Here is a 72,089-nt window from a genome sequence, read left to right on the forward strand (position 1 = left end):
AGCTTGACAGTAAGCTCTTACAGAGCTTCACAGATGCTTAGAGCATGATGGTGGCCTCCCAACACCAAACTTAGAGTTTGAGTGTGGGGGCTCTATTTGACTCTGTATGGGGAGAATTGGATGAAGCTTTTCATGCTTCTTTTCCATGTTTACAGAAGAAGATTCTTGAGCCTTAAACACAAGGTAGTCCTCATTCAATTGAAGGACTAACTCTCCTCTGTCCATATCAATCACAGCCCGTGCTGTGGCTAGGAAGGGTCTTCCAAGGATGATGGATTCATCCTCATCCTTCCCAGTGTCTAGGATTATGAAGTCAGCAGGGATGTAAAGGCCTTCAACCTTCACTAAGACATCCTCTACAAGTCTATAAGCCTGTTTAATTGATTTGTCTGCCATCTCTAGTGAGATTCTTGTTTCTTGTACCTCAAAGATTCCTAGTTTCTCCATTACAGAGAGTGGCATGAGGTTTATACCTGACCCCAGGTCACACAAAGCCTTCTCAAAGGTCATGGTGCCTATGGTACAAGGTATTAAGAACCTTTCGGAATCTGGTTTCTTCTAAGGTAATTTATGCTGCACCAAGGCATTCAGTTCATTGATGAACAATGGAGGTTCATCCTCCCAAGGCTCATTACCAAATAAGTTGACATTCAGCTTCATGATTGCTTCTAGATACCGAGCAACTTGCTCTTTAACAATATCTTCATCTTTTCCAGAGGAAGAATACTCATCAGAGCTCATAAATGGTAATAGAAAGTCAAGTGGAATCTCTATGGTCTCTATATGAGCCTCAGATTCCTTTGGTTCCTCATTAGGGAACCCCTTAGTGGTCAGTGGACGTCCAGCAATGTCTTCCTCACTAGAAATCACTTCCTCTTCCTCCTCTTGAGGTTCGGCCATTTTGGATGTATTGATGGCCTTGCACTCTCTCTTTGGATTCTCTTCTGTATTGCTTGGGAGAGTACTAGGAGGAGTTTCAGTAACTCTTTACTCAACTGACCCACTTGTGCCTCCAAATTTTTTATGGAGGACCTTGTTTCAGTTATGAAACTGAAAGTGGCTTTAGATAGATCAGAGACTATGGTTGCTAAGCCAGAAAGGCTCTACTTAGAATTCTCTGTCTGTTGCTGGGAAGATAATGGAAAAGGCTTGCTGTTGGCAAACCTATTTCTCCCACCATTATTATTATTGAAGCCTTGTTGAGGCTTCTATTGATCCCTCCATGAGAAATTTGGATGATTTCTCCATGAAGGATTATAGGTGTTTCCTTAGGATTCTCCCATGTAATTCACCTCTTTCATTGCAGGATCCTCAGGGTCATAAGCTTCTCCTTCCGAGGAAGCTTCTTTAGTACTGCCAGATGCAGCTTGCAATCCAGTCAGATTTTGAGAAATCATATTGACTTGCTGAGTCAATATTTTGTTCTGAGCCAATATGGCATTAAGAGTATCAACCTCAAGAACTCCTTTTTTCTGAGTCATCCCATTACTCACAGAACTTCTTTCAGAAGTGTATATGAACTGGTTATTTGCAACCACCTTAATGAGTTCCTGAGCTTCTGCAGGCGTTCTCTTCAGATGCAGAGACCCACCAGAAGAGTAGTCCAATAACATCTTGGACAATTCGGATAGACCATTATAGAATATATCTAAGATGCTCCATTCTAAAAGTATGTCAGAAGGACACCTTCTGATCAATTACTTGTATCTTTCCCAAGCTTCATAGAGGGATTCACATTCATTCTGTCTGAAAGTTTGGACGTCCACTCTAAGCTTGCTCAACTTTTGAGGTGGAAAGAATTTTGCCAAGAAAGCAGTGACCAACTTGTCCCAAGAGTTCAGGCTTTCTCTATGTTGTGAGTCCAACCATATCCTAGCTTTGTCTCTTACAGCAAAAGGGAAAAGCATAAGTCTGTAGGCCTCGGGATCAACCCCATTGGTCTTAACAGTATCACAGATATGCAAGAATTCAGCTAAGAACTGATGAGGATCTTCCGATGGAAGTCCATGAAACTTGTAATTCTGCTGCATCAGAGAAACTAATTGAGGCTTAAGCTCAAAGTTGTTTGCTCCAATGGCAGGAATTGAGATGCTTCTTCCATAGAAGTTGGAAGTTGGTACAGTATAGTCACCAAGCATCTTCCTTGCATCTCTAGCATTGTTGTTGGGTTCGGCTGCCATGTCTGCTTCTTTTTCGAGATTTTCTGTAAGGTCCTCTCCGGAGTGTTGTGCTTTATCTTCTCTTAGCTTCCTCTTCAGAGTCCTTTCAGGTTCAGGATCAGCTTCAACAAGAATGTTCTTATCCTTGTTCCTGCTCATATGAAAAAAAAAAAAGAATAAAGAGAGTAGTGGAATCATCTATGTCACAGTATAGAGATTCCTTTATGTGTCAGAGAAAAAAAAGAATATAAGAATGAGGTAGAGAGAGAATAAGAGAAATTCGAACACGGAGAGATGGAGAGGGTTCAAATTATTAGATGAGTAGAAGAGAAACGTTAGTAAATAAATAAAATAAATAGAAAGAGATGAGAGAGAGATAGAGAGTATTCGAATTTTAAGAAGAGGGAAAAGAAAAATATTTTTATTTTTATTTAATTAATTAAGTTAGTTTCGAAAATATTAAAAGAAATAAAATAAAATTAGAATTTAAAACAATTAGTTACTTAAAAAGAATTTTGAAAGTGGTTAGTTGTTTTCAAAAATGAGAAGTGAAAAAGTAGTTAGGTGGTTTTGAAAAAGATAAGAAATAGTAAATTTTTAAAATTAAAAAAAAAACAAATCAAGTAATTAGTTGAAAAGGTTTGAAAATCAAATTTTTTAAAAGATAAGAAGTTAGAAAAAGATTTTGAAATTAAATTTTGAAAAAGATATGATTGAAATTTATTTTGAAAAAGATTTGAACAAGAAATTAAAAAGATTTGATTTTTGAAATTAAAGTTGATAACTTGACTAACAAGAAACTAAAATATATGATTCTAGAACTTAAAGATTGAACCTTTCTTAACAAGAAAGTAATAACCTTGAAATTTTTGAATCAAAACATTAAATGTTAGAAATAATTTCGAAAATTATGAAATAAAATTAAGAAAAATATTTTGAAAATTAATTAAAAAAAATTTTGAAAAAAAAAACATAAAAGAAAAATGAAAAAGATTTGATTTTGAAAAAGATTTGAAAAGATAGAATTTTTAAATTGAAATTTTGACTTGACTAACAAGAAACAACTAAATTTTAAAAATCTTTGACTGAATTAACCCAAAATTTTAAAATTTATGAGTAAAATAAGAAAAAGATATTTTTTGTTTTTTTTTTTGGATTAATGAAGAAAGAGAAAAACAACAAAATGACACAAGACATAAAAATTTAAGATCAAAACAAGAAAAATATGCAAAAATACTTTGAATGTCAAGATGAACACCAAGAACACTTTGAAGATCATGATGAACATCAAGAACATATTTTTGAAAATTGTTAAGAAAAGAAAAACTTGCAAGACACCAAACTTAAGAACTTTTGTACTAGGGACACTAACAATTTGAAAATGCATAAGAAAAACAAGGAAAAACACAACAAGAAACATTAAAGATCAAACAAGGAAAATCATCAAGAACAACTTGAAGATCATGAAGAACATAATGCATGAATTTTCGAAAATTTTAAGAAAATTAAATTAAAAAAGTGCAATTGACACCAAACTTAAAATTTGACACAAGACTCAAACAAGAAACACAATTTTTTTTTGGTTTTATGATTTTATTGAATTTTTTTTTTTTGAAAAGAAAATAAAGGTTGAAACAAGAAAGAAGGTTACCTAATCTAAGCAACAAGTTGAACTGCCAATTGTCCAAACTCGAACAATCCCCAGCAACGGCACCAAAAACTTGGTGCACGAAATTATGATTCACACTTTTCACAACTCCGATACAACTAACCAGCAAGTGTAATGGGTTGTCCAAGTAATAAAACCTTATGCGAGAAAGGGTCGATCCCTCGGAGATTGCCGGTTTGAAGCAAGCTATGGTCATCTTGTAAATCTTAGTCAGGCTGATTCAATTGGTTATGAGTTTTGATAATTGAAAGATAAATAAAACGCAAACTAAAATAAAGATACTTATGTAATTCAGTGGTGGGAATTTCAGATAAGCGTTTGGAGATACTTTGTTGCTTCTGAACCTCTACTTTCCTATTGTCTTCATCCAATCATGCGTGCTCCCTTCCATGGCAAGCTATATGTTGGTGGATCACCGTTGTCAATAGCTACCATCTGTCCTCTCAGTGAAAATGGTCCAGCTACGGTTCCTGTACGGCTAATCAACTGTCGGATTTCTCATCTCGGATGAAAAATACTAGGCACAGCTACCGCAAAGCTAATCATCTGTCGGTTTTCACTTGTGTCGGAATAGGATCTCTCTATCCTTTTGCACACTATCACTGTGCCCAACATTCGTGAGTTTAAAGCTCGTCACAATCATCCCGTCCCAGATTCTACTGGGAATACCACAAACAAGGTTTAGAATTTTCGGATCTCAGGAATGATGCCAATTGGTTCTAGCCTATACCACGAAGGTTCTAACCTCACGGATTCGATCCGTGGATTAGAGACCTAAGAGACTATACTCTGGTTGTCATACAATGACTACGTTGAACATCATGTAGACCGCTTGTGGTTGTCAGGCACGCGGATCTTGGCTAAGCGACTAACGAAGATAGTGGATGATTTTCACGGGTCACCCCTTCATTCTGACTTAACTAAATTAAGTACGAGAGCATATCTTGAAGAAGAAGTAAGCATGAATTGAAAGAGAAACAATAGTACCTGCATTAATTCTTGAAGAGCAGCAGTGCTCCGCACCTTAATCTATGAGGTGTAGAAACTCCACCGTTGGAAAATACATAAGAGAAAATAGCCTAGGCATGGCTGTGAGGCCAGCCAAGCATGAAGTTCATCAAAAGGTTGAAAAAAGGGTTTGAATACAATAGGAAAAAGTGCTATTTATACTAAACTAGTTACTAAGGATTACAGAAAATAGGTAACTAAATGCAGATAGTGCAGAAATCCACTTTCGGGGCCCACTTGGTGTGTGCTTGGGCTGAGCATTGAGTTTTACACATGCATAGGCCTTTTCTGGAGTTAAACGCCCGCTTGGATGCCAGTTTGGGCGTTTAACTCTAGTTTTGGTGCCAGTTCCGGCATTTTACGCCAGAAAAGGGTCTCTGGTGGGCGTTTGAACGTCAGTTTGGGCCATCAAATCTCGGAAAAAGTATGGACTATTAAATATTGCTGGAAAGCCCAAGATGTCTACTTTTCAACGCAATTGAGAACGCTCCAATTGGGCTTCTTTAGCTCCAAAAATTCCACTTGGAGTACAGGAGGGTCAGAATCCAACAGCATCTGCAGTCCTTTCTCAACCTCTGAATCAGACTTTTGCTCAGGTCCCTCAATTTCATCCAGAAAATACCTGAAATTATAGAAAAACACACAAACTGATAGTAAAGTCCAGAAATGTGATTTTCACATACTAAATACTATGTAAAAACAATGCCAAAAGTGTATAAATTATCCCCTCATCAGGTGCTGAGATCATTCGGGGTGCAACACGTTCCTAGGTGTGGTGCAATATTTCACTCTTCTCCTCATCAATTTCCTCCACCGTCTTCACCAAATACCTCAATCGGTGTCTCCGTCGTCACTCCTCCACCGTGCGGGCCACATTTCCTGCACTAAGAAGCTGCCGTTGGTGCAACACGTCGCTTGGTGTATGAAATTGTGATCTCTAATAATGGCATTCAACTTGGTATGCACATCTAATAACTTAGCACTTTCTTCACAACTTTGCACAACTAACCAGCAAGTGCACTGGGTCGTCCAAGTAATAAACCTTACGTGAGTAAGGGTCGATCCCACGGAGATTGTTGGTATGAAGCAAGCTATGGTCATCTTGTAAATCTCAGTTAGGCGGATAATAAATGGTTATGGAATTTTTGAATAATAAAAATAAATAAACAGAAAATAAAGTTTGAAATACTTATGTAAATTATTGGTGAGAATTTCAGACAAGTGTATAGAGATGCTTTGTCCCTGTTGGATCTCTGCTTTCCTACTGCCTTCCTTCAATCCTTCTTACTCCTTTCCATGGCAAGCTGTATGTAGGACATCACCGTTGTCAATGGCTACATCCTATCCTCTCAGTGAAAAAGGTCCAAATTCTCTTGTCATAGCACGGCTAATCATATGTCGGTTCTCGGTTATGTCAGAATAGAATCCATTGATTCTTTTGCGTTTGTCATCACGCCCAACAATCGCGAGTTTGAAGCTCGTCACAGCCATTCAATCCCTGAATCCTACTCGGAATACCACAGACAAGGTTTAGACTTTTCGGATTCTCATGAATGCCGCCAACAATTCTAGCTTATACCACGAAGATTCTGATTAAGGAATCCAAGAGATGTGCGTTTGGTCTAAGGTAGAACGGAAGTGGTTGTCAGTCACGCGTTCATAGGTGAGAATGATGATGAGTGTCACAGATCATCACATTCGTCATGGTAAAGTGCAACGAATATCTTAGAACAGGAATAAACTGAATTGAATAGAAAATAGTAGTAATTGCATTGAAACTCGAGGTACAACAAAGCTCCACACCCTTAATCTATGGTGTGTAGAAACTCCACCGTTGAGAATACATAAGTGATGGTCCAGGCATGGCCGAATGGCCAGCCCCCAAAGTCTAAGAACTAAATGTCCAAAGATGTGGTCAAAAGACTAGACACTAGTACAATAGTAAAAAGTTCTATTTATACTAAACTAGCTTCTAGGGTTTACAGAAATAAGTAATTAATACATAAATCCACTTCTGGGGCCCACTTGGTGTAATCTTGGGCTGAGCTTGAGCTTTACACGTGCAGAGGCTTCTTTTGGAGTTAAACGCCAAGTTGTAACCTTTTTTTGGCGTTTAACTCTGGTTTGTGACGTGTTTCTGGCGTTTGACTCCAGAATGCAGCATGGAAATGGTGTTGAGCGCCAGTTTGCGTCATCTAATCTCGAATAAAGTATGGATTATTATATATTTCTGGAAAGCTGTGGATGTCTAATTTCCAACGCTATTAAGTGCGTGCCATTTGGAGTTTCGTAGCTCCAGAAAATCTATTTCGAGTGCAGGGAGGTCAGAATCCAACAGTATCAGCAGTCCTTTGTCAGCCTTCTATCAGAGTTTTACTCAGATCCCTCAATTTCAGCCAAAAAATACCTGAAATCACAGAAAAATACACAAACTCATAGTAAAGTCTAGAAATGTGAATTTTGAATAAAAACTAATGAAAACATCCCTAAAAGTAGCTAGATCCTACTAAAAACTACCTAAAAACAATGCCAAAAAAGCGTATAAATTATCCGCTCATCACAACACCAAACTTAAATTGTTGCTTGTCCCCAAGCAACTGAAAGTCAAATAGGATAAAAAGAAGAGAACATACTATAAATCTCAGAATATCAATGAATATTAGTTCTAATTAGATGAGCGGGACTTGTAGCTTTTTGCTTCTGAACAGTTTTAGCATCTCACTTTATCCTTTGAAGTTTAGAATGATTGGCATCTATAGGAACTTAGAATTTCATATAGTGTTATTGATTCTCCTAGTTAAGTTTGTTGATTCTTGAACACAGCTACTTTTATGAGTCTTGGCCGTGGCCCTAAGCACTTTGTTTTTCAGTATTACCACCGGATACTTAGATGCCACAGACACATGACTGGGTGAACCTTTTCAGATTGTGACCCAGCTTTGCTAAAGTCCCCAGTTAGAGGTGTCCAGAGTTCTTAAGCACACTCTTTTTGCTTTGGATCACGACTTTAACCACTTAGTCTCAAGTTTTTTACTTGGACCTGCATGTCACAAGCACATGGTTAGGGACAGCTTGATTTAGCCGCTTAGGCTTGGATTTTATTTCCTTGGGCCCTCCTATCCATTGATGCTCAAAGCCTTGGATCCTTTTTACCCTTGCCTTTTGGTTTTAAGGGCTATTGGCTTTTTCTGCTTGCTTTTCTTTTTCTTTATATATATATATATATATATATATATATATATATATATATATATTGCAAGCTTTCTTATTCACTGCTTTTTCTTGCTTCAAGAATCAATTTTATGATTTTTCAGATTATCAGTAACATTTTTCTTTGTTCATCATTCTTTCAAGAGCCAACAATTTTAACATTCATAAACAACAAGATCAAAAATATGCACTGTTCAAGCATTCATTCAGAAAACAAAAAGTATTGTCACCACATCAATATAATTAAACTAATTTTAAGGATAAATTTGAAACTCATGTACTTCTTATTCTTTTTGTATTAAAAACATTTTTTACTTAAGAGAGGTGAAGGATTTATGGAATTATTCATAGCCTTAAGACATAGTTACTAAATACTAATGATCATGTAATGAAGATACAAACATAGACAAACATATAGCATAAAACTGAAAAACAGAGAAATAAGAACAAGGAATGAGTCCACTTTAGTGATGGTGGCACTTTCTTCTTGAAAAACCAATGATGTCCTTGAGCTCTTCTATGTCTCTTCCTTGCCTTTGTTGCTCCTCCCTCATTGCTCTTTGATCTTCTCTAATTTTATGGAGAATGATGGAGTGCTTTTGATGTTCCACCCTTAATTGTTCCATATTATAACTCAAGTCTTCTAGAGAAGTGTTGAGTTGTTCCCAATAGTTGTTGGGAGGAAAGTGCATCCCTTGAGGCATCTCCGGGATTTCTTGGTGATGAGCTTCCTCATGCGTCTATTGGGATCCATGAGTAGGCTCTCTTGTTTGCTCCATCCTCTTCTTAGTGATGGACATGTCCTCTTCAATGAGGATGTCTCCTTCTATGATAACCCCAGCTAAGTAGCATAGATGGCAAATGAGATGAGGAAAAGCTAGCCTTTTCAAGGTAGAGGACTTTTCGGCTATTTTGTAGAATTAAAGAGAGATGACTTCATGAACTTCTACTTCCTCTCCAATCATGATGCTATGGATCAAGATGGCTCGATCCACAGTAACTTCAGATCAGTTGCTAGTGGGGATGATGGAGTGTTTGATGAACTCCAACCATCCTCTAGCCACAGGCTTGAGGTCTAGTCTTCTTAATTGAATTGGCTTGCCTTTAGAGTCTCTTTTCCATTAAGCTCCTTCAACACATATGTCCATAAGGACTTAGTCCAACCTTTGATCAAAGTTGACCCTTCTAGTGTAGGGGCTTGCATCTCCTTGCATCATGGGCAAGTTGAATGCCAACCTCATATTTTTCGGACTGAAATCTAAGCATTTCCCTCGAACCATTGTAAGATAATTCTTTGCGTTCGGGTTCATACTTTGATCATGGTTCCTAGTGATCCATGCATTGGCATAGAACTCTTGAACCGTTAAGATTCTGACTTGTTGAATGGGGTTGGTCAAAACTTCCCAGCCTCTTCTTTGGATCTCATGTCGGATCTCCGGATACTCAGTTTTTTTGAGTTTGAAAGGGACCTCCAGGATCACCTTCTTCTTGGCAACAACTTCATAGAAGTGGTCTTGATGGGCTTTTGTGATAAATCTTTCCATCTCCCATGACTCGGAGGTGGAAGCTTTTGTCTTTCCTTTCCTTTTTCTAGAGGTTTCTCTGGCCTTAGGCGCCATCAATGGTTATGAAAAAACAAAAAGCTATGCTTTTATCACACCAAACTTAGAATATTGCTCGCCCTCGAGAAAGAGAAGAATGAAGAGAAGAAGAAGAAGAAGAAGAGGAAGAAGAAAATAGAGGAGAGGGAGAGAGTTTGGTATTCGGCCAAGGGGAGAAGAGAAGGTTGTGTTGTGTGAAAATGAAGAAGAATGGAGGGGTTTATATAGTGAAGGGAGAGGGGTTAAGGTTCGGCTATATTGGGTAGGTTTGGGTGGGAAAGGGATTTTGAATTTGAAGGTAGGTGGGGTTTATGGGGAAGAGTGGATGGATGTGAGTGGTGAAGAGGTGATGGGGAAGAGAGATTGAATTGATTGGTGAAGGGTTTTGGAGAAGAGTGTTTATTGGATTGTGTGAAAAAGAGAGAGGGTGAGTAGAGGTAGGTAGGGGTCCTGTGGGGTCTACAGATCCTGAGATGATCATGTGGGGTCCACAAATCCTGAGGTGTCAAGGATTTACATCCCTGTACCAATGAGGCGTGTAAAACGCCCTCTACATGCAATCCTGGCGTTTAACGCCAGATTAATGCTTGTTTCTGGCGTTAAACGCCAGCTCTAAGCTTGTTCTATGCGTTCAACACCCATCTGCAACATGTTTCTGGCGTTGAACGCCAGTTTTCCTAAGTGTGCAATCCTGGCGTTTAAACGCCAGATTGCTGCATATTTCCAGCGTTCAACGCCAGATCCATGCTCTGTTCTAGCATTGAACGCCAGCCAGATGCTCCTTACTGGCGTTTAAACGCCAGTAAGCCCTTCCTCCAGGGTGTGCTGTTTCTTCTACTATTTTTGATTCTGTTTTTAATTTTAGTATTTATTTTGTGACTCCACATGATCATGAACCTAATAAAACATAAAAGAACAATAAAAATAAAAAATAAAATTAGATAAATAAAAATTGGGTTGCCTCCCAATAAGCGCTTCTTTAATGTCAATAGCTTGACAGTGGGCTCTCATGGAGCCTCACAGGTGATCAGGTCAATGTTGTAGACTCCCAACACCAAACTTAGAGTTTGGATGTGGGGATTCAACACCAAACTTAGAGTTTGGCTGTGGCCTCCCAACATCAAACTTAGAGTTTGATTGTGGGGGCATTGTTTGACTCTGTACTGAGAGAAGCTTTTCATGCTTCCTCTCCATGTATGCAGAAGAACACCCTTGGGTATTAAACACAAGGTAGTCCCCATTCAATTGAAGGACTAATTCTCCTCTGTTAACATCTATCACAGCTCCTGCTGTGGCTAGGAAAAGTCTTCCAAGGATGATGTATTCATCCTCTTCCTTCCTAGTGTCTAAGATTATAAAATCAGCAGGGATGAAAAGGCCTTCAACCTTCACTAACACGTCCTCTACCAATCCATAAGCTTGTTTTACTGACTTGTCTGCTATTTGTAATGAGAATATGACAGGTTGTACCTCAATGATCCCCAGCTTCTCTATTACAGAGAGTGGCATAAGATTTATGCCTGACCCTAGGTCACACAGAGCCTTCTCAAAGGTCATGGTGCCTATGGTACAGGGTATTAAGAATTTGCCAGGATCTTGTCTCCTTTGAGGTAAAGTTTGCTGAACCCATGTATCTAGTTCACTAATGAGCAAGGGAGGTTCACCTTCCCAAGTCTCATTACCAAACAGCTTGGCATTCAGCTTCATGATAGCTCCTAGATATTGAGCAACTTGCTCTCCAGTTACATCTTCATCCTCTTCAGAGGAAGAATAGTCTTCAGAGCTCATGAATGGTAGAAGGAGGTTTAATGGGATCTCTATAGTCTCTATATGACCTTCAGATTCCTTTGGGTCCTCAATAGAGAACTCCTTCTTGCTTGAGATACGTCCCATGAGGTCTTCCTCATTAGGATTCACGTCCTTTCCTTCCTCTCTAGGTTCGGCCATGTTGATTATGTCAATGGCCTTGCACTCTCTTTTTGGATTCTCTTCAGTATTGCTTGGGAGAGTACTAGGAGGAGTTTCTGTGACTTTCTTACTCAGCTAGCCCACTTATGCCTCCAGATTTCTGATGGAGAACCTTGTTTCACTCATGAAACTTAAAGTGGCCTTGGACAGATCAGAGACTATGTTGCTAAGCTTGAGGTATTCTGCTCAGAATTCTCTGTCTGTTGCTGAGATGATGATGGAAAAGGCTTGCTATTGCTGAGCCTGTTTCTTCCACCATTATTAAAGCCTTGTTGAGGCTTTTGTTGATCCTTCTATGAGAAATTTGGATGATTTCTCCATGATGAATTATAGGTGTTTCCATAAGGTTCACCTATGTAATTTACCTCTGCCATTGCAGGGTTCTCGGGATCATAAGCTTCTTCTTTAGAAGATGCCTCTTTAGTACTGTTGGATGCATTTTACCATCCATTCAGACTTTGAGAAATCATGTTGACTTTCTGAGTCAACATTTTATTCTGAACTAATATGGCATTCAAAGCATCAATTTCAAGAACTCTCTTCTTCTGATGCGTCCCATTATTCACGAAATTCCTCTCAGAAGTGTACATGCATTGGTTATTTGCAACCATGTCAATAAGTTCTTGAGCTTCTGCAAGCGTTTTCTTTAGGTGAATGGATCTACCTGCAGAATGGTCTAGTGACATCTTAGACAACTCAGATAGATCATAATAGAATATATCCAGAATGGTCCACTCTGAAAGCATGTCAGAAGGACACCTTTTGGTCATCTGCTTGTATCTTTTCCAAGCTTCATAGAGGGATTCACCATCTTTTTGTTTGAAGGTCTGAACATCCACTCTAAGCTTGCTCAGCTTTTGAGGAGGAAAGAACTTAGCCAAGAAGGCCGCGACCAGCTTATCCCATGAGTCCAGGCTATCTTTAGGTTGTGAATCCAACCATGTTCTAGCTCTGTCTCTCACAGCAAAAGGGAAAAGCATGAGCCGTAGACTTCAGGATCTACTCCATTAGTCTTAACCGTCTCACAGATCTGCAAAAACTCAGTTAAAAACTGATAGGGATCTTCTAATGAAAGTCCATGAAACTTGCAGTTCTGTTGCATTAGAGCAACTAGTTGAGGTTTCAGCTCAAAATTATTTGCTCCAATGATATGGATTGAGATGCTTCTTCCATCAAACTTGGAAGTAGGTGTATTATAATCACCAAGCATCCTCCTTGCATTATTGTTGTTAGATTCGGCTGCCATATCCTTTTCTTGTTCAAAAATTTCAGTAAGGTTGTCTCTGGATTGTTGTATTTTAGCTTCTCTTAGTTTCCTCTTCAGAGTCCTTTCATGTTCCGGATCAGCTTCAACAAGAATTCATTTTTCCTTGTTCCTGCTCATATGAGAAAGAAGAGAACAGAAAAGGAAGAGGAATCCTCTATGTCACAGTATAGAGATTCATTTATGTTAGTAGAAGAAGAAAGGAATAGAAGAAGGAGAAGAGTTAAGAATCCAAACACAAGGGGGAGGATAGGTTCGAATTCTTGAGATGAAGAGAAGTGTTAGTAAATGAATAAATAAATAGAAAGATATGAGAGAGGGAGAAATTCGAAAATTAATTTTGAAAAAGAGTTAGTGATTTTCGAATATTAAGAGAAGAAATAAAATTAAAATTAAAATTTGAAACAATTAATTAATTAAAAAGAATTTTGAAAAGGGGTGAGGAATTTTCGAAAATTAGAAAGAGAAAAGTAGTTAGGTGGTTTTGAAAAAGATAAAAAACAAACAAAAAGTCAATTAGTTAGTTGAAAAAGATTTGAAAATCAATTTTGAAAAGATAAGAAGTTAGAAAGGATATTTTGAAATCAAATTTTTTAAAAAGATATGATTTAAAAATATATGATAAAAAGATATGATTGAAAAAGATTTAATTAAAAAGATATGATGGAAAGGATATTTTGAAAAAGATTTGATTTTTAAAATTAAAATTGATTACTTGACTAACAAAAAACTAAGATATGATTCTAGAATTTAAAGATTGAACCTTTCTTAACAAGAAAGTAACAAACTTTAAATTTTTGAATCAATCACATTAATTGTTAGTAAAGCTTTTGAAAATCATGAAATAAAGATAAGGAAAAGATTTTGAAAATAAATTCGAAAAATTTTCGAAAATAAATAAAAAGTTGAAAAAGATTTGATTTTTGAAAAAGTTTTGGAAAGATAAGATTTTTAAACTTGAAAGTTTGACTTGACTTATAGGAAACAACTTATTTAAAAATTTTTTGACTAAGTCAACTCAAATTTTCGAAATTTATGAGAGAATTAAGGAAAAGATATTTTTTTTATTTTTGAATTTTTAATGATGAGAGAGAAAAACACAAAATTGACTCACAACATGAAAATTATGACAAAACACATGATGCATGCAAGAACACTATGAATGTCAAGATGAACACCAAGAACACTTTGAGTGTCAAGATGAACATCAAGACTTATTTTTGAAAAATTTTCAAGAAAAGAAAACTTGCAAGACACCAAACTTAGAAATTTTTCATGTTTAGACTCTATGAATGCAAAAATGCATATGAAAAACAACAAAAGACACAAAACAAGAAAATTTATAGATCAAACAAGAAGACTTACCAAGAACAACTTGAAGATCATGAAGAACACATGCATGAATTTTCGAAAAATGCAAAATTTTTTAAAACATGCAATTGACACCAAACTTAAAAAATGACACTAGATTCAAACAAGAAACACAAAATATTTTTTATTTTTATGATTTTATTAATTTTTTTGGATTTTTGTAATTTTTTTCGAAATTAATTTTTTTAAAAAATGAAAATAGATAAAAACATTTTTTTGAAAGATTTTTGAAAAATTTTGAAAAGAAAATTACCTAATCTGAGCAACAAGATGAACCGTCAGTTGTCCAAACTTGAACAATCCCCGGCAACGGCGCCAAAAACTTGGTGCACGAAATTGTGATCTCTAATAATGGCATTCAACTTGGTATGCGCATCTACTAACTCAGCATTTTCTTCACAACTTCGCACAACTAACCAGCAAGTGCACTGGGTCGTCCAAGTAATAAACCTTACGTGAATAAGGGTCGATCCCACGGAGATTGTTGATATGAAGCAAGCTATGGTCATCTTGTAAATCTCAGTTAGGCGGATAATAAATGGTTATGAGCAACAAGATGAACCGTCAGTTGTCCAAACTTGAACAATCCCCGGCAACGGTGCCAAAAACTTGGTGCACGAAATTATGATTTCTAATAATGGCATTAAACTTGGTATGCGCATATACTAACTCAGCATTTTCTTCACAACTTCGCACAACTAACCAGCAAGTGCACTGGGTCGTCCAAGTAATAAACCTTACGTGAATAAGGGTCGATCCCACGGAGATTGTTGATATGAAGCAAGCTATCGTCATCTTGTAAATCTCAGTTAGGCGGATAATAAATGGTTATGAGCAACAAGATGAACCGTCAGTTGTCCAAACTTGAACAATCCCCGGCAACGGCGCCAAAAACTTGGTGCACGAAATTATGATTTCTAATAATGGCATTCAACTTGGTATGCGCATATACTAACTCAGCACTTTCTTCACAACTAAGCACAACTAACCAGCAAGTGCACTGGGTTGTCCAAGTAATAAACCTTACGTGAGTAAGGGTCGATCCCACGGAGGTTGTTGGTATGAAGCAAGCTATGGTCATCTTGAAATTCTCCGTTAGGCGGATAATATATGGTTATGGAGTTTTCGAATAATAATAATAAATAAACAGAAAATAAAGATAGAAATACTTATGTAAATCATTGGTGAGAATTTCAGATAGGCGTATGAAGATGCTGTGCTCCTTTTGAATCTCTGCTTTCCTACTACCTTCATCCAATCCTTCTTACTCATTTCCATGGCAAGCTGTATGTAGGGCATCACTGTTGTCAATGGCTACATCCCATCCTCTCAGTGAAAAGGGTCCAAATGCTCTGTCACAGCACGTCTAATCATCTGTCGGTTCTCGATCATGCCGGAATAAAATCCATTAATTCTTTTGCGTTTGTCATCACGCCCAACAATCGCGAGTTTGAATCTCGTCACAGTCATTCAATCCCTGAATCCTACTCGGAATACCACAGACAAGGTTAGACTTTCCGGATTCTCATGAATGCCGCCAATAATTCTAGCTTATACCACGAAGATTTTGATTAAGGAATCCAAGAGATATGCGTTCGGTCTAAGGTAGAACGGAAATGGTTGTCAGTCACGCGTTCATAGGTGAGAATGATGATGAGTGTCACAGATCATCACTTTCATCATGGTAAAGTGCAACAAATATCTTAGAATAGGAATAAACTGAATTGAATAGAAAATAGTAGTAATTGCATTGAAACTCGAGGTACAGTAGAGCTCCACACCCTTAATCTATGGTGTGTAGAAACTCCACCATTGAAAATACATAAGTGATGGTCCAGGCATGGCCGAATGACCAGCCCCCAAAGTCTAAGAACTAAACGTCCACAGATGTGGTCAAAAGACTAGACACTAGTACAATAGTAAAAATTTCTATTTATACTAAACTAGCTTCTAGGGTTTACTGAGATAAGTAATTAATGCAGAAATCTACTTCTGGGGCCCACTTGGTGTGTGCTTAGGCTGAGCTTGAGCTTTACACGTGAAGAGGCTTCTTTTGGAGTTAAACTCCAAGTTGTAACATGTTTTTGGCATTTAACTCTGGTTTGTGACGTGTTTCTGGCGTTTGACTCTAGAATGCAGCATGGAACTGACGTTGAGTGCCAGTTTTGGTCGAATAATCTCGAATAAAGTATAGACTATTATATATTTCTGGAAAGCTCTGGATATCTACTTTCCAACGCCGTTGAGAGTGCACCATTTGAAGTTCCGTAGCTCTAGAAAATCTATTTCGAGTGTAGAGAGGTCAGAATCCAACAGCATCAGCAGTCCTTTGTCAGCTTTCTATCAGAGTTTTGCTCAGGTCCCTCAATTTCAGCCAGAAAATACCTGAAATCACAGAAAAACACACAAACTCATAGTAAAGTCCAAAAATGTGAATTTTGCATAAAAACTAATGAAAACATCCCTAAAAGTAGCTATATCCTACTAAAAACTACCTAAAAATAATGCCAAAAAGCGTATAAATTATCCACTCATCATAGCTCCGTCGTCGCTTCTCCACGGTGCGTGCCGCATTTCCTCTACAAAGAAGTGGACATCGCGGTGCAAAGATTCCGGAAAAGAACACTCTTTATGGACCTTTCAATCTTGGAAGGTTGAATCGAATAGCACATTGATCAATACTAACGAAGGCAATGAGGAATTGAGTGTCGACGAAGTTGTTAATCAAGAGGGTTCTACGGTATGTTGTATGTTGTATAGGTTAGTCTTCAATTGCTTAAGGTTTTATGAGAACGTGACATGTTAATGTTTCCTGTTCTTGATATTTAGATGTTTTTTAATTTTATTTATTTGGAAAAATGTGGTATATTGATGTGGTTAGTAGACATATTAATAAGGTATGCTTGTAATTGAATATAGCATTCCTTTGTATACTTGTAAGTTATAATGTGTGGCGTTAATCAAATAAGATCCCTAAAGGCTATGCTTAGTTAATGTCATTGAAAAAAAAAATCTAAAAGAGAGAGACATAGATAGTAGATATAGAAATACATTGGGTTGTGGAGAAGACATGTAAAATCTTTTTGCTCAAAGACAAAATTTTTGTATTTTATATTATTCCTAAATTTATGAATAGAAAATATCCATTTCTATCCCTCTACTGTTGTATTTCTATGTCACAATTCATGCAATCAATTAAAAGTTGTTTATGATTCATTAATGCCTAAGAGAAATTTTATGAAAATGTATGTTGTGAATGTATCTTATTCATGGTAATTAGATGTTTTTTACATTTTTTTTTTGGGAAAATATGAAGCAATGAAGTGGTTAGTTGAGATATTAATAAAGTATGCTTGACTCCTATATGTGTTTCCTTCTATTTGTAGATATGTTTTATTGGATTGCTTCATTATATAGTAATGATCATAAGTTGATTAAAGTTTTTTTCCCGATGGTCTTTAATTAAAGGTCCTTATCGACGTCGTGGTAACGAGAAAGGATGAGTTGGAATTAAGACACGAGGTTTAAGTTATTCCTTATTGTTTGTTAGCACGTTATAGCTACCACATTAATACTATATTTAATTCATATTTGGTTCTGTGTATTGACTTTACAGTTGCCAGATCATAGTGGGATTAGTGAAGAGGAAATCCCAGTCATAGGAATAAGTTTTGATTCGTTGCATTTGGCACAGGAGTTTTATGCAAATTATGCAAAGAAATTGGGTTTTGTAACTAAAGTCAGGAACACGAACTTCGACAAGACGCAGAAGGACGTGAAGATACCCGTTAATCAATCTCTTCACTGCACTCAAGAGGGTTATCAGGAATCTTGGGTTAAAGCAGTAACTCGGTCAAACAGAAAAACAGCCACGAGATACAGAGTAAGAATGTAAGTCATGCTGAACAGGGAGAAGGAATGTTGGGTTGTGTCCAGGTTAGAATAAAGGCGATCTCACCCTTGTTCGGCTAAGAAAGTTGTCCACTATCATGAATATAGGGAGTTGACCATGCATGCTAAGTGCGTCATTGCGGATAACGACGAGGCTGGCATAAGACCCAACAAGACATATCTAGCACTGGCAAACGAGGTTGGTGGGTCTTCAAACCTAAGTTTCTTAGAAAAGGATGTCAGAAATTACATCACAAGCAATTTCTGATGCTCCGATGACAATGTGGACTTCAAGGGGATGATGAATTATTTCGTTTGAATGAAGGAGATCAATCCCAACTTCTTTTATGTCATAGATATTGACGGTGCTAATAAATTTAGGAGCGCACTCTGGGTAGATGCAAGGTACAGGACTTCGTATGAATATTACGGAGATGTGGTGTCGTTCGACACCACTTACAAAAAAACCAGGTCTCTATACTTATTGGTAAACTGCAGGAGCAGTTATCTATTAAATTTATCATGTTGCATCACATTTGCTTTTGTTGTATTTTCAGGCATGATTTGTCATTTGCATCCTTTGCTGGTGTAAACCACCATGGGAAGTCTACTCTTCTTAGCTGTGCTTTACTTAGGAGTGAAGAGATCCCTAGTTTCGAGTGAGTTTTCACGCAATGGGTGAGATACGTTGGGACTGCGCCAATGGGGATCATCACTGACCAGTGCATGGCGATGGCTGGTGCTATTAGGAAGGTCTTACCTGATACTGTCCACAAATGGTGCATCTGGCACATAATGAAGAAATCACAATTCAAACTCGGTGGCTACGTTAGGTACAGAGAATTGAGTGCAATGATGAATTATATTGTGTGGAATTCTCCTTTGAGTGAATCATTTGAAATTGATGGGCTGGTTTCATCAAAAACTTTGACTTAGGCCAGAACAGATGGTTAGCCGGTTTGTGATCGTTAAATTAAACCCCGTCTGTTGGTTTCATGTTGCCTACTTATTCACTTCATGTTATTTTTGCTGGCTTGATTCCATTCTTGGGTTTTTTCTAAGAAATGTAACTGAGTTTTCTACCTTACTAGTCAGTGGATGTTCTTTTCATTACACAAATAGATGTTTTTTCTCATAGTATGTTTGGATGTTTTTTATTTATTTTATCAGTGCTTTGGAAGCTGCCATCATGTTGTGTATAAGCGACACTCTTATGTTTTTTTCCTTGGGCAGACCTTTATGCAAATCGACAGAAGTGGGTTCCAATATTCTTCAAGAGTGAATTTTGGGCCGGCATGAGGAGTACACAGTGTAGTGAAAGTATGCACGCATTTTATGGTGGATTCCTGCATTGCAAGAGTGAGTTGGTTCAGTTCATTCATGAATACGACAATGTGCTTAGAAACAAGGAGCAAAAGGAGCTTGAAGATGATGCTACCGACTCGAAAGGAGTCATCCCATGTATATGGAGCACAGGCATTCAGAGACAGTTTCAGCAGGAATATACCAGTAATATGTTCAGGACCCTTCAGCTGGAGGTAAGAAAAAAAAACCGATTGCATGGTTCGATCAACTGAACAAAAGGGAGATACAATTTGTATTAAAGTGGACGAGCAAAAGGTATTTTGGGGGAAGCCTGTCTACCATACTTTCATAGTAGAGTTTGACCCTTTGAGTCGAAAGAGTCGGTGTAATTGCAACAAGATTGAATCCGCTGGTATATTGTGCTGCCACACCCTTGCGATGTGGTCATACTACAGAGTTGACACAGTACCGAGTTGCTATGTTCTTCCTCGATGGAGTAAGAATGTCATCCGCAAGCACACTTACATTAAGAGTAGGCATGGCGTGGCTCGGAGTGATGAAAGCCACAACTTGTTCAGGCATCTGTGTTCAAAGTTCTATAACGTTGCTCAGGAGTTTGTTGCTTGTGATGAGGAAGCAGCCATCTTGCGAGCTGTCCTTTGGGATGCAAAGTCCAAGCTGACTGATTACCGTGCCAACATGCGTTCCACTACTCTTGATGCGACTCAAAATACCATGCCCACACAAAGCACAGGTGGTGTTATTGTACATGACATACAGGGACCCTCAAGAGTTAAAACCAAAGGACGGCCAAAGAGTAAGAGACTTAGACCAGAGTTGCCAAGTCAATTAAGGAGTCAATGCAAAAAAGGAAGAGGAAATCACATCCGGTATGCGTTAGAAGTGACGTATATTTTAAATTTTTCTTATGGAATTGTGTTCTTGATTCATATATACTGTTCTCTTTTTGTTGTGCATTTTATAGGATGATGTTGACCTTCAGACAGATAATGATCATGATGGTTCTGTAAATAAAATATTTGAGGATTCTACTATATGGAATTCATCGGATGGTGGTGGATTCATGCACCTGTTGAACTCTTTTAAGCATATATAGTTAGGTTTCTTGGCGTGAGTGTTTTGTCATTCTTAGCTAGATTTCTTGGTTCTTTAGACACAACTGAATACACTCTTCCCTTTTCTATTTTTTCACGTGCATTTATCCTGTTATGAAGTATTCATTCAAAGAAACAAAAGCACAACTATTGTTATCTTTTTCCCATTTATTGTTTATTATGGTTTTAAAGAAACGAATTGTCACATATTTGTTCGCAAAAAAAATGGATTAAATTCGCCCTGAAAACGGTTGAAGAGTATTAAAAAAATAACAAAAGGCATTCACATCTCAATGAAGTGCACACAGTCGTTAATGCCTAACACATGAAACAAAGAAACCATATCCCAAACCATCCATTTTACAATGAGAAGAAACATCCGAGTGCCTATCAGAAGCACCATCCACTTAAAATCTTGGTTAAAGTCACCGGTGCCACCGTAAACAAACCGGCCGTGTAGACTGATTACGACCGAAGGCTGTGCAATGCTTAAAGTTTCAGCAACTTCACAATTTCAGTAATAGAAAACAATGATAAAAAATAAATAACGCCTCCATTTAGTTAACAGCACGCTAGTGAATGGAAAGAATTGCCACTTAAGCATAGTCATGAACAAACAGAGTTGACTAAATAGTATAAATATGCAACACATTGCTTAATGAACTAGTGACATCTACAATTCGAAAACTAATTGCTTGAGAATCCTGAATTACTTAACATATGAAACCTACTGAGGAGTATCTAAGAAAACACGAGCCACTCACTTCTCAATAAAGTACACACAAGTTCAAATGCCTAAAACATGATAAATCAGAAAAGAGATTCAGAACCATCCAATTTGCAAAGAAAAGAAATATTCTAGTGCCTAGCATAAGCACCATCCATATAGAGGTTTTGGATTGATTGTCACCATCAACTTGACAAAATCAGCAACATGAAATCATAAATGTGCAGTGAAACCGGATTTATCAGGCTCACACGAAACGAATCTAAGTCGGAAAATGCCATATTAACGTCTATAACTCGATCACGAGGAAACCATAGATATAGTAAGGCAAGTGTCTATATTGATGATTTCTTACCTAGGCATCTGTCTTCTTCTGTTGTCTTCCCCCTAGTTTGGCTTTCTAGTGGGTAACCCCGCACGCTGCAGCATGCTCTTCGTGCTCAGTGCTATGAACGGTGATCTGACAGCCTTAGTCTTTTTCCATGGATGCTTGCGGCGCACAGGATCGCTGTCCAATGTCTGCAACGCCTCCCAAATTTGGTGAATTATGAGGACCCATCACTATGTCTAGTATGATTTCCTTCCGAAACTCCTATACAACGTCCTGCATGGCAATTCCGTGTTGAACGGTAATTTTAAAAGCAATAAAGAAATTGATTGGAAAGAGGTTCAACTTAATTGTTATAACATATTTAACTTCACCTTGTCCGAAAGCTGCAAGGGTTTCTCTAAACTCCAAAATTGCATGAACTTGATGACGAATACACGACAATCACAACTATATGTACAAACAGAAAATATTATTTTCAACCATGATATCATTATCAAGTGAAGTGCTATTAAGAGTATTGTTAGGTGTCATTTTAACTGACCAGTGATGTTGTTTTCGGACGCTGGGATAGAAACGAGGTAGGTCGTTCTCCGTGGGCTCATATTCGAGCATAGAAACTTTTCCCATGTCTTCAATGATTCTCCCCTGGAAAGCAGCAACACGTTAGCAATGGCACATTTTCAACTACTAAGGATGTCGGTGAACTAATTGGTTGACATATACTTACCGCATAAGCATGTACTTTTAATTTTTCATTATTATGCTCTCCTGAATACATACTATCCAGCACCCACAGTCTTTTCTGAGTAATCTCAAAGGCATACAGCCACCAATGATGATTGATACAGACTGGGTCAAACCACTGCGATTGAAATAGAAAGATCAAAGCAGTTACATGATCAAGTTAGTCACCAAATACAGATAGTTGCGAAATTCCTAAAACATGTAACGTGTTGCGAAACATCTAATGAAACGAAAGCCAATCACATCTCAATTAAGTACACACAAATTCAAGTGCCTACGACATGAAAACTAAGACATATACAGAACCATCCAATTGGCAATGAACGGGAACATCCTAGTGCCTATCATAAGCAACATCCAAGTAAAAAATACGGGGTTGTAAGAACTTAAACCAAAACATCAACTTGCAAGCATTAGCTCGTACAAGAACCATACAGTTTTTGTTCAACTAGCGCATTGACTTACCGATTTTTGCATGAAAGCTACTATCTTGTCAAAAAATATAGAATCATCATCGAAGTGAGGACCTAGCCCTACATAACTAATGGTAGGAACCTCCCTAAAGGAATCCAAGTTCCTCTTCTGCAACACAGTTTCCTATTAAAAAAGCACTATTTAGTTTCAGACCTCAAATCATGAACAATAAGAATCCACAAATTCATGCATACCATAATTTCTGGCGGAATACAGTAAAAGTCATCCCTAAACCGCAATGATTCTGAGTCATTAAAGGTTGAACACATCCACTGAATGATCTGCATGATGAATTTTAATTGAGATAGGGTCATCTATATGAGCCACGATATATATTAAGAACCATATTCATTCTATCAAAGTGTTAGTATGTTCTACTTACGTTGCTGTTGGCCCAGCGCCGGGGTAGCAGTGAGCAGATGTCCTCTCAGACCAATGATAGATGCTGCCTTCCTTCATAGGACGCCATGACCTACCTTTTTTCCAACGAACCATTGGCAGCCCATCGTCGCAATCGCTCCTCATCATCCTCGTCCAGCTTTCTCCCCTTTAGCAATGGATGCACCTTTATAGGAGTACATTGGGTAGACTTCTGTTCCATCCGAGTCATGCCCGATGAAATCTTCTTGCTCAGTGGACTAGGAGTCATGCAAGATGGAGTGGCTGGCATCACGGTCTGTAGTGGCCTCGTGTTCTGCAGTTGCTCAAAGTATTACCATATTCGTTCACTCTTGGGGTCTCGGTTCGACAGGAAATTGGGATTACTACAAGAAACTCAACCAATGTTAGAGAAAAGGCAGTTGTATACGGATACAATCCCTAATTCACTAACAAGCAAAATAGACCACAAAATGAAATAGTTTTGCTTAGGAAACTTGCCTATCGAACTCCCATTCTTCATGTTGCACTAACACAACGGAGAGTGTTCCTGCATCGGAAACTCTAGAGACAGGTGTTTCATGGGGAGCGTTATCCTGATTGAGGTTGCCTTCGGTGGGATCGGCACTTGGTTTTTGTTGGTCAACTCCCTGGCTAAACAGTCGGCACATCCTCTTAGCAACAGGCTCATTCTCCTCATCATCATGTGTGCTCATCGGGAGATCTTTTTCTTTAGATTGTTTTGGGCTGGATCTACGTGATCGGTCCTTTTTAGGCCTGCCCTTTTTTTGCATAGCTCCCCTGCTGGGCTGTTTTACGTATAACGAATATGTTAGGTAAAGAAACATGCAAGTACATTGAAATGAACCTTATAAACTTATGCAAGACTAGTCGATGATTTAAACCATACACAACAATAAAAATATACTTACTCTCGGGCTAGTTTTTTATCCTTCTGCGCGCTGTGAACTTCTTCTGGTTGGATGTGGAGCTGTTGTGTGTCCACTTGGTCGTCTTTCCTTTGCTACCTGCTTACTCTCTCCACCGACGGAGCTCCCCTGTTTGAAGTAATAGCATGAATCAAATTAACAATAGTGAAGTAAAATTGTTAACATGCTAAAGCCTTAAAACATGCTTACCTTTGGCGGAACCGAATCCTTTCATCCACGCTTCTGTGGTGCTTTTTTCCCAATTTTCTCCTTGCAGCTTGTGGTAACCGGCCCTTTATGTCTTCACCTTCCCCCTGTCTAGTCAAAAGGTGCCCTTGATTTAAGAAACGAAGAGAATCAATGATCTTAATCAAACCCCGAAGTACCACCAAAACAGAAACCAGAAACAGCAAAATTAAAAAAAATTAACATCTTAAACACACGGGGTCAGCCAGAACTACCTAGCACATCTAAAAAACAGAAAACATTTAGAAACTACAAAAAAGCAAACATAAAAAACATCTTGAGTCCTCTAATAGGCAGCTTCGACTAACATAATGGCATAAATTAACCGATTACGAGAGAGAAATGAGTACCTCGGATAGAATATATTATGCCTTCTTTTCTAGCCTCTTCGAGGTCCACGCATCGAGCCATGGCTCATGCTCAAGACAGTTGTCGAGCAGACCGTATTGCAACCAGTGAAAATAGAGGATCTACACAGAGGATGGGCACAAGTTTTGTTATACATGATGGAAAACCAGGTTGAATATACTCTTAAGTTGAACAGTTAGGATCAGATATGGTTCAAGTGGTAAAAGGTTCGCAATCAATTGGTATATAGCAAGGCACATGAACTAGTGACAGGAAACATTCAACTGAAATCATACACTGAACCATCTAAAATTAGTCAACAAAGATTCAAGTAATTCAGCAACATATCAATATATCTCATACAAATAACAGTACTAGTGCCTGAACTCTCCAAACTAATGTATAGGAAATTAATTTTCTACAAGTTATGTTCTTCTTAAAAAATTGGCATACTGAATTTACTAATAGTCATTGCGCCCTACCATCATGACGAACATGCAGCCTTCACACGTTTTGTTCCCTTTCAACTTATACTTCTCGACTGCCATGTTGAACTACTTCAGAATTAGGGGTGTGCATGGCCCGGCCCGGCCCAAAGACCCGGCCTGGCCCGGAGCATTTTAGGGGCTAATTTGGTGTGATTTCATCGGGTCTAGGGTCGGGTAAGGGTCTCAAAAATAGACCCGGTCATTATTTCGGGTCGGGTCTGGGCCATGGTTCGGGTCACCCGAAGTCGGCCTGATGGCCCGGTTATCATACACAATTAATATTTTGTGTTATTAGTGATGGATGATGGCTATTCTTATGTGGAATTTAAGTATTGTAAACCTTAATATTTTGTGTTATTAGGTATTATAAGACTATAAGCTAATATTTTATGTTTAAAATGCATAAGATTTTAGACTAATGCATAATGTTGTGTTATTTGTATTGATTTAAATACTTGGTGTTATTATACAATATTATTTTTTATTATGGTTATGCTTTAATTTTAGAGAAGAGTTGGTTCTTGTTATATTTTTCTAAGTGAATTTTACCATGTCAAATAATAGTTGGAGCCTTGGAAATTTGGATATTTTCACAAGCTAGCTTATAAGAAAGTATCAAGGTAATGTAATGTTAATGGCCTGGTTTTCACCCGATTTCTACCTGGTATAATCGTGGCCCGAAAGTGTATAGGTTTCATTGGGTCTAGGGCCCAGTTCGAGTCTAATAAATAGGTCCGGTATATATTTCGAGTCGGGTCTGGGTCTAATCAAACCCAGTTTCCCCCAGCCCATGCACACCCCTATTCAGAATGTCCAACGGCCAGTTAAATCTCCGTGCATCAGAAACATCTAAGACAGGGTAGATGTGCCATGGTAAAAGTACCTGTTGAGTGGTGGGGCACAGGAACATTTTCATTACCACCAGTAAGAAATATCTCCTGAACTCCATCCTATCTGATTCTGTGGCCATTCGACAATTGTAAACTAAATCCCAGAGTTCGGTTGTTGTCCGTCTATGGAACCTTTTTTGATGGCCACGTGGCACGGATTACTGTCATCCAGGGCTAGAAATGGATCCCCTACAACATGTTCATGTGTTATTGCATGGTAATATATCCATACCCAAAGATATTTGCGCTAGTATGCCTACGCAAGACTAGGTAATTAAGATAGCAGAACTTACCTCGAGACAGAATGCCGAAAACCTTCCCAATTAACTCGGCATTGAGTCAGATGTTGCCAATGTCGACTATAAAAGTTCTTTGCTTAACTGGATACGACTTAGCCACGTGAACCACGATGGCTTGCTTTTCTGACCAATTTGGAAAAGCCTTAAGAATCCAAATCCAATCTCATCAATCTCTACCAGCTTCTCAACGGAGTTTCTTTTTAGATAGCGTGCTCATCATGTCATGTATGTAGCTAGGTGAGCACCGCGACTCTAACAATTTCTGTTAATTGTTACACTAGCTGTAAGTCACCTGTAAGATCATGTGGAATGTTAAACTGCGAATGGTAGACATCATTTTACCTTTTTCCCCATGTTGGTTGGCTTTTCTGCAAAACAATCCTGCTGCAGTTTCACAAGAAACAAACCCTAATCCTTTAATGGATACTGCCAACAAACATCAGAGGCAACATCAAGAGTTCTCAATTAAACATGGTTGATGATGCTTTACGAAACCGACATCAATTAATACCTATTAAACCAAAATTAGAAGCAGTATATATATATATATATATATATATATATATATATATATATATATCAAATTGCACGAGGTTCAATTTTAAACACATGCAAAATTAGAGTAGATGTTCAACATGAATAGAAAACCGCCTGAAGAGAGTCTTAAGTTACACAGATTGCATCAAGTGTGCGTTCCGGGGTATAAAAGGTTAGAAAGCAAACAGGTAAATTTGAATATAGGAAACATGATTTAACAAGCATTAAGCTACAACACGGGTAGTAGAAACAATTTCAGAGTTCCTGATAAATTGACGCTTGAATCATGAGTAAGGACCAAAACTTAGTTTGACACAAATCAGACAAAAGTTACTATAGTTTCACCATCTAAAATCCAAACCGCAATTAAGAGAACAGCAACAATCAATCACCAATCAAAGTCAATATAGCAAAACCCAATTCTCAATAACAACATCTTTTGCTTTCTAATTTCAGAATTATCCATTCGCTAGTATAGCAGTTCAACAACATCCAACAAATTAGCAAAGGTAAACCACATCGACTACAACCATAGTTCATGAAGCTAAGCATAGATTACAAAATAGAATTAAACCATTTCAAATTTTATGTTCTAGGTAACTAATAAACTCCAATAGATGTTGTAAAACCACCAACAAATCTTACACAAAAAATTGAATTTTCTTGCTGGAAGTTGATAAAATCAGTTCATACCCAAGTTCAATTAGGAAAAACATCATAATTACCAGTGAAGTACGTTTCTCACCCCCTGTGAATCCAAAAAAAAAAACACTGCTCAACCAAGAGCATGCAATTGATTGCCAACTATATTTATACTCACTTTAACATTTATAAAAATTCGTTGGGTTAACAAAATAATTGTTGGAGGTAATAAATAATTCCTGCTATTTTTACTGAAATACTGTTGCCTATAATGTAAATTAAAGCTTATTCTCATAACATTAGACATTTTTTTTCAAAATTTCCACTCTCATTGAATTATTTGCTCTCGTATTCTGATAACTGATATACCAGTCAACAACATGATAAGGATTATTTGTAGACAATACACAGATGGTTCCTTCACATTTAAATTTTGAGCAAAATTTTTACATGGACTAAAACTAACTAAATTATTAATTTTATTTTGATAGCAACACTCTTACCCATAAAGTAACCTTAAATCAATTTAAATAAGCATAAACACTGTAACATGAACTATACTACTTCCAGTACTAGTACATGAACTATACACCCTAATAGTAACATCTAATCTTCAATTCAAATAAGTATAAACACCGTAACATGAACTATACTACTTCTAGTACTAGTACATGAACTATACACCCTAATAGCAACATCTAATCTCCAAAAAAACCCAAAAACACCATTATAATACATTGACTAAATTCTATTGAAAAAACATGCAGTTGAAATCAGAAGCAACATCTACATACATACCAATTAGTCATGTGAAGGTAGGTTTTTGGTGCACGAAATTGTGTGGCCAATATTAATGGACTATTTAACACAGCTTCGCACAACTAACCAGCAAGTGCACTGGGTCGTCCAAGTAATACCTTACGTGAGTAAGGGTCGATCCCACAGAGATTATTGGTTTGAAGCAAGCTATGTTTATTTTATTAATCTTAGTCAGGATATTAATTAAAATTATCAGTTGGAATTATTTGATTGGAAAAATAAAAGAGAATAAAAGCGTTACTTGTTGTGCAATAATGAGAAATATGTTGGAGTTTTGGAGATGCTTTGTCCTCTGAACTTCAACTCTTCCTTGAAATCCTTTTCCACACGCAAAGTCCCTTCCATGGCAAGCTCTATGTAGGGTGTCACCGTTGTCAATGGCTACTTCCCATCCTCTCAGTGAAAACGTTCCTATGCTCTGTCACAGCACGGCTAATCATCTGTCGGTTCTCAATCAGGTTGGAATAGAATCCATTGATTCTTTTGCGTTTGTCACTAACGCCCAGCCTTCAGGAGTTGAAGCTCGTCACAGTCATTCAATCCCAGAATCCTACTCAGAATACCACAGACAAGGTTTAGACTTTCCGGATTCTCATGAATGCCGCCATCAATCCGGCTTATACCACGAAGATTCTGAGTAATGAATCTAAGAGATACTCATTCAATATGATGTAGAACGGAGGTTGTTGTCAGGCACACGTTCATGGATTGAGGAAGGTGATGAGTGTCACGGATCATCACCTTCTCCATAATTAAGCGCGAATGAACATCTTAGATAAGAACAAGCGTGTTTGAATGGAAAATAAAGGAATTGTATTAATTCATCGAGACGCTGCAGAGCTCCTCACCCCCAACAATGGAGTTTAGAGACTCATGCCGTCAAAAAGTATGTAATTCAGATCTGAAAATGTCACGAGATACAAAATAATTCTCTAAAAGTTGTTTAAATAGAAACTAGTAACCTAGGTTTACAGAATATGAGTAAACTAAGATAATTGGTGCAGAAATCCACTTCTGGGGCCCACTTGGTGTGTGCTGGAGCTGAGACTAAAGCTATCCACGAGTAGAGGCTTTTCTTGGAGTTGAACTCCAAGTTATGACGTGTTTTGGGCGTTCAACTCCGGATCATGACGTGTTTCTGGCGTTTAACTCCAAACAGCAGCGTGTACTTGGCGTTCAACGCCAAGTTACGTCGTCTATCTTCGCGCAAAGTATGGACTATTATATATTGCTGGAAAGCCCTGGATGTCTACTTTCTAACGCCGTTGAGAGCGCGCCAATTGGACTTCTGTAGCTCCAGAAAATCCATTTCGAGTGCAGGGAGGTCAGGATCCAACAGCATCAGCAGTCCTTTTTCAGCCTAAGTCAGATTTTTGCTCAGCTTCCTCAATTTCAGCCAGAAAATACCTGAAATCACAGAAAAATACACACACTCATAGTAAAGTCCAGAAATATGATTTTTGCCTAAAAACTAATAATATTTAACTAAAAACTAATTAAAACATGCTAAAATATACATGAAATTACCCCCAAAAAGCGTATAAAATATCCGCTCATCACAACACCAAATTTAAACTGTTGCTTGTCCTCAAGCAACTAGATAAATAAAATAGGATGAAAGAAATTAAGAAGTAATAATATCTAAGAGTTTTAAATGGAGCTCAGATTCTTTTTAGATGAGCGGGGCTTGTAGCTTTTTGTTTCTGAACAGTTTTGGCATCTCCCTTTATCCTTTGAATTTCAGAATGATTGGCATCCATAGAAACTCAGAATTCAGATAGTATTATTGATTCTCCTAGTGTATTATGTTGATTCTTGAACACAGTTATTTTATGAGTCTTGGTCGTGGCCTTAAGCACTTTGTTTTCCAGTATTACCACCAGATACATAAATGCCACAGACACATGACTAGGTGAACCTTTTTCAGATTGTGACTCAGCTTTGCTAGAGTCCCCAGTCAGAGGTGTCCAGAGCTCTTGAGCACACTCTGTTTGGCTTGGATCACGACTTTAACCACTTAGTCTCAAGTTTGTAACTTGGACCTGCATGCCACAAGCACATGGTTAGGGACAGCTTGGTTTAGCCGCTTAGGCCTGGAACTATTTCCTTAGACCCTCCTATCCACTGATGCTCAAAGCCTTGGATCCTTTTCACCCTTGCCTTTTGGTTTTAAGGGCTGTTTGGCTTTTATTCCTTTTGATCCAAAATTTTTTTTTTTGACTGCTTTTTCTTGCTTCAAGAATCAATTTCATGATTTTTCAGATCATCAATAATATTTTTCGTGTTCCTCATTCTTTCAGGAGCCAATATTCATCAAATTCAAAGTACAAGTTATGCACTGTTCAAGCATTCATTCAGAGAACAAAAAGTATTGCCACCACACATAGTTAACTATAATTTTTATTATTAAGAACTCGAAAAAGAAAAATTACTTCTTTATTCTAATTATCTACTATTTTATTCATGCTTGATGATGATGAGAAAAATAAATTATAACTTAATTGGGAATAAAACCAGAATAAATATACTATACTAATTACTACTACTACTATATATATATATATCTCCTAAGGTAAATAAAAACACTATCACAGAGTTAAAGCTAAAAATTGGAACTCAGCAACCTGTTGTTTTGAGAAGTAGATGTTCCTCTAATCTGTGGGGTACTTTTCAAGGATTAATTTTTGGCGCTTCAGCTCCCTTAGATCACGCCCTTGCTCTTCCTGTTCCTTAAGCAGTTTGCAAAGCATGCTACTTTGATTGTTCTGTTCTTCCTGATGCGTTCGCATATTTGCCATTTTAACTAGTTAGTTTAGTTAGTTTTGGCTTAGTTTCATTCACTTTCTTTGAAATAAATGAGCAATTTTGTGAGTTTTTCTTTCATGCATTCATGAACCATGAACTAAGTGAAATCTGGCATAATCTATGCAAATGATTCAAGAAGATTATATGCAAGTTGATGTGAATGATTCCCTTGAAATTTAATGCATAAGATGGCAAAACTTTGAGGAAAATTCTTTGGTTTATGTTAGGTGATGAAGCAAGAAGACAATGGAGCAAGGAAAGCTTGGAACAAGGAGGAATAGCAAGTTGGCAACCTGGAAACCAAGTTGGCAACGCCCATTTTGTGCAACCAGGAGCAAACAGCACGTTGGCAACTTGGAAACCAAGTTGCCAATGCCCATTTGGTGCTGCCAGGGAAGAACAGCACGTTGGCAACTTGGAAACCAAGTTGGCAACGTGCTAGTGTGTGTTCAGCAGAGTTGGCAGCTTGACCTCCCCCTCTTCAAGGATGAATAACATGAACCACAGAGATCCAATTGACATGCTTCCAGTTGTGTTAGAAAGCTGACATCATGAGCTTTCCAAAGATATACAATAGTCTACAATGCAACATGAAATGGAAGCTCAAATCAGAGGCAACTTTAAGCCCCAAAAACAAGGAAATGAAGCTAACTTGAGATGCATTGCACGTTGCCAACTTGAGAACCAAGTTGGCAACGCCAGGAAGCTACCAGGGAAGATGTTGGCGCGTTGTCTCTGGCGTGTTTGCCAACAACGCCCAAGCAGAGAAGAGAGGAGAGCCTGGCGTTGTTGCTGGCGTGTTTGCCAACAACTTGGGCAACAACGCCCAGGCAGCTCAACATTACCCTCTTCAATGGCTTGTATCTTGAGCTAGAGAACTCCAAATGAGATTATTCTAGTGGCATTGGAAAGTAGAAATCAAGAGCTTTCCAAGCATATATGGCACTACATGGTGGACACTAAATTTGATGGAGGAAACTTGCCCCGAAAGTACATAGATGAACATGGTATCAACCTGTAGTAAGGCCAGCTGACCTCTTCACCTTCCATGGAGTATATCTTGAGCTTTAGAGCTTCAAATGGTGCACTCTCAACGGCATTGAAAAGTAGACATCAAGAGCTTTCCAACCATATATCATAGTATGGGATTGGAGTTCATTTGAAGGTTCAAAATCCAGCTTCATTTAGAGCCTCAGACACTGAAAGCGCTGTCACTGGCGTGTTCACCAAGTTGCCAACGCCCAACCAAGTTGCCAACGCCCAACCAAGGCTGCCTGACCATACCTTCTTCAAAGGAGTATAACTTGAGCTATAGAGATCCAATTTAGGTGCTTCCAGTTGCGTTGGAAAGCTGATACTCAGAGCTTTCCAACCATGTATAATAGTCTATAGTGAAGCACAAAAATTGAAGCTCAAACCAGAGGCAACTTTGGGCATCAAAACTGAGTCAAAGCCCAAGCCTGGTGCCCAGGAAATTAAATAGCACGTTGCCAACGTGCTGTGAACTGGCGTGTTTGCAAACAACGCCCAGATGGGCCAGAATTGATGAGAAATTGCTCTTGCTCTCTACACTCTCTTCAAAGGGGAATACTTCCTCCATTGGACCAAGAATTCAACAAAGGAAAAGCCCACATTGCTAATCCAATTGAAGACTTCCAAATGAGTTTTAGGAGTAGTATAAATAGAGTAGAGTTTTGTACTTGAAGAGAACAAGGCTTCGGAACTTTTCACACTTAGATTTTTATTTTTTAGTTTTTTTATTTTTTTAGGAACTTTTAGGTAGTTTTTGTAGAAGTTACTTTTCGGAAGCAATTTGAGTTTTCTAAGAACTCCTTCTTCTTCACTCTTCATTCTATTTTCTTTTCTATTTAATTTTAATGTTTGTCTTTGCAATTGTTGTTGAATTTAGAGCTATGATTCACTAAACCCCACCTTCATTAGGGGGAGGAGCTCTGTTTATTTGAATGGATTGACAACAAATAGTTTCCTTCTCAATTCAAGTGGCTTATCTAAGAGGAAACTCTTGTGCTTCACAGATTCAATTACATTCGAGAGAAGGATTGAATCTACATGAATTATATGGTGAACTTGAGAAAGAATCCATATAATTCAGTTTAGAGTTATCCTTTCATGATTTCTTTGATCAATACACTTTGGGTTGGTATGTGAGATGTAACCTTCCTTAGTTGAGATCCTGGAAGTTGTGTGGCTTTGGATTAGAAATTGAACTTCACCTCTTCTCATGACCAATTAGATCACGAGAGTGGCAATTGATTGTGTTGAGAGAAATTGAATTGCCAAGAGATTGGGATTCAATTATTCACAATCCGCCATGGATCTATACCCATGATTGAGAAGGAGATGAGCAAAGTCAATTCATGACAATTTACATCTCTGATCCCTAATGATCTCTCCATCATTAATTCTCATCTCTTTTGTTCTTTAGTTATTTTGATTACCCATCACCCAACTCCCTTCTACATCCTTGCAATTTATCATTCTGTTATTTAATTTTTGCACTTTAAATTTCTGCAATCTTTACTTTCTTGCAATTTATTTTCCGTGTCATTTAAATTTTTTGCACTTATGTTCAAAAATCACAATTCTCATGAAATCAAAACCATGTCTGCTTGACTAAATTTACCATTTAACTAAAGTTGCTTAATCTACCAATCTCCGTGGGATCGACCTCACTCTTAGTGAGTTTTATTACTTGATACGACCCGGTATACTTGCCGGTTGTATACGTGAATCTTAATTTTTTCGTATCAAGTTTTTGGCGCCGTTGCCGGGGATTGGAAAAGATTGACAATGATTAAGTGAATGGTAGTTTAGATTAAGCATTTTCTTTGTTTTTGCTTTGTACAGTTCTTTTAATTTTTTTTTGTTTTCTTTTTGACACTAAGGTGTTTGTGTTATTGCCTCACTAAGAAATTCTCATCTGAGACATGAGTTTCAATTGCCTTGGTGATTGTGTTTTATAAAATTTAAATGGAGTTCACCTCATCTTTTGATCAAACAAACTTTCTGGGATATCACCCACCACCACCAATCTCTAATGGTGGCTGGAAATATCACCAAGAATTTGCAAATCCTGAGCACTCCAATCCATGGAGATATGCTTCAGAACCACAAGATGAGCCAGAGAATCATATGGGATACCAACCACCACCACAAAATGATTCATATTATTATCCTCATAGTGGATGGGAATATCAACAAGAAATGATGGATCATGAACAATCAACCCAAATGGGATATGTCCCAAGGTCACATAATGATCAAGCAATTTACATGGGGTATTTTCCACCACCACAAAATGATTCAAGTTACCATACTAATTGTGGTTGGGAAAATCAAGACCAAAGAATGATGGAGTTTGAGCAATCAAACCAAATGGGATACTTCCCAAGAACACAAAATGATTCATACTCCTATGAATGGGACAACTATCCAAATTGTGATTGGGAAGGACAAAACCAAGGAGAATTCAATGTTTCTTATCCTATTCATCAATTGGATAGGGATTGGCTAAACGGTCCCTCTCTTAGGCCGTTTGCTAGTCCCATGATGGCTGCTTCGGTGGGTAAGTGTTGTATGTCCAGGCAGGCTTTGTTGAATCGCTCCATGTATTCTCGGAGGGTTTCTTGGTTACCTTGTTTGATCCCGAGTAGACTGGGGGCATGTTTTGTCTTGTCCTTTTGAATAGAGAACCTTGTTAGGAATTTTTTGGTCAGGTCTTCGAAGCTGGTGATTGATCTTGGTGGCAGGTTGTCGAACCACTTCATGGCTGTCTTGGTGAGAGTGGTGGGGAAGGCTTTGCACCGAATCGCGTCGGAGGCGTCGACTAGGTACATTCTGCTTCTGAAATTGCTGAGGTGGTGACTTGGATCGGTGGTGCCGTCGTAGAGATCCATATCGGGTGGTTTGAAGTTTCGCGGTACCTTCTCCTTCATGATCTCTTGCGTGAAGGGATCATGATTGCCTTCAGGGGTGGTGTCGCGTTCTGTCCGGCCTTTCAGGTTGGCCTCTATCCTCCGCAGTTTTTCTTCTAATTCTCTGCGCTTTCGAGTCTCTCTCCTCAGATCTTGTTCTGTTTCTTTCTGTTTCTTTATGTCCTCTTCGAGTCGTTTCAGTCGGTTTTGTTGTGCCTGGACTGCTTCTAGAATTTCCGAGCTCTTTTCTTTTTCGGGATTTTGTGGATCTTTGTTCGGGAGTGATGTCTTTGGGTGATTCTGTTTGTTTCCTCCTGGAGTGCGTGGTGACAGTGGACTGTCCGGACGTTCTCCGGTGTCAATTTCTTCCTCTTGTTCAGATGCAGCGCGGTCATTATTGTGAGGGTCGTCCGCCATGGTAGAGGGATGACTTCCAGGTCCCCGGCAACGGCGCCAATGTTCCGAGGGTTACCTGAAACGTGTAGCTCGGTCGTCTGGAGAGGCCCGAGGTGGGGGTCAGGGGCCCGATCTTGATATGCAGAGTGGTTGGTGGTTGTACCTGCAATGACACTCCGATGCTTAAGTTAGCATGGGTCCAAGCAGATAAGTGTAGAATGTGGAATGAATGAAATACCTGGGTGCTCCAGTGTATTTATAGTAGTTGGCCGTGATCTTCCCTGGATAAGATATTCTTATCTTATCTTATCTTTGGGAGTTTTATCCCTATCTTTGTGGAACCGCCCTTTCTAGGCCCTTTCGGCCTTTAGGTTTTGGGCTGCGTTCCTTTTGATGGGCCTTCCCTTGCTAGATTGTCCGAGGTCCGACCTTTAGGCGTGGGCCTTAGGGCGAGGTCGGACCTTTTCATGGATTTGCCGAGTTGGAGGAGCCCGGTCAGGGTATGAACAGTACCCATTCTGGCGTTTAACGCCCAAAATGCCCCTTACTGGCGTTTTTTCGCTAGTAAGCTCTTTTTCTCTGCTTTTTGTGCTGAATCCTTCTGTAACTCTGTGAATTCCTTCATTTTTGATACTTGCCTTTGTAAAAACAAAACATATAACCTGCTAATGACTGGGTTGCCTCCCAGCAAGCGCTTCTTTACTGTCTTTAGCTGGACCTTTACTGAGAATCACTCAAGTCTCAGTTTTGAGCATTCCTGCTCAAAATTGCCTTCAAGATAATGCTTGATTCTTTGTCCATTAACAATGAACTTTTTGTCAGAATCAATATCCTGAAGCTCAACATATCCATATGGTGACACTCCTGTAATCACATACAGACCCCTCCACCGGGATTTAAGTTTCCCTGGAAACAATCTGAGCCTAGAATTGAAGAGCAGAACCTTTTGGCCTGGCTCAAAGACTCTGGTTGACAACCTCTTGTCATGCCACTTCTTTGCCTTTTCCTTATAAATTTTTGCATTTTCAAAGGCATTGAGTCTGAACTCCTCTAGCTCATTTAGCTGGAGCAATCTTTTTTCACCAGCTAACTGAGCATCCATGTTTAGGAATCTGGTTGCCCAGTAGGCTTTATGTTCCAGTTCCACGGGCAGATGACAGGCCTTCCCATACACCAGTTGGTATGGAGAGGTTCCTATAGGAGTCTTGAATGCTGTTCTGTATGCCCACAGAGCATCATCCAAACTCTTTGCCCAATCCTTTCTTCGGGCTATCACAGTCCGTTCTAGGATTCTTTTTAGTTCTCTGTTAGAGACTTCAGCTTGCCCATTTGTCTGTGGATGATACGGAGTTGCCACTTTGTGGCTAATTCCATATCTGACCATAGCAGAGTATAGCTGTCTATTGCAGAAATGAGTGCCCCCGTCACTGATTAGTACTCTGGGAACACCAAACCTGCTGAAGATGTGTTTCTGGAGGAATTTCAGCACGGTCTTGGTATCATTAGTGGGTGTAGCAATTGCTTCTACCCACTTAGATACATAGTCCACTGCCACCAGAATGTAAGTGTTTGAGTATGATGGTGGGAATGGACCCATGAAGTCAATTCCCCATACATCAAACAATTCTATCTCTAATATCCCTTGTTGAGGCATGGCATATCCGTGAGGCAAGTTACCAGCTCTTTGGCAACTGTCACAATTATGCACAAACTCTCGGGAATCTTTATAGAGAGTAGGCTAGTAGAAGCCACATTGGAGGACTTTAGCGGCTGTTCGCTCACTTCCAAAATGTCCTCCATACTGCGATCCATGGCAATGCCATAGGATCCTTTGTGCTTCTTCTCTAGGTACACATCTGCAGATCACTCCGTCTGCACATCTCTTAAAGAGATATGGCTCATCCCATAGGTAGTACTTGGCATCTGAAATTAATTTCTTTCTTTGCACTCTGCTGTACTCTTGGGGTATAAACCTCACAGCTTTATAGTTTGCAATATCTGCAAACCATGGAGCTTCCTGAATGGCAAATAGTTGCTCATCTGGGAAAGTCTCAGAGATCTCAGTAGAAGGGAGGGACGTCCCAGCTACTGGTTCTATTCGGGACAGATGATCAGCTACTTGGTTCTCTGTCCCTTTTTTGTCTCTTATTTCTATATCAAACTCTTGCAGAAGCAACACCCATCTTATAAGCCTGGGTTTTGAATCCTGCTTTGTGAGTAAGTATTTAAGAGCAGCATGGTCAGTGTACACAATCACTTTTGATCCCACTAGATAAGATCTAAACTTGTCAATGGCATAGACCACTGCAAGTAATTCTTTTTCTGTGGTTGTGTAATTCTTCTGTGCATCATTTAGAACACGGCTGGCATAATAAATGACGTGCAGAAGCTTGTTATGCCTCTGTCCCAACACTGCACCAATGGCATGGTCACTGGCATCACACATTAATTCAAATGGCAATGTCCAATCTGGTGTAGAGATGACTGGTGCTGTGACCAGCTTAGCTTTCAGGGTCTCAAACGCCTGCTGACACTGTGTGTCAAACACGAATGGTGTGTCAGCAGCTAGCAGGTTACTCAAAGGTTTTGCAATTTTCGAAAAATCCTTTATGAACCTTCTGTAGAATCCTGCATGCCCCAGAAAGCTTCTGATTGCCTTAACATTGGCAGGTGGTGGTAATTTTTCAATTACCTCTACCTTTGCCTTATCCACCTCTATTCCCCTGCTTGAAATTTTGTGCCCAAAGACAATTCCTTCAGTCACCATAAAGTGACATTTCTCCCAGTTTAAAACCAGGTTAGTCTCTTGGCACCTTTTCAGGACAAGTGCTAGGTGATTAAGACAGGAGCTGAATGAGTCTCCATATACTGAGAAGTCATCCATGAAGACTTCCAGGAATTTCTCCACCATATCAGAGAAGATGGATAACATGCATCTCTGAAAGGTTGCAGGAGCATTACACAGACCAAAAGGCATCCTCCTGTAGGTAAACACGCCAGAAGGGCAAGTAAATGCTGTTTTCTCTTGGTCCTGAGGATCTACTGCAATTTGGTTGTAACCTGAATAGCCATCCAAAAAGCAGTAATAATCATGACCAGCTAGTCTTTCTAGCATTTGGTCTATGAATGGTAAAGGAAAATGATCCTTTCTGGTGGCTGTATTGAGCCTTCTGTAGTCAATACACATACGCCACCCTGTGACTGTTCTTGTAGGAACCAGTTCATTTTTTTCATTATGAACCACTGTCATGCTTCTCTTTTTGGGGACAACTTGGACAGGGCTCACCCAGGGGCTATCAGAAATAGGATAAATAATCCCAGCCTCTAGTAATTTAGTGACCTCTTTCTGCACCACCTCCTTCATGGCTGGATTTAGCCTCCTCTGTGGTTGGACCACTGGTTTGGCATTATCCTCCAACAGGATCTTGTGCATGCATCTAGCTGGGCTAATGCCCTTAAGATCACTTATGGACCACCCAAGAGCTGTCTTGTGTGTCCTTAGCACTTGAATCAGTGCTTCCTCTTCCTGTGGATTCAAAGCAGAGCTTATAATCACTGGAAAAGTATCACCCTCTCCCAGAAATGCATACTTCAGGGATGGTGGTAGTGGTTTGAGTTCAGGTTTGGGAGGCTTATCCTCCACCTGAGGAATTTTCGAGAATTCCTTTGTTTCCTGTGGTTCTTCTTGATCAGGTTGAGCATCCTTGAAGATGTCTTCAAGCTCTAATTCTAGGCTTTCAGTCATATTGATCTCTTCTACCAAAGAGTCAATAATGTCAGCGCCCAAGCAGTCATTTGGTGTGTCTGGATGCTGCATAGCTTTCACAGCATTCAACTTGAACTCATCCTCATTGACTCTCAGGGTTACTTCCCCTTTTTGTACATCAATGAGAGTTTGTCCAGTTGCTAGGAAAGGTCTTCCTAGAATGAGAGTTGCACTTTTGTGCTCCTCCATTTCCAGCACCACAAAGTCAGTTGGAAAGGCAAATGGCCTAACCTTGACAATCATATCCTCTATTATGCCTGATGGATGTTTAATGGAGCCATCAGCAAGTTGGAGGCATATCCGGGTTGGTTTGACTTCTCCAGTCAACCCAAGCTTTCTGATAGTGGATGCAGGTATTAGATTGATGCTTGCTCCAAGATCACATAGGGCTGTCTTGGTGCAAGCACCTTCTAATGTGCATGGTATCATAAAGCTTCCTGGATCTTGAAGCTTTTCTGGTAAGCTTTTCAGAATGACTGCACTGCATTCTTCAGTGAGAAATACTTTTTCAGTTTCTCTCCAATCCTTCTTATGACTTAAAATCTCTTTCATGAACTTAGCATAAGAAGGTATTTGCTCAAGTGCCTCTGCAAACGGAATCTTTATTTCAAGAGTCCTTAGATAATCTGCAAAGCGGGCAAATTGCTTATCCTGCTCCGCTTGGCGGAGTTTCTGAGGATAAGGAATCTTGGCTTTATATTCTTCAACCTTAGTTGCTGCAGGCTTGTTCCTTATAGAAGTGGTTGAAGAATCCTTTTTAGAGGGGTGGTGCACGAATTTGTGATTCGCACAACTAACCAGCAAGTGCACTGGGTCGTCCAAGTAATACCTTACGTGAGTAAGGGTCGATCCCACGGAGATTATTGGTTTGAAGCAATCAATATTTATTTTATTAATCTTAGTTAGGATGTCAACAAGGTTATTTGGATTTAATTGTAAGAAGTCAAAGTGTTTAAAATTGTAAGTTGGAATTATTAGATTTGATTGGAAAGATAAACTAGAACAATAGAGTTACTTGTTTTGCAGTACTGGGGAATATGTTGGAGTTTTGGAGATGCTTTGTCCTTTGACTTCAACTTTTCCTTGAAATCCTTCAACACACGCAAGGCTCCTTCCATGGCAAGCTCTATGTAGGGTGTCACCGTTGTCAATGGCTACTTCCCATCCTCTCAGTGAAAACGTTCCTATGCTCTGTCACAGCACGGCTAATCATCTGTCGGTTCTCAATCGGGTTGGAATAGAATCCATTGATTCTTTTGCGTCTGTCACTAACGCCCAGCCCTCAGGAGTTTGAAGCACGTCACAGTCATTCAATCCCGGAATCCTACTCGGAATACCACAGACAAGGTTTAGACTTTCCAGATTCTCATGAGTGCTGCCATCAATCCGGCTTATACCACGAAGATTCTGATTAAGGAATCTAAGAGATATTCATTCAGTCTGATGTAGAACGGAGGTGGTTGTCAGGCACACGTTCATGGATTGAGGAAGGTGATGAGTGTCACGGATCATCACCTTCTTCATAATTAAGCGCGAATAAACATCTTAGATAAGAACAAGCGTGTTTGAATGAAAAACAAAGGAATTGTATTAAATCATCGAGACGCTGCAGAGCTCCTCACCCCCAACAATGGAGTTTAGAGACTCATGCCGTCAAAAGTATGTAATTCAGATCTGAAAATGTCATGAGGTACAAGAAATGTCTGTAAAAGTTGTTTAAATAGTAAACTAGTAGCCTAGGTTTACAAAAAAAATGAGTAAACAAAGATAATTGGTGCAGAAATCCACTTCTGGGGCCCACTTGGTGTGTGCTGGGGCTGAGACTAAAGCTATTCACGAGTAGAGGCCTTTCTTGGCATTAAACTCCAGGTTATGACGTGTTTTGGGCGTTCAACTCCGGATCATGACGTTTTTCTGGCGTTTAACTCCAGACAGCAGCATGAACTTGGCGTTCAACGCCAAGTTACGTCGTCTATCTTTGCGCAAAGTATGAACTATTATATATTGCTGGAAAGCTCTGGATGTCTACTTTCCAACGCCGTTGAGAGCGCGCCAATTGGACTCCTGTAGCTCCAGAAAATCCATTTCGAGTACAGGGAGGTCAGGATCCAACAGCATCAGCAGTCCTTTTTCAGCCTAACTCAGATTTTTGCTCAGCTTGCTCAATTTCAGCCAGAAAATACCTGAAATCACAGAAAAATACACACACTCATAGTAAAGTCCAGAAATATGATTTTTGCTTAAAAACTAATAATATTTAACTAAAAACTAAGTAAAACATGCTAAAATCTACATGAAATTACCCCCAAAAAGCGTATAAAATATCTGCTCATCACAACACCAAACTTAAACTGTTGCTTGTCCTCAAGCAACTAGATAAATAAAATAGGTTTTAACAGAAATTAAGAAGTAATAATATTTCAGAGTTTTAAATGAAGCTCCGATTCTTATTAGATGAGCGGGGCTTGTAGCTTTTTGTTTCTGAACAGTTTTGGCATTTCCCTGTACCTTTTGAATTTCAGAATGATTGGCATCCTTTAGGAACTCAGAATTCAGATAGTATTATTGACTCTCCTAGTGTAGTATGTTGATTCTTGAACACAGTTATTTTATGAGTCTTGGCCGTGGCCCTAAGCACTTTGTTTTCCAGTATTACCACCGGATACATAAATGCCACAGACACATGACTAGGTGAACCTTTTCAGATTGTGACTCAGCTTTGCTAAAGTCCCCAGTCAGAGGTGTCCAGAGCTCTTAAGCACACTCTGTTTGCCTTGGATCACGACTTTAACCACTCAGTCTCAAGTTTGTAACTTGGACCTGCATGCCACAAGCACATGGTTAGGGACAGCTTGGTTCAGCCGCTTAGGCCTGGATTTTATTTCCTTGGGCCCTCCTATCCAGTGATGCTCAAAGCCTTGGATCCTTTTTACTCTTACCTAGGGCTCATGGCTTGTTTTTTTTTTTTTTTGACTGCTTTTTCTTGCTTCAAGAATCAATTTCATGATTTTTCAGATCATCAATAATAATTTTCGTGTTCCTCATCCTTTCAAGAGCCAATATTCATCAAATTCAAGGTACAATTTATGCACTGTTCAAGCATTCATTCAGAGAACAAAAAGTATTGCCACCACATATAACTAATTATAGTCTTTATTACTAAGAACTCATAAATATAGATTACTTCTTTATTCTAAAAAAAATTCTACTACTTTATTTATGCCTGATGATGATGAGAAAAATAAATTACAGCTTAATTGGAAATAAAATCAAAATAAACATACTAATTACTACTAAATATCTCCTAAGGTAAATTTCTATAATACTACTATCACTAAGTTAAAGCAGAAAAATTGGAACTCAACAACCTTTTGTTTTGAGGAGGGCATGCTCTTCTAATCCTTGGGGTGTTGTTCAAGGATTAATTTTTGACGCTTCAGCTCCCTTAGATCACGCCCTTGCTCTTCCTGTTCCTTAAGCAGTTTGCACAGCATGCTACTTTGATTATTCTGTTCTTCCTTTATTTGGTCCATAGCTTCTTGCAATCTGGAAATAGAAGCTTCAAGATGTTCCCAATATTCAAATTGAGGCAGTTCTGGGATAGCTTCTTGTGCTCTCTTCCTGGTTGGATCATCTTGTTGCTGTTGTCTGACCATTGATATTCCAGTAATGGGTTTTTCAATTAGGATATATTCAGTTACTCCCATCTTTACTCCAGCATCTTTGCAGAGCATAGAAATTAAGCTCGGGTAGGCCAATCTAGCGTCCTTAGAATTCCTGTTTGCTATTTTATATAGCTCACATGAGATCAGCTGATGGACTTCTACCTCTTTTCCCAACATGATGCAGTGAATCATGACAGCTCTTTTGATGGTTACTTCAGAACGGTTGCTGGTGGGCAATATGGAACGCCCAATGAAATCCAGCCAGCCTCTGGCTACTGGTTTTAGATCTTCCCTTTTGGGTTGAACTGGGACGCCAGTCGTACTGGTGGTCCACTTGGCTCCAGGGATGCATATATCCTCCAGAACTTTGTCCAGCCCTTTATTGACCCTCATCATCCTCCTGTTAAAGGAGTCTGGGTCATCCTTCAGTTGAGGAAGCTTGAATATCTCCCTGATCTTGTCAGAATTGGTATGAATGATCTTTCCTCTGACTAAGGTCTGATGGTCAAAGAGAGCAGCTCCAATTAGTCTTTGCCTGTCTGTCTGTCATAGATTAGCATAGAACTCTTGAACCATGTTCCTTCCCACTTTTGTTTCAGGATTGGCCAGAATTTCCCAATGCCTGTTTCGGATTTGCTCTTGGATCTCCGGATATTCATCTTCTTTCAGATCAAATCTGACTTCCGGGATCACTGATCTGTGACTCATTATCTTGTAGTAATGGTCTGAATGTTCTTTAGTTAAGAACTTTCCTTGATTCCAAAGGGGCTTTGGAGCACTCTCTTTCTTGCCCCTTTGGGTGGGTTGCTTTCCTCTAGGGGCCATGAATTTGTGATCACGGATAACCACACCAAACTTAGAGCTTTGCTTGTCCTCAAGCAAAAGAGAAGAAAGAAGATGGATAGGAAGAGAGCAAGTGTGGCAAGGTGATGAAGAGTGGGGTGCCAAACACAATATATGGGGAGGGGGTGGGATATTTTCGAAAAATAAGAAAGAGATAAGATAGAAGATATGATTTTTAAAAGATATGATTAGAAAAAGATATAATTTTAAAAGAAAAAGATATGAATCATATGTAAAAAAATAGATTTGAATTTTTAATTTTGAAAAAGATATTTTTAAAGAGATGATTGAGTTTTGAAAACAAAATTTAAAGAGTTTGATTGGATTGAAAATTAATTTGGCTTTATGGATTAAGATACAATTGATATTTTTGAAAAAGGGATTTTAGAAATTAGGATTTTTAGAACACTAATGTGAGGGACGATAATTTGAAATATGTTTATGCAAGAAATCATGAATTGAAACATAAAAAGTTTAGAAAAATTGTAAAGAAAAACAAATTTGTACCTCCTCCCACCATCCTGGCGTTAAACGCCCACATGATGCATGTGTTGGGCGTTTAACGCCCAATAGTTGCTTCTCCTGGGCGTTCAACGCCCATCTGGTGCTTCTTTCTGGCGTTGAACGCCAGGAAGTCCTTTGTTATTGGGCGTTTTTCTGAACGCCCAGGATGCTAGCAGACTGGCGTTAAACGCCCAGAAGGTGCTTCTTTCTGGCGTTTAACGCCCAGAAGATGCTCCTTTCTGGCGTTTAACGCCCAGATGGCTACCCTTACTGGCGTTAAACGCCCAGTGGGTGCTTCTTTTGGGCGTTTGACGCCAAAAGTGTTTCTTACTGGCTTTTTCACGCCAGTAAGCTTCCAATTTCCCTGTAACTCTGTGACTTCAACCATTTGCTATTTCACCTTTGAAGATACTTGAACTTAAACCTGTAAAGAAAGAGAATTTATTTAATTAGTAAATAAACTTAGGAAATGGCTGGGTTGCCTCCCAGCAAGCGCTTCTTTAATGTCATTAGCTGGACTGTCACTGATCTTCAATGAAGTCTCAGTCTTGAGCATTCTTGCTCGAAATGATCTTCAAGATAGTGTTTAACTCTTTGTCCATTAACAATGAACTTTTTGTTAGAGTCACTATCCTGAAGTTCTATGTATCCATATGGTGATACGCTTGTGATTACATATGGACCTCTCCACCGGGATTTTAGTTTCCCAGGGAATAATTTGAGTCTAGAGTTGAATAGCAGAACTTTCTGCCCTGGTTTAAAGACTCTGGATGACAATTTCTTATCATGCCATCTTTTTGCTTTCTCCTTGTAAATTTTTGCATTCTCAAAAGCATTGAGTCTAAATTCCTCTAGCTCATTTAACTGGAGCAATCGTTTTTCTCCAGCTAATTTGGCATCAAGGTTTAGGAATCTGGTTGCCCAGTAGGCCTTGTGTTCCAGTTCTACTGGCAAGTGACATGCCTTTCCATACACAAGCTGGTATGGAGAGGTCCCTATAGGGGTCTTAAATGCTGTTCTGTATGCCCACAGAGCATCATCCAAGCTTCTTGCCCAATCCTTTCTACGGTTAATTACAGTCCGTTCCAGGATTCTTTTGAGTTCTCTATTTGAGACTTCAGCTTGCCCATTAGTTTGTGGGTGATATGGAGTAGCTACCCTGTGGTTGACTCCATAACGTACCAGAGCAGAGTAAAGCTGTTTATTACAGAAATGAGTGCCCCCATCACTGATTAACACTATAGGGATACCAAATCTGCTGAAGATATGTTTCTGGAGGAATTTCAACACTGTTTTAGTGTCATTAGTGGGTGTTGCAATAGCCTCCACCCATTTGGATACATAATCCACTGCCACCAGAATATAAGTGTTTGAGTATGATGGTGGGAAAGGTCCCATGAAGTCAATACCCCATACATCAAACAACTCAATCTCCAAGATTCCTTGTTGAGGCATAGCGTAACTGTGAGGTAGGTTGCCTGATCTTTGGCAACTGTCACAATTAAGCACAAATGCTCGGGAATCTTTATATAGAGTAGGCCAGTAGAAGCCACTTTGGAGGACTCTTGTGGCTGTTCGCTCACTTCCAAAATGTCCTCTATACTGTGATCCATGGCAATGCCAAAGGATCTTCTGTGCTTCCTCTTTAGGCACACATCTACGGATTACTCCGTCTGCACATCTCTTGAAGAGATATGGTTCATCCCAAAGATAGTACTTTGCATCTGTGATTAATTTCTTTGATTGCACCCTACTGTACTCTTTGGGTATGAATCTTGATGACAAGTCATCATATACCCATTTTTCAAGCTAATTTCACTTGTTTTGTTAGCATTTATGCACTTTCTTGCATCTTAAGTTAGTGATTTGGAGTGAAAATGCATAACTTCTATAAATCAAGCAACCACTATGAATTTAATGTTAATCATTGAGGTTTGAGCTAATTTTAATTGCATTTTAATTGATTTATAAGCCTCTTGAATTTAGTGATACTTTGAGTGGTTGTTTGGTTTATTATAGGTGAAGAAAAGAAAAGAAAATAAAAAGCGTGGCATAAAAAGTGTAGCCAAGAAAAGGAAAGCGTGGCCGAATCAAGAAATAGCGTGCCGCATCACAATGGAGGAAGCAACCTTGCCCTCCACAAGGGCAGAATGCCCTCTAGGAGGGCAGCATTAAGTGACCAAGCAAGCAAAGGCAACTCTGCCCTGCCCACTCCAAAGGGCAGAGCACAAAATGATGCCTTGGAACCAAGAGAAGCAATTTCTGCCCTGCCCTTGTGGAGAGCAGGATCGGGCTCCATGAGGAAAGAAATTCAAGGGAAAATGACACCCATGCAAGCTACAAGTTTCGAACAAGGGACCATGAGGAAGCCAAGAACTAAGGGTGACTATGGTGCCAAGAAACCAAGAAAATAACTAGCGTGTTTGCTTCCTCCCAGGATCGAACCCACGACGTGAAGGAAGGATCCTGCCCTGCCCTTGGCGCGGGCAGGGCAGCAATTGGAATAGCGCACCACACAAAATTTTCTGGCGCACCAAAATTGCTTCCTGGCGCACCAATTCCTTCCTTGGCACGATCCTGGCGCGCGCGTTCCTTCCCTGGCGCACCAAACCGATCATGCCCTGCCCTTGGCGCGGGCAGGGCAGCCACCAAAGCACCAACGCGCGTCCCGCGCGCCAATTTCCTTTCCTGGCGCACCAAATTCCTTCTCTGGCAGCACCAACGCACGCACGCTTCAACCTTGGCAGCACCAACTTTCCCGCCCTGCCCTTGGCGCGGGCAGGGCAGCCTCTGGCGCGCACAGACTCGCATCACAAGCACCAAGGCCACACCAAATCACACCACCATGCATCAATTTTCTGCCCTGCCCTCCACAAGGGCAGGGCAGCCTCCTGGGAGTGGTTTTTGGGCCAAAATTCAAATTAAAAATTGATTTGAATTCATTTCTTCACCAATCCAAAAGCCCATCCAAATCCCATTATCCAAGAATAGAAAGTGTATAAATAGGACTTAGTTTGATGTAATTAGGACCTTTATGCTCACTTTTGAATTTTTACTTTTACCTTGGCTTTTGAATTTTCACTTTCACATTCCTTTGGAGCTTTGACTCTCTTGGAATTGTTCTTGAGAGAATTGGCCGAGACTTCAGAGGTTCAAGGGAGAATTGATTGATCTCCTTCCTCAATTCCCTTGGGCAATTCTACTCTTCTGTTTTCTGAGTTGTGGATGTGTGAAATTGGGGAAATTCTGTCCCAATTCCCATTCTAGCTCTGTTTAAATTTGTTTTCTGCATAATTCACTTTCAAGTCGGTTCTTCTATTACTTCTTCTTTCATTTTCTGTCAATTGCTTAGTTCATTCAGATCTGGGAAGGAAATTGGGTTTTAGGCTCTGCTACCTAAGCCCTTGGGATCCTGAGATCACTTTTGGTTCTTCTATGAACCTTACTGCATTTTAATTTCCTTGCTGTTTAAATTTCTGTTTGCATCCAATTCAATTTCTGCTACCTTCATTACTGCAATTTACTTTTCCTTCGTTTAGATCCTGCAATCCCATTCCTCAATTCCCTTTTACATTCAAGCAATTTACATTACTTGCCATTTAAGTTACTGCAATTTACCTTTCTTGCACTTTAAGTTTCAGTTATTTAGTTTCTTGTTCTTTAAGATTCTGCAATTTTTCTTTCTTGCTCTCCAATTTACTGCCCATTTCCCTTTCCCCCTTTTACATTTACTGTCATTTACTTTCTGTTAAGCACAAATCACTCAACCAACACTTGATTTGCTTGACTAAACCACCCACTAAACTAAAATTGCTCAATCCTTCAATCCCTGTGGGATCGACCTCACTCATGTGAGTTATTATTACTTGATGCGACCCGGTACACTTGCCGGTGAGTTTTGTGTTGGATCATTTTCCACACATCAAGTTTTTGGCGCCGTTGCCGGGGATTGAAATAGATTGACAATGATTAAGTGAAGTGGAGGTCTAGATTAAGCACTTTTTCTTTTCTGTTATTCTAACTCTTGCTAACACACTAACTGTTTGAGAGATTGCCTCAATTAACTCACTAACAAATTACCTCAAGTAAACTGTATCTAATTCTCAAGTGTGTGGTTGCTGGTTGATTGCATATCACAGGAAATCAAGTCCCTACAGACAAATGAGATCGTGATATGAAGCCACCCCTCATTACACTCATCAAGAACAATTATTCTTTTGATGGAAGTCCATCGGAAGATCCTCAGCAGCACATAACCACTTTCCTAAAGACCTGTAATGCAGTCAGAACCGATGGATCAGATCGTGACACTTATAAGATTCTGTTATTTCCCTTCTCATTGAAGGGTGAAGCTGCACAATGGTTTGAAACTTTTCCCCAAGGAAGTATCACTAGTTGGGATGATTTGGTCACCAAATTCCTGGCCAAATTTACCTCATCCAAACAGATCATCCAGCTGAAAGAGGAGGAACATCTATTCACACAAGGAAATGAAGAACCACTCTTCAAGGCCTGGGAGAGATACAAGAAAGCAACTGATAAAGTAGGCTTCCGAGCTTTCTATGAAGGATTAACCCCAGAAACAAGAAAAGCAGTGGACTATTTCTCAGATGGCTTGCTCAAAGCAACAACAAATGCTCAAGGAATCACTGACTTCAATGACAAAGGAGTCAGCAACCAACATCCATCTGAGAAACCACATAATGCAAGCTCAGAAAAAGAAGTGGAAAATACTGAAGAGGTGAATGCGTTCAAGGACCAAAACAAACAGATGCACCATCAACCGCAGCAAAACATAGAGTTGTCTGCTACAGTAAATGCTAAATTTCCACCATGGAGACCTCATTCTTATCTTAGAATGAGGGAGTCTCAACATCAAGAACAAGGAAGTTGCTACCAGGACAATTCCATGACCACAACCAACCAACATCCCCCACCCACTAATACCACCCAAAGCCAATACCCACAACACAGACACTTCCAAACCCATCTTAACTGGAGAAGGGGTGAGTACCAAAATCACAGACCAAGAGAATTCCATTACAACAACCTGAACTTCATAAACCATCAAAAACACCATTACAGCAATAACAACCACTACATGCCGCCACCACACTCACCCTTCCCACCTTTAACATGCCATAACCATCCGACCTTACAAGACTCTCAAAGAATCACAAACTTGGAGATCCTAATGGAGAGAATGATGAAACATCAAGAGGAAACAACTAGGAACCAAGAGATGTTAATGAGAGGACTTGAGAAGCAGATAGCCCAAGTGGCAAAGCACTTCGCAGAAATGGGAGAGAAGAAACCAAATACTTTCTTCAAAACCAGTAAAGATAGACCAACCAATAACGAAGATGCTACAAAGAAGGAAGGATGGAAAAGGATCATAGGAGACAATGAAAAAGGAAGTACCAGTCAAGAAAAGCACAACAAAGAATTCCTTCAAAAAGAGACATCAGAGAAAACCAAAGACAAGCAGAAAATCTCCACTGGAAAGTTTTCACTAGGGGATCGAGTGATGATCAATAGTCAAGCCACGAAGGTGTCCCCACAGTTGCATGAACACTACACTGTGACCAAGATCCTTCCACAAGAATCTATAGAAGTCATCAAAGAGGAAACCGGAAGGAAATTCACAGTGAAGATAGACAAGCTAAGGCACTATGATTTTCAACCCCCATGATGAGCAGAAAATGAAGATGTCAAGCTAATGACAATAAAAGAGCGCTTGTTGGGAGGCAACCCAACCTGAGGTAGTTTCTTTTCATAGCTTGTTTTCAATAAAAATGTTGAACAATTGGTATGTGTTGCAAGGAGCTAAGTTTGGTGTTGCACACCAAAACAATTTGAGGGAGAATGAGAACTTTTAAGTTTGGTGTTCCACCAAAAATTTCATTTAACACATTCTCATCTCTTGCATGATTCTAGCTCCAAGCAAGCAAACATATTATTCAACTGTTAAATTGTTTTCTAGCTTTTGTTTCATTTAACCTATAGCAAGGATACATGGTTTCACTTATGGTTAATTTGGTACATCTGAGACAGTGGCAAAACAATTAAGTTTGGTGTTCATACACCAAAATCAATTCAAGAGCCACACTCAGTATTATGCTTACTAACCATGTAATTAAGGGCTTGAGAATCAAGCAACTTTGAGAACTATGCAGGATATAAGCCAACATTTGAAGACATTATGCATTGTAACTCAAAGAGGACATAGCAGAAAGAAAAATCAAAGGGCTGCAACTTCAAAGATTGTATCTGAACTTAATCCTTGCTGCTGTGTGATGTTTCAAATCTGGAAGCCATTGTATTTCTTGCTAAAGTGTTCATTTAGCTACAAGTGAAATTGTTTGTGAAAATGCCAAGTCTGCACAATGCTTGTATCCATCACTTAGCTTTAAATATTGCTTTGTTTCCCATATGCTTAAATAAAAGAGTTTGGTTTGAATTGAAAAGTAAAATATCCAATGTTGCATGAGTATGAATGGAAGTTAGTGGTGGCACATGTGTTTGATTAAATGCATAACTCATGAAATAAATGTTGCATAATATCATTCCCATTCAATTGTAAGTTAGCTTGCTGTTACAAAGACTCCTATCAATAATGAAACAACCCTTGGTAACAAAAACAGAAAGAAAAAGGAAGGAAAAAGCCAAAATGGCAAGAAAAAAAACAAAGAATAAAGGTTGGACACCAATGGTTTGAACCTTAGGACAAATGCCTGTGGTGTTCTTGTACTGAGATCTGCTTGGATGAGTAAATTCTAAGGGGTATTTTGAAACCCGGTCACTTAGATCAACTGATTTGGGATGGCCAATTGAAAATCCACAATAAAGAGCAACTTAGATACAAAGCACTTAGTGATCCAAAGAGATGCTGGGCATCAATGATCCTAGGAAGAATTAGTGAGCTAAGTGTCTGTGGTGGAAAGATGTTGAGCAAAATAAAAGAAAATGAAGCCAAAGGCTAAGCTGCAACATTTAACACCCAACCTCTAAAAGAATAAAAAGCTTGTTAAAGCATTGTAAGCCAAGAAAAGTTACCAAGGGAGTAATCAAAAGGTGAGTCTTATGACAGCAAGTTTAGCAAACCTTTGATGCAAAATGTGTATTATGCAGCAGCAACAATAAGTGAGTATCATTGTCTGCATAAATGCCCCATAAATTGAAGTTCTGCTATCTGCATAATAAGGATTTGTGTTCTTTTCTTATTCACATCATTTACTCTTAGTTTTGATGCTTGCTTGGGGACAAGCAAGGTTTAAGTTTGGTGTTGTGATGACAAGTCATCATATACCCATTTTTCAAGCTAATTTCACTTGTTTTGTTAGCATTTATGCACTTTCTTGCATCTAAAGTTAGTGATTTGGAGTGAAAATGCATAACTTCTATAAATCAAGCAACCACTATGAATTTAATGTTAATCATTGAGGTTTGAGCTAATTTTAATTGCATTTTAATTGATTTATAAGCCTCTTGAATTTAGTGATACTTTGAGTGGTTGTTTGGTTTATTATAGGTGAAGAAAAGAAAAGAAAATAAAAAGCGTGGCATAAAAAGTGTAGCCAAGAAAAGGAAAGCGTGGCCGAATCAAGAAATAGCGTGCCGCATCACAATGGAGGAAGCAACCTTGCCCTCCACAAGGGCAGAATGCCCTCTAGGAGGGCAGCATTAAGTGACCAAGCAAGCAAAGGCAACTCTGCCCTGCCCACTCCAAAGGGCAGAGCACAAAATGATGCCTTGGAACCAAGAGAAGCAATTTCTGCCCTGCCCTTGTGGAGAGCAGGATCGGGCTCCATGAGGAAAGAAATTCAAGGGAAAATGACACCCATGCAAGCTACAAGTTTCGAACAAGGGACCATGAGGAAGCCAAGAACTAAGGGTGACTATGGTGCCAAGAAACCAAGAAAATAACTAGCGTGTTTGCTTCCTCCCAGGATCGAACCCACGACGTGAAGGAAGGATCCTGCCCTGCCCTTGGCGCGGGCAGGGCAGCAATTGGAATAGCGCACCACACAAAATTTTCTGGCGCACCAAAATTGCTTCCTGGCGCACCAATTCCTTCCTTGGCACGATCCTGGCGCGCGCGTTCCTTCCCTGGCGCACCAAACCGATCCTGCCCTGCCCTTGGCGCGGGCAGGGCAGCCACCAAAGCACCAACGCGCGTCCCGCGCGCCAATTTCCTTTCCTGGCGCACCAAATTCCTTCTCTGGCAGCACCAACGCACGCACGCTTCAACCTTGGCAGCACCAACTTTCCCGCCCTGCCCTTGGCGCGGGCAGGGCAGCCTCTGGCGCGCACAGACTCGCATCACAAGCACCAAGGCCGCACCAAATCACACCACCATGCATCAATTTTCTGCCCTGCCCTCCACAAGGGCAGGGCAGCCTCCTGGGAGTGGTTTTTGGGCCAAAATTCAAATTAAAAATTAATTTGAATTCATTTCTTCACCAATCCAAAAGCCCATCCAAATCCCATTATCCAAGAATAGAAAGTGTATAAATAGGACTTAGTTTGATGTAATTAGGACCTTTATGCTCACTTTTGAATTTTTACTTTTACCTTGGCTTTTGAATTTTCACTTTCACATTCCTTTGGAGCTTTGACTCTCTTGGAATTGTTCTTGAGAGAATTGGCCGAGACTTCAGAGGTTCAAGGGAGAATTGATTGATCTCCTTCCTCAATTCCCTTGGGCAATTCTACTCTTCTGTTTTCTGAGTTGTGGATGTGTGAAATTGGGGAAATTCTGTCCCAATTCCCATTCTAGCTCTGTTTAAATTTGTTTTCTGCATAATTCACTTTCAAGTCGGTTCTTCTATTACTTCTTCTTTCATTTTCTGTCAATTGCTTAGTTCATTCAGATCTGGGAAGGAAATTGGGTTTTAGGCTCTGCTACCTAAGCCCTTGGGATCCTGAGATCACTTTTGGTTCTTCTATGAACCTTACTGCATTTTAATTTCCTTGCTGTTTAAATTTCTGTTTGCATCCAATTCAATTTCTGCTACCTTCATTACTGCAATTTACTTTTCCTTCGTTTAGATCCTGCAATCCCATTCCTCAATTCCCTTTTACATTCAAGCAATTTACATTACTTGCCATTTAAGTTACTGCAATTTACCTTTCTTGCACTTTAAGTTTCAGTTATTTAGTTTCTTGTTCTTTAAGATTCTGCAATTTTTCTTTCTTGCTCTCCAATTTACTGCCCATTTCCCTTTCCCCCTTTTACATTTACTGTCATTTACTTTCTGTTAAGCACAAATCACTCAACCAACACTTGATTTGCTTGACTAAACCACCCACTAAACTAAAATTGCTCAATCCTTCAATCCCTGTGGGATCGACCTCACTCATGTGAGTTATTATTACTTGATGCGACCCGGTACACTTGCCGGTGAGTTTTGTGTTGGATCATTTTCCACACATCAAGTTTGTGTTGGATCATTTTCCACACATCAAGTGCTAAATGGTTAAGGCAGGAGCTGAATGAGTCTCCAAATACTGAAAAGTCATCCATGAAGACTTCCAAGAATTTTTCCACCATATCAGAGAAAATTGAGAGCATGCACCTCTGAAAGGTTGCAGGTGCATTGCACAGGCCAAATGGCATCCTTCTGTATGCAAACACTCCAGATGGGCATGTGAATGCCGTTTTCTCGTGATCCTGGGGATCTACTGCAATTTGATTATAACCTGAATATCCATCCAGGAAGCAGTAGTACTCATGACCTGCTAGTCTTTCTAGCATCTGGTCTATGAATGGTAAAGGAAAATGATCCTTTCTGGTGGCTGTATTGAGCCTTCTATAATCAATACACATACGCCACCCTGTAACTGTTCTTGTCGGAACCAATTCATTTTTTTCATTATGAATTACTGTCATGCCACCCTTCTTAGGGACAACTTGGACAGGGCTCACCCAGGGGCTGTCAGAAATAGGATAAATAATCCCAGCCTCTAGTAATTTAGTGACCTCTTTCTGCACCACTTCTTTCATAGCTGGATTCTTCCGCCTTTGTGGTTGAACCACTGGCTTGGCGTCATCCTCCAGCAAGATTTTGTGCATGCATCTGGCTGGGCTAATGCCCTTAAGATCACTAATGGACCACCCAAGAGCTGTCTTGTGCGTCCTTAGCACTTGAATTAGTGCTTCCTCTTCCTGTGGCTCTAAGGTAGAGCTTATAATTACAGGAAAGGTTTCACCTTCTCCCAGAAATGCATATTTTAGGGAAGGTGGTAATGGTTTGAGCTCGGGTTTAGGAGGTTTCTCCTCTTCCTGAGGGATTTTTAGAGGTTCCACTATTTTCTCTGACTCCTCCAGATCAGGCTGGACGTCTTTAAAGATGTCCTCTAGCTCTGATTCGAGACTCTCCGCCATATTGACCTCTCTTACCAGAGAGTCAATAATATCAACACTCATGCAGTCATTTTGGGTGTCTGGATATTGCATTGCTTTGACAACATTCAACTTGAACTCCTCCTCATTGACTCTCAAGGTTACTTCTCCTTTTTGGACGTCAATGAGGGTCCGGCCAGTTGCTAGGAAAGGTCTTCCTAGAATGAGAGTTGCACTCTTGTGCTCCTCCATTTCCAGCACCACAAAGTCAGTAGGAAAGGCAAATGGCCCAACCTTGACAATCATGTCCTCGATCACGCCTGATGGGTATTTAATGGAGCCATCAGCAAGTTGAAGACATATCCTGGTTGGTTTGATTTCTTCAGTTAAACCAAGCTTTCTGATAGTAGATGCAGGTATTAGATTGATACTTGCCCCAAGATCACATAAAGCTTGCTTGGTGCAAGTCCCCTCTAATGTGCATGGTATCATAAAGCTCCCAGGATCTTTAAGCTTCTCAGGCAAGCTTTTTAGAATGACTGCACTGCATTCTTCAGTGAGGTAAACTTTTTCAGTTTCCCTCCAATCCTTCTTATGACTTAAGATCTCTTTCATGAACTTAGCATAAGAGGGTATTTGCTCAAGTGCTTCTGCAAACGGAATCTTTATTTCAAGAGTCCTGAGATAGTCTGCAAAGCGGGCAAATTGCTTATCTTGTTCCGCTTGGCGGAGTTTTTGAGGATAAGGCATTTTGGCTTTGTATTCCTCAACCTTAGTTGCTGCAGGTTTATTACCTATAGAAGTGGGTTGGGAAGCCTTTTTAGAAAGGTCAGTACTTGTATGTGACTGATTCCCCACTGGCATTTGAATGCTAGTGGTGGGAGCTGGAGTGGCGTTAGACGCCACTTCCTTGTTTGTTACTGGCGTTTGAACGCCAGAACCATGCTCCCTTTGGGCGTTCAACGCCGGATCCATGCTTGTTTCTGGCGTCGAACGCCAGGAATGAGCATGGTCTGGGCGTTCAGCGCCAGCTTTGTTCTTTTCTGGGCTCTGATTGTCCCCAGAGAGATTTTGAGTATCCTCTTGTTCATTTCTTGGTTTCCTGCTGCTTTGAAGTGAGGTATTTAATGTTTTCCCACTTCTTAATTGAACTGCTTGGCATTCTTCTGTTATTTGTTTTGACAGTTGCTTTTCTGTCTGCTTTAATTGTACTTCCATGTTCCTGTTAGCCATTCTTGTTTCCTGTAATATTTCCTTGAATTCGGCTAGCTGCTGAGTTAGAAAATCTAATTGCTGATTGAATTCATTAGCCTGATCCACTGGACTGAGTTCTGCAGTTGCTGTTTTAGCTTCTTCTTTCATAGAGGATTCACTGCTTAGGTACAGATGCTGATTTCTGGCAACTGTATCAATAAGCTCTTGAGCTTCTTCAATTGTTTTTCTCATGTGTATAGATCCACCAGCTGAGTGGTCTAGAGAAATCTGAGCTTTTTCTGTAAGCCCATAGTAGAAGATGTCTAATTGCACCCATTTTGAAAACATTTCAGAGGGGCATTTTCTCAGCATCTCTCTGTATCTCTCCCAGGCATCATAAAGAGATTCATTATCTCCTTGTTTGAAGCCTTGGATGTTTAGCCTTAGCTGTGTCATCCGTTTGGGAGGGAAATAGTGATTCAGGAATTTTTCTGACAGCTGTTTCCATGTTTTTATGCTGTTCTTAGGCTGGTTATTTAACCACCTCTTAGCTTGATCTTTTACAGCAAATGGAAATAGTAATAATCTGTAGACATCCTGATCTACTTCCTTATCATGTACTGTATCAGCAATTTGCAGAAATTGTGCCAGAAACTCTGTAGGTTCTTCATGTGGAAGACCAGAATACTGGCAGTTTTGCTGCACCATGATAATGAGCTGAGGATTCAGCTCAAAGCTACTAACTCCAATGGAGGGTATACAGATACTACTCCCATATGAAGCAGTAGTGGGGTTGGCATATGACCCCAGAGTCCTCTTGTCTTGTCCATTCATACTTACTTCCATGATGGAATACAAGGGATAATTTATATGTTGATAATTATTTATTTTATAGTAGTGGAATAGATAAAATGGAATATATATATAAAAAAAATATTTTGAAAATACTTTGTGAAATTTTTCCGAAAAATTTGAAATTGAAATTTGGATTTTATATTAAAAATTTCGAAAAAGTAGTTTTAAAATTGGTTAGAAAATAAATTTTTTTTTTGAATTTTGAATTTTATGATGAAAGAGAAAAACACACAAAAGACACAAGATTTAAAATTTTTAGATCCAATGCTCCTTATTTTCAAAAATTTTTGGAGGAAAAACACCAAGGAACACCAAACTTAAAAATTTTAAGATCAAGACACAAGAAAAACTCAAGAACACCTTAAAGATTCACAAGAACACCAAGAACAAAAGAAAGAACACCAAACTTAAAATTTTTAGAAAACCAAGACAAATTTTCGAAAATTAAAGAAAACTTAACAAGAAAACACCAAACTTAGAGTTTGGTACAAGATTTAATCCAAGAAAAATTATTTTTGAAAAAGGTTCCAAAGGGTATAACCAATTATCAAGAACAACTTGAAAATCAAGGAAGAACCAAGAACACTAAACACGAGAATTTTAGAGAAAATATAAAATATGCAATTAACACCAAACTTAGAATAAGACACTAAACTCACGAAAAATTAACAATTAATTAAGAAAAATAATATTTTTGAAAAGAAATTTTGGAAAATAAACTATCCTATCAGAAATTGATGACTCTATAACAACAAAAATAAATTATTCCTAATCTAAGAAATAAAATAAGCCTTCAATTGTCCAAACTCAATAATCCCCGGCAACGGCGCCAAAAACTTGGTGCACGAATTTGTGATTCGCACAACTAACCAGCAAGTGCACTGGGTCGTCCAAGTAATACCTTACGTGAGTAAGGGTCGATCCCACGGAGATTATTGGTTTGAAGCAATCAATATTTATTTTATTAATCTTAGTTAGGATGTCAACAAGGTTATTTGGATTTAATTGTAAGAAGTCAAAGTGTTTAAAATTGTAAGTTGGAATTATTAGATTTGATTGGAAAGATAAACTAGAACAATAGAGTTACTTGTTTTGCAGTACTGGGGAATATGTTGGAGTTTTGGAGATGCTTTGTCCTTTGACTTCAACTTTTCCTTGAAATCCTTCAACACACGCAAGGCTCCTTCCATGGCAAGCTCTATGTAGGGTGTCACCGTTGTCAATGGCTACTTCCCATCCTCTCAGTGAAAACGTTCCTATGCTCTGTCACAGCACGGCTAATCATCTGTCGGTTCTCAATCGGGTTGGAATAGAATCCATTGATTCTTTTGCGTCTGTCACTAACGCCCAGCCCGCAGGAGTTTGAAGCACGTCACAGTCATTCAATCCCGGAATCCTACTCGGAATACCACAGACAAGGTTTAGACTTTCCGGATTCTCATGAGTGCTGCCATCAATCCGGCTTATACCACGAAGATTCTGATTAAGGAATCTAAGAGATATTCATTCAGTCTGATGTAGAACGGAGGTGGTTGTCAGGCACACGTTCATGGATTGAGGAAGGTGATGAGTGTCACGGATCATCACCTTCTTCATAATTAAGCGCGAATAAACATCTTAGAAAAGAACAAGCGTGTTTGAATGAAAAACAAAGGAATTGTATTAAATCATCGAGACGCTGCAGAGCTCCTCACCCCCAACAATGGAGTTTAGAGACTCATGCCGTCAAAAGTATGTAATTCAGATCTGAAAATGTCATGAGGTACAAGAAATGTCTGTAAAAGTTGTTTAAATAGTAAACTAGTAGCCTAGGTTTAAAAAAAAAATGAGTAAACAAAGATAATTGGTGCAGAAATCCACTTCTGGGGCCCACTTGGTGTGTGCTGGGGCTGAGACTAAAGCTATTCACGAGTAGAGGCCTTTCTTGGCGTTAAACTCCAGGTTATGACGTGTTTTGGGCGTTCAACTCCGGATCATGACGTTTTTCTGGCGTTTAACTCCAGACAGCAGCATGAACTTGGCGTTCAACGCCAAGTTACGTCGTCTATCGTTGCGCAAAGTATGGACTATTATATATTGCTGGAAAGCCCTGGATGTCTACTGTCCAACGCCGTTGAGAGCGCCCCAATTGGACTCATGTAGCTCCAGAAAATCTATTTCGAGTACAGGGAGGTCAGGATCCAACAGCATCAGCAGTCCTTTTTCAGCCTAACTCAGATTTTTGCTCAGCTTGCTCAATTTCAGCCAGAAAATACCTGAAATCACAGAAAAATACACACACTCATAGTAAAGTCCAGAAATATGATTTTTGCTTAAAAACTAATAATATTTAACTAAAAACTAAGTAAAACATGCTAAAATCTACATGAAATTACCCCCAAAAAGCGTATAAAATATCTGCTCATCAAGGGGTTACTGTCAGCACTCTCAGGTGTCTGATCCTTCCTTGGCATCTGAACGCCAGGATTGGGTGGAAAATGGGCGTTAAACGCCAACTTTTCCCCCTTTTCTGGCATTTGAACGCCAGAACTGGGCAGGGAATGGGCGTTTAACGCTAGCTTTCCCTCCTTTTCTGGCGTTTGAACGCCAATAGCATTCCTCTCTGGGCTCTTACTGTCCTCAGAGGGATTTCGAACAGTGGTTTGGTTATCCTCTGTCAATTGTTCCATATTTGACTTTTTGCTCTTTTGAGTGGTGTTGTTCAGTGTCTTCCCACTCCTCAGTTGAACTGCTTGACATTCTCCTGTTATCTGATTAGATATCTGCTGTTTTGCTTGATTCAACTGCAGTTCTATGTTCTTGTTAGCAACTTTAGTTTCATGGAGCATCTCTTTAAATTCTGCTAACTGTTCTGTCATCAGGAGCAATTGTTGATTAAGCTCAATCATCTGTTCTTGAGGATTAGGATCAGTGACTACTGCCATGACTTCCTCTTTTGGAGAGAACTCGTTGCTAGAGTACAAATATTGGTTTCTAGCAACAGTGTCTATAAGCTCTTGAGCCTCTTCAATTGTCTTCCTCATGTGTATAGATCCACCAGCTGAGTGGTCTAAAGACATCTGAGCTTTTTCTGTAAGCCCATAGTAGAAGATGTCTAACTGTACCCACTCTGAAAATATTTCAGAGGGGCATTTTCTTAGCGTACCTCTATACCTCTCCCAGGCATTATAAAGGGATTCATTATCCTCTTGTTTAAAGCCTTGGATGTCCAGCCTTAGCTGTGTCATCCTCTTTGGAGGGTAAAAATGATTCAGGAATTTGTCTGATAACTGTTTCCATGTCTTTATGCTTGCTGTAGGTTGGTTATTCAACCACCTTTTAGCTTGATCTTTTACAGCAAATGGAAACAGTAATAGTCTGTAGACATCCTGATCCACCTCTTTATCATGTACTGTGTCAGCAATTTGTAAGAACTGTGCCAGAAACTCAGTAGGTTCTTCCTGTGGAAGACCGGAATACTGGCAATTTTGCTGCACTATGATAATGAGTTGAGGATTTAGCTCAAAGCTGCTTGCTTTGATGGGAGGTGTACAGATGCTACTGCCATATGCAGCTGTAATGGGGTTGGCATATGACCCCAGAGTCCTTCTGGACTGATCAATCCCACTTAGGTCCATAATGGATAAAGGGAAATGATATGGATTGCAAACAGATAAATTTTGTTTTTTTTTTTTGAATTATCCGAAAAAGATAAAATAAAATAAAACAAGAGAAAAATAAAATAAAAATTCGAAAATTAAAAGAGAATAAGATCAAAGCAAATTGAAAACTGAATCAATTAGTTAATTAAAAAGATTTTGAGATTAGCAATTAGAAAGATATGATTGAAAAATTTTTATGAAAAAAGATTTGATTTTTTGAAAAGAAGAAAGAGAAAAACAACAAAATGACACCAAACTTAAAATTTTTAGAAAATCAAACACTAATTTTCGAAAATTTTAAGGGAAAAACACAAAGAGGACACCAAACCTAGAATTTTTATGGATCAAAAAGGGACTGAAGACATGCAAATTCGAAAATTAAAAGAAAAACAAAAGCATGCTATTGACACCAAACTTAAAATATGAAACTAGACTCAACTAAAAGACTCTAAACCAACAAAAATAAAACAGTCCTAATCTAAGCAACAAGATAAGCCGTCAGTTGTCCAAACTCGAACAATCCCCGGCAACGGCGCCAAAAACTTGGTGCACAAAATTGCAATCACACTTTTGCAATCCCGCACAACTAACCAGCAAGTGTACTGGGTCGTCCAAGTAATACCTTACGTGAGTAAGGGTCGATCCCACGGAGATTGTCGGCTTGAAGCAAGCTATGGTTATCTTGTAACTCTTAGTCAGGATATCAAAAATGATCAGGATTGATTGTGAAAAGCAAAAGAACATGAAATAAGTACTTGTTTTGCAGTAATGGAGAATAGGTTGAGGTTTTGGAGATGCTCTGTCTTCTAAACCTCTGCTTTCCTACTGTCTTCTTCTTCAAACACGCAAGGCTCCTTCCATGGCAAGCTGTATGTAGGGTTTCACCGTTTTCAATGGCTACCTCCCATCCTCTCAATGGAAATGTTCAACGCACCCTGTCACGGCACGGCTATCCATCTGTCGGTTCTCAATCAGGCCGGAATAGAATCCAGTGATTCTTTTGCGTCTGTCACTAATGCCCCGCCTTCAGAAGTTTGAAGCTCATCACAGTCATTCAATCATTGAATCCTACTCAGAATACCACAGACAAGGTTTAGACCTTCCGGATTCTCTTGAATGCCGCCATCAGTTCTAGCTTATACCACGAAGATTCTGATTAAAGAATCCAAGAGATATCTACTTAATCTAAGGTAGAACGGAGGTGGTTGTCAGGCACACGTTCATAGTTGAGAATGATGATGAGTGTCATGGATCATCACATTCATCCGGTTTAAGAACAAGTAATATCTTAGAATGGAAGCAAGCATGATTGAATGAAAAACAGTAGTAATTGCATTAATCCATCAAGACACAGCAGAGCTCCTCACCCCCAACCATGGGGTTTAGAGACTCATGCCGTGGAAGGTACACAAAGAAACGTGTAAAGTGTCATGAGGTACAGATACAATGTCAAAAGATCCTATTAATAGTAAGCTAGTAACCTAGGGTGTATAGAAATGAGTAAATGACGTAAAAATCTACTTCTGGGTCCACTTAGTGTGTGCTTGGGCTGAGCATTGAAGCTTTCATGTGTAGAGACCTTTTCTGGAGTTAAACACCAGCTTTCATGCCAGTTTGGGCGTTTAACTCCAATTTTTGCCAGTTCCAGCGTTAAACGCTCGAAATTCTGAGGCTGAATTGCAACGCCGGTTTGGGCCATCAAATCTCGGGAAAAGTATAGACTATTATACATTGCTGGAAAGCCCAGGATGTCTACTTTCCAACGCCGTTGATAGCGCGCCAATTGGGCTTCTGTAGCTCCAGAAAATCCACTTAGAGTGCAGGGAGGTCAGAATCCAACAGCATCTGCAGTCCTTTTCAGCCTCTAAATCAGATTTTTGCTCAGATCCCTCAATTTCAGCCAGAAAATACCTGAAATCACAAAAAAACACACAAACTCATAGTAAAGTCCAGAAAAGTGAATTTTAACTAAAAACTAATAAAAATATACTAAAAACTAACTAAATCATACTAAAAACATACTAAAAATAATGCCAAAAAGCGTATAAATTATCCGCTCATCAGGTATCTAACTGATACATCTAGCATGAAGTCCATGAGTGTACCTTTGGTACTTTGAAGCACTATACTTCCGATATTGAGACTGATCAACTTGATATCGATTGTTTGGTGTGTATAGGAACCAGATGGCGCCTCGTGGACCCGGTCGGGGATGTGAGAGAGATCGTACTAGCACGCAGGAACCGGAAGTCAACCCGAATAACCCGGTAAACCTTATGGTGGCGTTGGAGAATATGACTGCTGCTATGCAAGCCACTGCGGAGGCTCTTGGGCAACAGATAAACAATAATGGCAATGGCGGAAGGGAAGCTCAGGGCCCGATGACACTGGCAACTTTCTTAAAGGTTAATCCACCTAAGTTCAAGGGAACCACCAATCCGACTGAAGCTGATACTTGGTTTCAGGCCATGGAGCGAGCACTGCAAGTGCAGTTGGTGCCTGAAGAGCAGCGTGTTGAATTTGCTACCTATCTGCTCACGGGAGAAGCATCGCATTGGTGGCAAGGGGCTCGACGTCTCCTACAACAGGGGAATGATCCTATCACTTGGGATGCCTTCCAAGTGGAATTCTATAAGAAGTACTTTCCGAATTTCGCCAGAACAGCCAAGGAATTGGAGTTACTGCAGTTGAAGCAAGGTGCTATGTCCGTATCTGAGTATACAGACAAATTTGAGGAGCTATTCAGGTTTTCCCGCATGAGTCAGGGAGCTCCGGGAGACTTTGAGGAATGGAAGTGTATTAAGTATGAGGGAGGACTTCGAAGTGAAATCCTGAGTTCCGTTAGACCGATGGAGATTAGGGTCTTCTCCGAACTTGTGAACAAGAGCCGTATTGCTGAAGAATGTGTGAGAAAGGCTGTTGAGGCGAAGAATGACCGTCGGGAGCCCCACCGCAGGGAGCACAATCAAGAATATCCAACAAGAGGTCAAGAGTTTAAGGGGAGAGGATACATACAACACTTTCCCCAAGGACGGAATAACTTTGCGACGAGTGAGGAGTCCCAAAGGAACGGTAAGGGAAAACAGGCAGCGGCTACTTCTGATGTTTTGAGCTGTCAGAGATGTGGAAGTCATCACCCAAATAGGCTGTGCCGATTGGGGTTAGGCGTATGTTACAAGTGCGGGTTACCAGGGCATGTATCAAGAAATCGCCAACAAGGAGAGAGTCAGGATACGGGCCGATTGCGACAGTAAGATTGAGGTAATTATTATCATCAAGCTTAAAGGACAGTGCATGATTTTATAATACCGCATGTACAGTAGAACTGGGACTGTCGAGCTTAATATTAGACTGAGAAGCAAACCGGATGGTCCGAGTAGGGATTTACCTTAATACAAATGGATAAATGCCTGTGATGTAAATGATTTTCTATTGAGAATGATGTGTTGTGTTTGTTATGTAGTTGGTTGATTTCTAAATGATGGATTTGAAAACGTTGATTTGAAATACCAGCTATGCTAAGTTGTGGTTGGGTACTTGAGGAAATAAGTGATGGAGCTAATTCTTGACTAGAAATCAAAGTGGCATAGCGGAAGCTTGCTAAAGCGTTAGCATAGTATGGTAATAATAAGGAAACGTGTGGTATAATTAGAAATGCTTTATGCTTTGAGTACTTAAAGGTTTAGTGAGCTTATGCAGATAATGATTCTAGATAATTGGAATTAATTGCGGATGTGAGCCTTGATGGTTTTGAAACGGATGAGGAAATTATCATTGATGCGTAATCGGATGTAGATGATGATTGAGTGCAAGTTGTCGTGTTCGAGAGATGAGTGCTATGATGTTTGGTCATGGTGACCTTGGATTTAGATCAAGATTTGTAATGATCGGTTTCAGAGGAATCATTTGGAAACCTTTAAATTGTAATGCTGATGCGGTACTGAGATTGGTTTGAGGGAACCCGTGACAGGTGGTAATCTCCAATTTTTGGGGAGGTGCTGTTGAATTTTTTTTTTTCAAGAATTTGAAGGAGTGTTGGTTATATTTTTGGAAATGACTTTTGATCAGAGTAACTTCAACAAAAGAAATGCGTCTCGAAAGCTTTTATAAATTATTAAAGGAAAGCGGATTCTTAAGAGTTTGTCAGCTTGTTAGTCCAAACTCATTGAATTCTAAAAACGAAGAAAGCTTTGATTGATTATAGTGATGTGGGATAATGGCTATGATTGACGATGATGACAATCTTATTGATGACATGATTCGAGATTTAATAAGGTGTGAGTCGACGAGACGTTAAAAGTAAGGAACGAGGATGTTGGTCGGCGTTGAACGAACGACCGAGACCCTCAGGGATAGAGAAATCAGAGCGCGGCAACGGAAGCGTGCAGAGTAAAAAGACCTTGGAACTGTTATGCGTTGGATATAAAGGCACACTATGTGCGCGTACTCGTAGTGATGGATGGAATTTTCGAGGGCGAAAATTTCTGTTAGGGGGGTAGAATGTAATACCCGGTCTAACCGAAATTAATTAAATAATGAGTTAAGTAGGAACGAATATGGTTGAAAGATTTGGCAATTGGAATTTGATGATTTAAATATGATATCTGGATTCAGTGATTCTTTTCGAGTCGGAAGACATAGATTTTTGCGTAAAAGCGCGCAGTGGAATTTTGACCGGCAGTACCGGCTGAGGCCTGTCTGGTACTGCAGTTGAGAAAATTGATTATGAGTAAATAGGATTAAGAAATAAGGAATTATGATTAGGGGAGGTAGAAATATTTAATGTGCGATTTGGAGGGCTAATCTTAAAGGTTTTAGTCCAAAATTTGGCCAACGGACAAAAATAAGTGAACTGGGTCTAAGTGGGCCCAAGACCTAACATATATAAACATTAGTTATGAGCATTTCAACTCATTTTACCCTAAAAGAGAGGTTGGGGCGCTGAAATGGAGAAGAGAGAAGAGAAGAGAGAAAACCTAACTCTCTTTGATCTTCAAATCACCATAACTTGAGCTACGGAGCTCCCATTGACGAGCCGTTTGCGGCCACGCGTCGCTCTTCTCATCCTCTACAATTCTATCTAAGTTTTGTGGTGAGTATTCCATTCATCTCTGCCCATTTTTCGAAATTCCCCACTGTTACACGTTTTTGGGAAGTTAGTATTGAAATCTTGTGATTTTGGGTGTTTAGGGATACTCCAACATGGATTCTAAGTGGGTTCTATCCCTACTTCATATGGGCTGAGGTAAGAAGTGCTCAAACCCTTGTGATTTATCATCTTTATGAGCCCTAAGTTGATGTATGAATGTGATATTGGTTATGTTAGTGTATTTGGTGATTTTGATGCACAATTGGGAGGTTGGTATTGCTTGTGGAGCTTTGGTGAGGCTTGAAGCTAAGGGTTGGTGGAGACTTTCATAGAAGAGGCTCAATTGATTTGGCTACAAGAGGTACGGTTTAAGTTTCATTTAAGTACCGTGTGGTGTGATGAGAATTCCTAGGCTAGATGCCCCTAGGATTAAGTTTGGATTGTGTAAATAGTTGGTGCCAATATGCATAGTTGGTATGTAATGCAAATTAATGATTTGGTTGAGAATTGTGTGGCCTTGTATGCTTGGTGTATTGAGAATTGATGTATTGGGTAATGAGTATTGATTTGTGGTTTATGCATTTAAATTGTGAAATTGGGCCGGAGGCCGGAAAGAGGTAAGGAAGGTAAGCTGATGTGTGCATTGTATGATGACACAAGTGATTGGATGAATTTCAGATAATGAATATGCGAATGATTGGGTTGATTATTAAATAATAATGTTTGAGGAGTTGAAGTGTGGAATTTGGTAATTTTGGGTGAAATTATGTAGATGAGGTATGTTTGGTTTTGGTTGAGAAATATTATGTGGTCATATATGTGACTATGATTATTGATGTCTTGATGGTATGATGATGCATGAGAGGTATATATATTGTGATATATGCTTGAGGAATGATTAGGGTTGATTTGTGGGTGAAACCACGTGATAGTGAGTATGATATTGATTATGTATAATGATGGTTGATTGGAAATAGTATTGTTGGAAATTGAGATGAGGAAGGATGTATGACATGTTGATGTGTTTGTAATTTAGCCATTTGTTTGAAATGGGTAAAAATGATTATATGATGATTTGTGAATCGTGGTAAAGTGTTAATGTATGAGTTGAGGAGTCTTGATATTGATTTTGGTATATTTTGATTGATTTCAAAAAGGGTTGAAACTAGCATGTTTTGGTTGATTTTAAAAAGGGTTGAAAATGGCTTGTTTTGAAAAGGGCACCTTGTGGTTTTGTATGAAAACATGGTTTTTGGGCATACTTTGATGGGACATAACTTGGACTCTGGATCTCTGTTTTGTGCCAAACTTGTTTAGAAGTGAAATTGGATCCGGGATGTCCATGCCGTTCAAAGAACGGGCGAAAAATGATTTAAAATGAGAAAGTTATGTCCGTCGGAAGATTGGGGGTTGAATTTGTGAATTCTGCAGCTTTTAACTTAGAAAATTTTTAGCAGAATGACCCTCCACGCGTAGGCGCACTTGGCGCGTACGCGTCGTTCTTCAAAAAGGCACCATCCACACGTGCGCGTGGTGTGCGCGTGCGCGTCGATGCGCTGCACCCAATGCACAGCCATTTTCCCGAGAGTTGTGCCAGAGTTGTGCCAGTCTTGTGCCTGGGGCGCAAGTGTACCCACGCGTATGCGTGGCTGACGCGTACGCGTCGTTGTCTATTTTTCAATCCGCGCGTCCGCGTGAATGACGCATACGCGCCGATGAGTTTTGTGGCCATCCACGCGTGCGCGTGGAGTACGCGTACGCGTGGCCCTGTTTTCATCCCAAAGTTGATTTTTGAGTTTTAAAAGATAAATCTCATACTTCTAAGCCTCCGATCTCACCCCTCATGTATTAAATCATTATGATATGCATATCAATGAGAAAAGAGTTAGGGGATGTGGTAACTTGCGAGTGAAGTAAGGGGAAAAATTATGATCAATGATGATCAACGATGATTATATGAGATATGGAGGATGACGGTGGAAGTACCGTGTATGCCATGAGCCGAAGGGCTATATTTATTGATAAATGGCTGGTTCTTGATTGAACCATGAGCCGGATGGCTGAGTTATTGCCGGGTTACGGCAAAGCCATTATTGATTATGACTGAGTATAAATGCATATATGATTAATGAATGAATGTGTTAAATGGATAATAATGGAAAATGTTGAAATGTGATGTGTGACCCCGGGTAGTAGGCAGTGGCGTTGTCCACTTGCTCCGGGTATGAGACGGAAAAGGATGTTTATGATAAATGAGTTTAATTATGGAGTTTTGAATGAATGTATTTGTGATACCTAGGTAGTAGTAAGGGTTGTGGTTTGTCCCACTTGCTCCAGGTTAATGTTTGAGATTTGATAACAATGAGGATTGATAATATGAATTGAGATTGATTGAATATATGCTTGAGATACCTGGGAATTAGCAAGGGTTGTGGTTCGTCCCGCTTGCTCCGGGTTAATGCTTAAGATACCTGGGCTGTAGCAAGGGTTGTGGTTCGTCCCACTTGCTCCAGGTCAGAGATTGTGACGCCTGGGTAGTAGCGGCAGTAGTGGTGAATCCACTCGCTCCAGGTTGAGCTGTTAAACACCCGCCTGGGTAGTAGCCGCAGTAGTGGTTATTCCACTGGCTCTGGGTTGAGCGGGTAGTAGCAATGGGGTTGTAGCTCAAACTCACTTGCTCCGCGATGGGTGTTTCTGTCCATGGTTAGCTACCAGGACATGTCGGGTTGGCTATATAACCGACAGATGATATCATCAGCCATAGGGCAGGCATACATCATTTGCATATGTTTGAATTGTTTGGGTTTGCCTATTTGTTTTGGATTTTTACATCATATATGCTATGTTACCTGATTATGTGCTACTTGTTCTACTTGTACCTTAATTGTGTATTACTTGTCTGTATTGCTTGTGTTTGTACAACTGAGAGATCCCTCATGTTGGTGTCGGTGGATGTTGAGGGCTGTTCTTGATGAGATGAATTGATGATGCGATTGCATGATGATGATGATTTTTGAATGAGATAATTTGAGCCCCCTGGGTAGACGCAGTGATGTGATTTCACTAGTTCCAGGCGAGGGTATGATGTATTGATATAGAGTTGCTGAGGCAGAACAACTGGTGATGGTTTTGCTTATGATTCAGAGTCTGATTCGTGAAAGAATCAGCGAGTTGGGAAACATGGGTAACATGAACTAGATTTAGTATCCCCTCACAACAGTTGCCTATTCATGGATTAGTGAGACTCTAGGCTGGATACTTGGTGAAAAGGAGTTTAGGATGCTTAGTGAGTTTTTATTGCAGTGCATTGTATTTATTTGGCACTTTTACCGTACTGGGAACCCATGGGCCCGGGGTTCTCATTCCGTATATATCTCTTATTTTTCAGATACAGGTTCAGGTGCTCAGAAGTGAGCTGCGGTTCGTCTGAGAGACGGCGAAGATATTTATTTTCTCTACTTTGTGTTTTGCTTAGAATCTCTCCACCTTTGTTTTGAAAAGATTATATTATGTATTGAACTTTTTTGGAACTTGCCTATAGAGGCTTTTATGTTTCCTTTGGGAGAGATTAGGATATACTGTTGTCAACTACTTTCATACTGTACCCTAGCAGGCCTAAACTTCGTGGGTCGCGACTAGTGGCTATTACTTATGTTATATATATCTATCCATTATCTATCTCTTAATCTCCTTTATGCCTTGTCCGTATATCGCTTTCGGCTTCACAGTTTAACTTTTCGTTGTCGAAATGTGAGTGATGCGTCTTCGCGATTTTATTTCTACTCTTTTCAGGCTCCTCGATTAATACTCCTTTCGAAATTACCTATATTTATATATTAAAAATCCACCTGAGAGTCGTACCACCGTAATATCATTGACTTATGACTCGAGCATAGGGATTTGAATATTAAGGTGTTACAGGGGGCGCAGCTGGGTGGGTGGCACGGTGGTGGGCAGTGCTCGCGGTGGCAGTGGCGGAGAGGGGAGGGGAAGAGGAGGAAGGGAAAAGAAGGGAGGGAAGGTTGTTGGGGCGGCGTCGTACGGGGTGGCGGTGGTGTCTGGGTAGTGGTTGGGTGGTAGTTGGAGGGAGAGGGAGCAGAGAGGGAGAAGCGGATTGGGGGTGGGGGGCTGCGCGATTGATAGGGTTCGCGTGGCTGGGGGGTTATAATTTCGAATCCACGCGGCCGCGTGGGGCACGCGGTCGCGTGGTTGGGGCGAAAATGGGAGTGACGCGATCGTGTGAGGCGCGTGATCGCATGAGAGGGGGAAAGAAGGTTGACGCAATCGCGTGGGTCTCGCGATCGCGTCGCTGGAATTCGTACTAAACGCACGACTCCAGCGCCGTTTTAGCGCAACTCTCAGTCTCCTTTTTGGGGTGATATGAAATCTATGCGACGCGATCGCGTCGCTTCACGCGGTCGCGTGGTATTGGGGTTAGGTAAGTGATGCGATCGCATGGGGCATGCGATCACGTAGGCCAATTTGTGCGAAACGCACAAGGGCCGCATGATTCCAGCCCAACTTTCTGTTTGTTGGATCCTTACGCCGATATATATATATTACGCGGTCGCGTGAGTCACGCGGTCGCGCGGGTGGTGTTTTCGCAATATGACGCGATCGCATGGGGCATGCGGTCGCGTCGTGCAAACCCTTTTTTTTTATGCATGAAAAATGCAGAATGCAATGATTAACATGAATGCTATGCATGATTCCAGGTTTAATAAATTAAAATGAAGAAAGAAAAAGGAAAGCAATCAACAAGAAATAAATTGAAAAAGAAGCGACCATACCATGGTGGGTTGTCTCCCACCTAGCACTTTTAGTTAAAGTCCTTAAGTTGGAGATTGGAAGAGTATCCTGTTATGGTGGCTTATGATTAAATTCATCCAAAAATTTCCACCAGTGCTTGGAATGCCAATAGCCTCCGGGGTCCCAAACTAGACATGTAAAGCTTCTGAGCAGCTTCAAACAGATATTCTGCCTCCCGGGATGACGAATGTCAGAGTATAATCCATGATTCCAAGCTGTGTTTTTAGATCCGCCTCTGTTTTAATTTGTAAGTTTCCATTCGGGCGGGTTAAAAAGTAGAATCTCACCGTGGCGACCAAACTTTTTCCGTGATCCATGCAATTGAGCATGATACCAATCCGTGTACTTCGAGGTGAAGCGTGGAGCCTTATTGAACCTGGTGCACCAGTTCTGGGCACGAGCCAATTCTCTCTTACTCTTAAAGCCGCAGAGAGCTCTAAGCTGGCCATCTGTTTCAAGCAAACCATATTCAAGTGAATAAGTAAAATTATAAGTTAAGGATTGTACCCACTTGAAGCTTGTATTAGGTGGTAATGGCCTTGGGATAGGTGTTTTTGGTGGTTCTGCAAGTTCCGTTTCCTTGCGCTCTTCTGTGAATTCTTCCACCTCCTTGCAAAGATCTTCAATTGTATCTGTATCCTGGTCAAAGTCTTCTATGTCTTCCTCATCATTCAAGTCATAGATTGGAGGTTGAGAGAAATCCAACTCTGCATCATCTTCATATTCACTTGGGGAAGATTCTTCGATTTCAGAGAATTCACTTGCGGATGCAAGTTCATCACCAAGAGAGCTAGACTTGTGAATATCATCATCAAGGGAATTTGCTTCTTGGATTATTCCATCTGATTCCTCATAAACGACTTGCCTTGGAGATTGTACAGTATCTTCCTTAGCATCAACTGTAGCATCCTGGACGGAGTTTTCCTCAATTCTGGATTCCCAAGGAAGTTCAGCATCGCCTAGATCTTCAACCAACTCTTCTTCTTGAACAATGACATCTTCTTCCACTTGTTCTAGTACGAATTCATTCTCTGCCTTGTCCACTGGAGTCTCTAGTATTTCTTTCATGCTACGCTCTTCATCAGGTTGTCCACATGGAGCTGTGGTCGATCCTTGTATATTTGAGCGCTTAGTGACCCATTGGATTAGTGCTTGCTCCAGTTGTTGAATGGTTGTTTGAAATTTAATTACTGTTTCTTTTAGGCGATCCTCTGCTTCGCGGTTTGCTGGACTTAGACATGATACATAGGGAAGTAGTGATGACTGAGAACGATTGGATTGGTATTGGGGTAAGGAAGGATCATATGATGGCGAATGGTGAAGAGAAGCTTGTGAGTGTGGTGGTTCGAGGTTATGTTGAAAGGACGGTTCATATGCACGGGGTGGAGCTTGTTGGTAGTTATAAGGTTGTCCACCATGTCTTTCAGCTGGGTATGAGTGGTAGAATGGTCTTTGTCCAGGATATCTCGGAGGGTGTTGCTGCCAAAATGGTTGATTAGATCCTCTTGGTTCCATCCATCCTTGATTGGTCTGACCTTGATGCACAATCCTGCTGTAACTTCTATTTCCTTTAACAATATTAGAACCAAACTCAAAGCGAGAGGGGTGAAAGTTCATAGTAGCAAATAAAGATAAAAAGGAAAAAAAATGAAAATAATTAAATAAGCAAAAGAGAAATATTTACAATAACCAATAATAAGGCACACGTTAGCAGTTCCCCGGCAACGGCGCCATTTTGATGAGAGAACTTTTATGTGGTCTAGAAAATTGCGGATAAATCCTCGTTGCAAGTATAGTTTCTAAACCTTCAAAAGTCCTTTCATACAAAC

General features: G+C 39.7%; 2 protein-coding genes across 2 annotated transcripts; one reads left to right on the forward strand and one right to left on the reverse strand.

Annotated features, from left to right (window-relative positions):
* The first annotated feature begins 18,843 nt into the window (after positions 1 to 18,843).
* On the forward strand, positions 18,844 to 20,563 carry LOC130957223 (protein FAR1-RELATED SEQUENCE 5-like). Its single transcript, XM_057884093.1, has 4 exons — positions 18,844 to 19,027; positions 19,375 to 19,679; positions 19,726 to 20,211; positions 20,432 to 20,563. The coding sequence occupies exons 1-4, from the start codon at positions 18,844 to 18,846 to the stop codon at positions 20,561 to 20,563; spliced, it is 1,107 nt and encodes a 368-aa protein (XP_057740076.1).
* A 281-nt stretch (positions 20,564 to 20,844) lies between these two features.
* Positions 20,845 to 49,407, reverse strand: LOC130957224 (uncharacterized). The gene is made up of 13 exons (XM_057884094.1): positions 49,225 to 49,407; positions 38,902 to 39,180; positions 37,523 to 38,805; positions 24,355 to 24,462; positions 24,252 to 24,273; positions 23,713 to 24,024; positions 23,314 to 23,531; positions 23,052 to 23,118; positions 22,829 to 22,960; positions 22,347 to 22,481; positions 22,161 to 22,264; positions 21,991 to 22,066; positions 20,845 to 21,039 (listed from the first exon to the last, which is right to left on the reverse strand). The coding sequence occupies exons 1-13, from the start codon at positions 49,405 to 49,407 to the stop codon at positions 20,845 to 20,847; spliced, it is 3,114 nt and encodes a 1,037-aa protein (XP_057740077.1).
* Positions 49,408 to 72,089: the final 22,682 nt, after the last annotated feature.

Source organism: Arachis stenosperma, chromosome 10, assembly GCF_014773155.1.
Source record: "Arachis stenosperma cultivar V10309 chromosome 10, arast.V10309.gnm1.PFL2, whole genome shotgun sequence".
Classification (NCBI taxonomy): domain Eukaryota; kingdom Viridiplantae; phylum Streptophyta; class Magnoliopsida; order Fabales; family Fabaceae; genus Arachis; species Arachis stenosperma.

Coding starts and splice junctions, on each gene's coding strand:
- LOC130957223 (XM_057884093.1), top strand. CDS start 18,844: ATGGGGATCATCACTGACCAGTGCATGGCGATGGCTGGTGCTATTAGG. Junction 19,028..19,374: donor TGTGTGGAATTCTCCTTTGA/GTGAATCATTTG, acceptor TTCCTTGGGCAG/ACCTTTATGCAAATCGACAG. Junction 20,212..20,431: donor AAAGCACAGGTGGTGTTATT/GTACATGACATA, acceptor TGCATTTTATAG/GATGATGTTGACCTTCAGAC.
- LOC130957224 (XM_057884094.1), bottom strand. CDS start 49,407: ATGGTGTTTTTGATGGTTTATGAAGTTCAGGTTGTTGTAATGGAATTC. Junction 24,025..24,251: donor GAGCTCCGTCGGTGGAGAGA/GTAAGCAGGTAG, acceptor TACGTAAAACAG/CCCAGCAGGGGAGCTATGCA. Junction 22,067..22,160: donor GTCCGAAAACAACATCACTG/GTCAGTTAAAAT, acceptor TTGTACATATAG/TTGTGATTGTCGTGTATTCG.